This window comes from Hydra viridissima, unplaced genomic scaffold, assembly GCF_058129835.1.
Source record: "Hydra viridissima isolate aposymbiotic clone 2 unplaced genomic scaffold, HvirCarnegie_v1 scaffold_15, whole genome shotgun sequence".
Lineage (NCBI taxonomy): Eukaryota > Metazoa > Cnidaria > Hydrozoa > Anthoathecata > Hydridae > Hydra > Hydra viridissima.
In genome coordinates, this window is record NW_028324314.1 from 9072191 (window position 1) to 9135556 (window position 63366).

The 63366-nt window shown below is 27.4% G+C and overlaps 2 protein-coding genes across 6 annotated transcripts; one reads left to right on the top strand and one right to left on the bottom strand.

The window, feature by feature from the left end:
* The first annotated feature begins 780 nt into the window (after nt 1–780).
* On the top strand, nt 781–24179 carry LOC149878544 (uncharacterized). Its single transcript, XM_090072654.1, has 29 exons — nt 781–883; nt 2066–2276; nt 2995–3204; nt 3593–3892; nt 4060–4209; nt 4345–4504; nt 4845–5002; nt 5250–5582; nt 7673–7818; nt 8072–8310; nt 8861–9051; nt 9599–9865; nt 10496–10609; nt 10900–11064; nt 12734–12883; nt 13265–13516; nt 14028–14192; nt 15218–15465; nt 17077–17251; nt 17641–17739; nt 20092–20270; nt 21018–21144; nt 21255–21398; nt 21539–21681; nt 21937–22216; nt 22708–22881; nt 23137–23202; nt 23421–23650; nt 23751–24179. The coding sequence occupies exons 2-29, from the start codon at nt 2087–2089 to the stop codon at nt 23868–23870; spliced, it is 5175 nt and encodes a 1724-aa protein (XP_089928780.1). The 5' UTR covers nt 781–883; nt 2066–2086; the 3' UTR covers nt 23871–24179.
* A 785-nt stretch (nt 24180–24964) lies between these two features.
* LOC145200007 (uncharacterized) lies at nt 24965–57808 on the bottom strand. 5 transcript variants are annotated; one of them, XM_090072649.1, is made up of 45 exons: nt 55665–57808; nt 55411–55511; nt 52638–52714; nt 52408–52471; nt 52088–52176; nt 51796–51841; nt 51632–51716; nt 51402–51469; nt 51145–51246; nt 50500–50571; nt 49779–49963; nt 46865–46943; nt 45133–45214; nt 44838–44886; nt 44497–44581; nt 43663–43731; nt 43437–43547; nt 41451–41531; nt 41033–41086; nt 40732–40882; nt 38276–38574; nt 37423–37570; nt 37111–37280; nt 36466–36594; nt 36249–36324; nt 35846–35945; nt 35581–35691; nt 35349–35424; nt 35187–35276; nt 35048–35114; nt 34207–34389; nt 33690–34007; nt 33255–33467; nt 32698–32770; nt 32193–32496; nt 31897–32112; nt 31530–31630; nt 31231–31405; nt 30963–31129; nt 30565–30839; nt 30150–30317; nt 26078–26356; nt 25802–25927; nt 25284–25596; nt 24965–25197 (listed from the first exon to the last, which is right to left on the bottom strand). In XM_090072649.1, the coding sequence occupies exons 1-45, from the start codon at nt 55756–55758 to the stop codon at nt 25023–25025; spliced, it is 6096 nt and encodes a 2031-aa protein (XP_089928775.1). In that variant the 5' UTR covers nt 55759–57808; the 3' UTR covers nt 24965–25022. The 5 variants fall into 5 exon arrangements, with proteins under 5 accessions (XP_089928775.1, XP_089928774.1, XP_089928778.1 ...); XM_090072648.1 differs by having other exon boundaries at nt 35187–35424; XM_090072652.1 differs by having other exon boundaries at nt 35187–35424; nt 50500–50563; nt 55665–55748.
* Nucleotides 57809–63366: the final 5558 nt, after the last annotated feature.

Here is a 63366-nt window from a genome sequence, read left to right on the forward strand (position 1 = left end):
TATTGGGATGTAACAGGTTAATGAAGGTAAATGAGTTACAGACAGCAGGTCTTGCCAAACTTATCCATCGGCATTACTTCACTTCTTGCTCCATCAGTTTTGCTAAATTAAGAAATAATCGCATCAGAATTCTCCTTTTAATACACAGTTCTCAAAAACCTTTAGCGCTTAACGTAGCACACTTCACCTAACATTGATGAAGTTAATAGGGGTTAATAGGGGTATGCTACTCCATGCATTAAAAATGTAAAATAAATTAAAATAAATTAAGAATGCTTTTAAAGCATTTTTAACACAGCATAAAAACTACTTCATAATATAAAGCTTAATACAAAAAATGTTTAGTCCTAAGTAATATTTTGTTTTAGCCTTCATAAATCTTAATTTTTTCTATATTGTAGTTCAAACAATTATTTCATATAATTTAAGGTAAAAAGATTTTAAAGGGAATACGTGTCCCTGATAGATCGAACGGTGTTCATTGAGTTAATAAAATTAACAATAAAAAGGAGCTGAAAGAAAGTGCACTTAACAACATTTGTTTCTGAACATGCGCATTAGTGAGGTACTGCGCAAAGTGCTGTTTAATGTTTGAAACGACGAAATGAGCTGTTTATTTTAAAATCTGCTACTGCGTACTCAACCGATGCGGTTGCAATATATGAAAATCAGTTAAATGGACAAATTTATCTTGTTGATCAATTTATAACTTGTTTGTTTCGTTTAAATATAAGTGTGGCTGTGTTTTATCGCACAGAGTGTCTAACTTGGGTTTTTTTTGAATGATTTTGCTAACGTACCGTGACTGCGCAAATAATAATTTCAGAAAAAAATTCATACTAGCTTGAAATTGTAAACTAATTTTGAGGACTAAAATGATACGGTGAGAAAATATTAGCTTTTTCAAACTTAAATCCTATACCAACTTTAATATGGATTTCAGTAAATGATCTTGTGCAGCAAAATATATACTACTGTGTGACCAACTATCATTTTCATCAATGACCAAATGTTTTTTCTAAGGTTGATGGGAAATAGTTGCTATTTTCTTATATCAAAATTGGGTTTTTCCGTTAGTAACGAGTAATGACAAAAATAAATACAAGAGTTTATACCAGTATATAACATATACAATTTTCTTCTGTTTATTAAAATATAACATTGTCAAGCGTTTAAAAACATTTCTTATTGTAACAAAATTATCTACACGAATAGATTTTTTTACTTTTGAAAAATAAATTTAACGGATTTAATATCTTTAAAGTTTGAAAAAAATAAATAAAAAAATGAAAATATGCAAGAGATAACAAATTTTGAAGAGATGTTTTCACTTTACTTCTCACTTAATTTAGTTTTTAACGGAAAAGCTGCTCCCTATTTTCACTCTTTCTCTTTTTCACACGCTATGATTTGATTTGATATGATTTGAAGGATTTTTATTCGCTGGTCAAACTGAAGGAAAGTTGTACTTTTTCGATGCAAGATTCTTTTGTGCCGCTGTTAGCCCAATTCCATTAGGTAGTTGGACAACCTAATGGATTGATAAGAAATCTAACCTTTATTTTCATCAAATAATTTGAAACAATGGTGTTAAACCATTTTGAAACAAAAGTAGATTGCTTAAGCGCATTACTAAACTAATATCAATTTGTAAGCAAAATATTGTCGGTCATGTTACATTAATTTGTGCTTATATACCAACATTTTTTCTTTTTAAGCTTTTTTCAAGATTTTTCTTTTCATTGTAACTACTTTTTGGCAGCTTTGCTTATGAGATTTTAGGCTCAATTTTTCAGCTAGTTTTAAAGGATATGTGATTACATTTTTTTGTAACTGATTTATTTGCTCAACTTCCTCCTTGGGTTGAATAACAATGTGCAGTTAAAAATAAAGCAATAGTCTTATTTCACCAATATTATGAATATTAAATATGTTGGTGAATTCGGTTTTTTTCAGTATATTTACTCAACATATTACTTGGTATTTTTTTAGTATATGCCATATACTTATTATATAACTCATGTTACATAAAACAATCATTGTATTGCATATATTGGAACTTTAGCTAATCAAACAAAAGAAAGAAATGCTTGGTCACGCTTTTTTTTGGATCTTCTGCACCATGTGCGTTATGAATAACGAAGCGCATATGGATTTCTCAGAAGATCTAGACTATGCGAGCGTTAGTGGAATATTTATACCAATCAAATCGTCTTTTAAAATACAAACACCAGACGTTTTATCAGCACGAAGCATCAACAGTATTCCAATAAACGGTAATAACTTTTTGCAGTTTAAACGCAAACATGCAGTATTTAAGTTTTAAAAGTTTTATTTGCAGCCTTTTAATTAAGTAGCGAAATGTGTTAACAATAAATCCTGTGAAAACGCAACTTCTGTGAAAACGCAAGAACGTTTTTTCTAAAACCAAGTCTTTTTCTTCGTTAGACGAATCGCATTTGTAGTTTGAGATGCACAAAACTTTCATAATATTGTAGTTTTAGTTGGCTTTCGAGTTTTCGGCAATTCTTTTTTAAACTTTAACATTAAAATAAAATCCACTATGCTTTCAATTTAAAACTTCGTAGAAATTTCTCACACGTGTTAAACATTTGTTTACGGGTAAAAAAAACAAACCTATAATGTCCCTACCAATTTCGAACTGCAATATAAATTCCAGTATGAAATGAAAAACTTTAAAATTAGCACTATTTTAATTAGCAATTATAATAGAAATTTGTTAATGTTCATATTTGAATGTTTTTTTGAAATAAGTTTTATAATTGGCTGTGAATTAATCGAGCACAAGAGGGTTCTGGAGATTTTTTGTTAAACGAGATTTACCCTTTCGGTTGCTACAACATAAAATTCAAGTTTAGGAAAACAAAGTGACTGGTTAAAAAAAGTTTTACTATTTGACATAACTATTTAAACATTTATGCACACATAACTTAGTCTTGTCTTTCAAACTAACGATTTTTATTTTATTTTCAGCCGATTTTAACACTTTTAACAAGTTATATGATTACATTCAAGATCTTCGTAATAAAAAAGTTCCCTTATATAATGGCTGCAAACTTGATGTTGATAACCAGAAAACGTCTTTTAAGTTAACCGCTGGAAAAGAATGTCCTGGAGGTGTTAATATTGGAGTTGTTTTAAAGACTTATTTTGATATCTTTGATATTGACACCGTTTCTTCAGGTAATTTTTGAAATACTTCTCTGAGAAAGTGTTAATTAAAAGCAAACAAGAAAACAACTTTACTTTATGCTATACTAATCATTTCAAACATAACTTTAAAATTGCAGTTTTCTTAAGAATAACTTGTAAGTTATTCATTCTTAGTAATTAGAAGAAATTTATAATGCACTCAAAGTAAAAGAGCAAAGTATATTTTTAAAAATCTTTATGCATGACGTAAATCTGTTCATTTGTAAACTTAGTTAGGTTTAAATCTTCCATTGAAAATTATTAGCAAGGATCTCAAAATGTCTTGTGGGTTGAGGTTTTGTATGAGTTATGTATGAACTTATCATGTTCTAGAGTAATATTTCTCAACTGTTTTTCTTATAAATTGCATTTTTTTAAGGATTTGTTCAAAGCAACAAAATACTTTTCAAAGATTTGTTGATAACTCAAACGTATGTGACAATTCATGGAGAGTATAAAGGAGATTACTCTCATACTCAGTCTATGCTGAAGTTTGCAGAAATAGACTTAAAGTTGGATATTCCTAGAAACCAGGATGTGTCACCCCAAAAAACACCAGTAAGAAGTGGACTTCCTAAAACCAATTCACCTAAAAGTGACACTGTTAAAGAAAACTTTAATTTCTTGTTAACGGGCAAGTTTAACGATCTAAAGACTGAAATAACATTTAATTTGACAGGTATTTGTTAGTTTTTCTAATATAACATATAATGAGTTTTTAATTAGTCTTACTGTTAAAAAAAAACCTTTGCTAAAAATGTGGAATTCCATGTGACTTTTATATGAAGTCATTTATACTTTTCTTCTTTAATGCATTATGTTGTCTTAAACTTTTTTGTTGTTCAGAGAGTTCAATTGCAAAAGTTAGTATTGAGATAAAAGACACAACTGTTGAGAAATTAATGGAATCTTGGAAGTTGAACCCTTCTGATTTAACAGATATTGGATTTCCTTTCGAAAAATTTAAAGATGTAAAAATAGATGGGTTTATAAAAGGTGAATAGTTCAAGTTTTGAACATAAAGAATAATTAGTTTCTTCATAAATTGTTTAAAATAAGTTGTATCTTTAGCATAACAGCAACTCTATTGTATTTACACTAACTTAAAAATATTTTGTTTTTATTCTTTAGGCTTATTCAACACATCAAACAACCATTTCCAACTTTTTGCTATGTTTAAATACAATCATGATTATTTAAATCTAGATGTTTATTTAATTTTAAACAAAGCTAGTGAGAGACCTGTCAGTGCTGCTCTTGTAGTAAAGCTTAATGAAGTTGTGAATATTGTGTAAGTTTGATTGGTGTGTACATCAGTTACAGATTTTTATTGTTTATTCTTAAGTAAATGGTTTTCACAGAGATGGCTTCTTTAAAGTTTCTTCTTTTTGCTTGAAAATTAACTAAAAACTATTTTTTTTGTAATATATCTACATCAACAAAATATTAAAGAGTTTCATCATAGCCAGAGTATATATATATATATATATATATATATATATATATATATATATATATATATATATATATATATATATATATATATATATATATATATATATATATATATATAAATTCCTGTCATTTTGATTGTCAATGTAAAACTGATGTTTCCATTAATACTTCTTTAGTGATCATTTGAAAAAAATAGCAAATTATGAAGGTCCTGATTTTATCAAACATTTGGTGCAGAGTTGCACTCTTTCTGTATCAAGTACAACAATTGATCTGATTGAATATGAAGGGTTTTTAAAATTAGATGGGAAGGTTCAAAAGTCTGTTCAGTCTGGTAGGCTTTTCTTTGAATGATTTTTTTTTATTATTATGCTAGCAAAGTAGTTTAAAAGATATTGAATCATAATGAAAACTTGGGCTGCAATATTTTCCTCTTTTAATCTTTATTTTAGAACCTTTTTGTTTTTCTTCTTTTATTATTTATTTCTTATATATTTTATTTCTTTTTTTATTGTAACTTTCTTAATTATTTTTTATCACACCGTGATTAAAAATCATTCTCTGTCTTCTATCTTTTAAAGGTATCAATATCTTTATTGAAACAGATATGAAAAAAGCTTTGAACAATTGTGCTGATCAACTCTCAATACAAAGTCCTAAAAAAAGGGCGCCACCTGCTTCAAGCAAATCAAAGAAACAGAAAAAAAAAGTGGATAATTTAGTGAAAATCACTTTGTCAAAAACTGGTGTTGTAATAAAACTGCCTGAGGGTTTCTCTGATGATCTAGAAGTATTAATGAAGTGTTTTCTTCATGAGATGAAGGTTTATGCAACAAAACAGGCATTAAACATTCCAAGTTTGCTAGCAGACAGACAAAAAAAACCATTTTTTTATATTAGTGAACTATCCTTTGGTATATTTTTTACTTCATTTCTTTTTTTTAATGTCTTGTTAAATATGGAAATGCCTGCTGTTATATACGCATAGACATACTTCTGTTATTCTACAGCTATTGAAAACCCAGGTTTATTACTCAAGCAATCTGGTTTAAAAACTGACTAGTTTAGAAGCTGACTAAATTAGAAATATTTTATGTCATTAAGCAGGGAGTATTATTAAAGATTTTATAAAACATATTCTTAAAAGATTTTATAGAACATATTCTTAAAAGATTAAAAAATATTTTTGTTCCATTGGTATTTTTTTTTGTTCCTTTGGTATTTTTTTACTTTTTTTCTTTGTTTTAATTTCTTGTTAAATATGGATATATCTGCTGTTATACAAACATAGAATTACCTGGTGTTATACTACAGCTATAGAAACCCAGATCTATTTCTTATAATGAGTAGGCTCATTGTAAGAGTATAGAGTTATATAATATGAGTAATTATTTTATAAAATATTTTACAAGGGTTTGTATGTTTTTACTCTGGAAATATCATTTTTAAAAAACCCAAAAAATAGAACTTCTTTATTGATTTTAAATAATCCCATAAGGAATGTGAACAAGCTTGTAAAGTCAAATTCATTGAAAGAAGTAGTAAATAAAAAAAAAGTAAATTGATCAGTTTCTTTGTATAACCACTTCTATCTAGGTCATTAAGATAAACACTGGACTCTTTAAAATATGAATATGTATCAGTTTGTGAAAATAAGTTAATTTGACACTTTATATTCACTTTATTGTTATCACATAAAATTGCACCACGGTTTCCATTTGAATCCAAAATTGATTCAAGAATAGAATCAATTACTTTACACTGAAAGTTTGAATTAAGACAACTTACATGCAAACTCTAAAAGTGGGTTCACCAAAAGGACACATAATTATAACAATCAGTATCATCTTTGCTGGTTGAATAAGAGACTATCTAGAAAGTTCTTTACTGTGGTTAGTTAATGAAGCTTTAACATAAATTTCATCTACCATTTTGTAAAAGACACATATTAAATTCATTGTTGTTTAATTTAGAATCTTCTGATGTTTTTGTAGAGCAGAAAAACTAGCAAGCTGATAATCATCTCTAATTCATTTACTGAGCGCTTTGAAAGCAGAAAATTCAATTGCATAAAAATAATTTTTGAAGGATCAGTACATCACCTAGAATTTCGGCTTTCAAAGCTAAACTTTCAACAATATTTAAGTTCTTCTTAATCAATATTATTTAAATTTCTTGCTGTTTCAGTCAAATTTAACCACTTGTTTAAAACAGCTGTGTGGTTTTTTAACTTGTAATGTAGGATAAGCGTCCATAGTGATGCATCTCATACTTTAAAGTAGAAGAAAGATTTAGCATAAAACTATGAAAAAACACAAGCATAAAAAATTCTAAGATAAATAATTAAAATAAAAAAATCTTACGTTTATTGACTTTGGTAAAATATTGTTGACTGTAAGTAAATTTTTACACTATGTTCACAGACACCTGTTAACCTGAGTAAATCTTTTGGTATTTTTGTGTTATAGTTACTTACCACATAAATGTTATGTAAAGTTTCCATGGCTAATAAGTTTAAAGTTCATCAGCTTGTATATTTCTTGCTGTTGTAGTTCCTGAAACAGTAATCCTTAATTTTGATAGAGCAGTTACGCTAGACTATCAAAAAAACTTTTTAAAAGTAGGCTGAACTTAAGTAGGTGGAGGAGATTCTTCCATGAACATTTTTTTTTCCTGAAATATAAAAGGGTATTTGCCATCAGGGTAGTTTATTTCTTGGATTAGCAGATTTCTACCATTTTTGGACCATTTGTTTGTTTGTCTTAGAATACATACTTGTTTTTTAAATTTAAGCATGTGTTGTATATGTTGCATATGATATTAAGAACCTTTACTAACTTTTTAACTTGTCAGCCTCAAGTTTTTTATTTGTAATGGGCCTGGGTTTTAGATAGCTAAGGGTTATACATACATAAATGTTCCTACTGTTATGAATTTCCTGACATTGTGCTGTTAACTGGTTTATGAAAGCAATTTTAATGTTTCTCTTTTTTTTACTTTCAAGGAAAAGATGTGTTTAAAATTACTGCTAAATACACTGGCGATATTGAAGTTCCTGGTATTGGTGTAAAAATATCAAATTCAAAATTTTCAATTAGTAGAAAGAAACCAGAAGGAGATTGGATTTTTCACTGTAAAGCCAACATTATTGTAAGTTTTTATCTTTTATTTCAAGAAAAGAAAAAGTTTATATGTTGTTAATATATTCTGCAATGTTCTTGGGGTTAAACAATTGGGGTTTAAAATCTTAAAAGTAAACTTTGAAATTATCGCAGATTGAGAAAGCAATCATCATAATAAAATACTTGCTGTAATGCCTTTTTTTTATAACTGCAACTGAAAAAGGTATAGAACAAATAAATCTGATTTTTTTAATTTATCAACTTTGTATTTGTTTTTTCAGTCAAACATTTTGAAAGACCCAAAGATTAAAAAAGGAAAGATAGACTTCACTTTTGATACAAAAAAAAATTTTCAAGTTAGTATCAAGATTCCTGCTATGCAATTCAATTCTTTTGCAGAGTTTTTTGGAGTTCAGCCATTTGATGGAGTTAATCATTTAGAAAAATACTTTAACCTAGCAATAAAAGATTTTTATATTAATGGAAAGCTAAACTTGGCTGATAAAACTGGAGAACTGGCGTGAGTACAACACAATTGATCTTTTTGTTTCAACTTCTGAATGTAACTTAGAATTGCTTTTTTTTCCTACACACTAAAACTTACTATAAAATAGTTGTAAGTTAATCATACATTACAGTTTTATAGTTTCGTAAAAGCACTTGCTTTTAGTAGCTCATGTTCTTTTAGTAGCTCATTTAGTTTTATAGTTTTTTTTTTACCATTGTGTTTGAACACTTAAAAATTTTTTTAAATTAGAAATTCTTTGATACTTCACAATTTTTCAGTATTGGCAAAAAAGATTTTGAAATTTTAAAGTTATCATCCAAATGCATTTTATGAATAAGTTTCGGAATTTAAATGTTTTTTCTTTAAACTTATCATATATAATTGCATAGCCTAGTTAAGACAAAAGACCTATTAAATGATAAAAAAACAACTGAAGAATAGCCTTCATGATGCTTTAAACTAATATGCTCTCATATGTTCTTTTATATGATGGTTAATAATCAGAAATCAACTTCAAAAATTACATTATTTCATCAAAATCAATAAAAACTTTTTTTTGTAGAGTTACTGGTTCTCCTGTAATTAATGGTATGTCAGGTTTAACACTTGCTGTTTTCATTTGGAGACGTAAAAATAGTGATGCCCTAGGAATAACATTTGGTTTTGTAATGAAGAACATGCGTTTAGATGAGGCATTGAAGAGTTTTTCAGGTGTTGAGATGCCAGATACCTGGCTTAGTGATATGTCAATAGGTATATCTTTATTTCAAATGAATGTTTGATATAGTAATTAAGAACAGTATAAAATTTTATATATATATATATATATATATATATATATATATATATATATATTATATATATATATTTTACAAAATAGGATTATTTATCTTGAAGGTAAATCTCAAAAACTAGATCTGGGATTAGACCCATAAATAATACTTTTATCCTTGTCATTCTCTAGTTCTAGCTCTCTTGTTCTAGTTCTCTAGTCTTGCAGATTAACTTCAATCTGTTAAATTCAAATATTAAAATGTATGATTTAAAAAATACTATAAATATACTACGTATAAAAAATACTACGTATTTATAATACATTACAATGTATAATTTAAAAAAGAAAATTACAAAGACTAAAAAAAAAATTATTTTTCAAGGTTTAGGTATATTTCAACAAATTTTTAAAAATCTGTTTTGTCAGGTAAAGTTTAGAAAGTAAAAGCTACTTTTATGTAATTCTCACTTTCTCACTTTTAAAAATGCTTTTTTTAAAGTATTTTTTTCTTAAAATTTACTTTAGTAATGCTGGCCAGTAATGCAGACAAAGATTATTGTAAGTCAGATAAATCTAAAAGACCAGAATGTCAGAAGTCAACTAAGAGCAAAGCCAATGCTGATGCAAAAACTACAAGTAGTAAAAATCAAGTTGGCATATCAAAATCTTCCCATGGCTCTACACAGAAATCTGCAAGTACCAAAAAACCAAAGGAGTCAAAAGCTGTTAGTGAACTTGCTAGTAATCATTTTAAAACAATTGATGAACTGAGGGATATTGAAATTGTGAAAGGTGAAGATATTTTTAAGTACTTTTTATAATCATAAATAATCTGTTATATTTTATTATTTTAATGTTCATTATCACAAATAATATTTATTATCATGAAAAAATCATTTATGAATTTTTTCATGATTTATACTAAATCTTTTTTTTGGAATAATGTGAAAAAAAAGATTTAGTATGGAATATGAAAAAAAATTAGAAAAAGAAAAATTGCAGGTGGCATAACAATCTTTATATATTTGTAAATGTAGTGCATTTAATATCTTATCTGCAATTCAGTGTTTACAATATATTATGTTTCTATATAAGATCTATTAAATAAAAGGAACGGTACTTGTGTACCTTTTTTTGATTTAATAAACAAAATATACAAACTGTCTTGTTAAGTTCTATTGTTGATCCAATAGGTTTTATTACTAAAAGTTAAATATTAGTTGTTAAAATCTTTAGGTAAAATTAAAGCAGAGTTTTTCATTAATGTTTCAACTTGAATTGATCTAGAAACAAAATAAAAAAGTTAAAACAAAAATAATAAAGAAAGAAATACACAGTGTATTTAGCAATCTTTTTTTCTTTTTTCTTTTTTTTTTTTCTTAAAAAATTGTTTAATGATTTTAAACAAAACTACTCGTTTAGGACTTATACTGAAAGCTTCTATTGAGCCTAAAGCTGAGCATTGTCATGGTAATGGGATTTGTCAGTTCCTTGTTGATAAACAGGTCAAAGAACTTAGTCTTAAAGGACGTTTCAGTAAGTATTTTTATGTTTTAATTTTATATTGAAGATATTTTTGTTAAAATTGTTTAGTTTTCTTAATGCAGTAAAAAAATTTAATGCTCATGAAATATTTTATAAAGAAAAAAACCTTGTGACTTAACAAATATAATTTCGTTAGATTAACCTGTTTTAAATAAAACAAATATTAGTTCTGTTTTCTTATTATATTATATTCCTTTTTGTAAATATTGTATGCATCATTTAATATAAGTTTGCCTATTGAAAACTTTTTTTAATTTCTGTTTTATAAAATTGTTTATTAGCAACATCCAGTGTCACAATTGAAGCTGGAATTAGTGTTGATATAAAATTAGGTGGAGATGTTACTTTGAAAAGTGCATCTTTGGTGTTAGAGTTTGGATCTGAAAATAATAAAGTTTCTATAAAATGTGAATTTCATACCGTAAATCCACCACTCAAGATTGCAGGTTAAATTTTTTAATAAAACTCTTATTATTATTATTTATTGTCCTATTTATTGAATTATCATTATTACATATACTGGTTTTAAACAAATCAGTAAAAGCATTAAGTTTATAAATTTTTGCTGACATTCATTTTTCCAAGGAAGCACAAAATGCTGAAGTTATTCTAATATTTGTGTTCAGTTTTTAATAAAAAATTTTTCAAGCTCTGTTAAATAACTTTGGAAAACTTTTTATTTAGTTGTGGAACATCCATAAAATGAATGATTAAATTACGCAAACATATTGTTACTTATAATTTCTTATTTTCCATGTGGCAAAATAACGATTATGTTAGTTAGAACCAAAATAATTTGATTTTAAAAAACTCATATTAGAATCCATTTACACTCTATAAGTCAAAACATATGCCATAATTATGTCAAGTTATAAAATATGTTGACTCAGTATATAGCTCCAGGTCACTTCTTTTTACCAACTACAAGTTTTTTAACAAATTTTATCAAGGAAAACCAAACTAATTTGAAACATTGAAACTTAATTGATTAAAAACTCTTCCGAAATCAATATTTGCAGAAATGCTGATCCACTTAAAGCATTTTCATAGCAATATTGAAGTCAATGAAAAAACTTCATTCTCTACCTTTTTTTTACTTGTAGAAAATAACAGGGGAGTATTGGGAACACAAAGTGGCCTGGGACCAGTTTTCTGATATTTTTTTCTGAATTTTCATTTTAATAATATAGCGAATTAAAACTTTTGTAATCATGAAATTTAAAATACTGATGTTTTACTTATTTATTTTCAATCACAAAATTTTAATAAATTCTTTCAGAAAAGAGTATTCAACAACAGCTAAAAATAAAAACATATTTGCTCATCAAAACAATTTGTTTCACTCTTTTTACATTTTGTTTAAAAAGAGTGACCTTCTAAGAAACAATTTGTTTCTTAGAAGGTCACTCTTTTTACATAAAGATTCTATGAGATCACATATAGATCACTAAAATTGAATCAATATCTTGTAGTAAATTTTTTCCTGTGCACATGATAAGCAATGACTCCAAATTGTCTTGAGACAATGAGTTTCTTAAGCGGTTCTTGAGATATTTGAGAACTGAGAATGATCTTTCACACAACACACAGAGTTTGTTAGTTTCACATGATAGGTGCATCATCTTAAACTAAAATTATTTTTTCTATTTTTATTGATATATATATATATGGTTTACTGCTATTTTTATATTTTAGCTACAAGGATGTCAAAATTTGATATCTATAGTTTTAAAACATTTTTGAGTGTATTTGTGGCCTATTTTTATATGTATGAACATTTATTTTTTACTTCTTATGAGATATACAGCTGAATTATATATGTAATTAAATCACTTTGTCACTTATTTAATATTTTTTTGTAGATCGGTCTAAAAAATAATTTATATTATCAGCCCACTGGGACAAGTCCTGGTATCCCTAAAGAATAATCCGCCCCTGGAAATGAATATGTTCATTATAGTTTTGCTTAAGCAATTAAAAAAATATATATTCAAATAACTTTTATTAAAATATTGCTACAATTAGAAAAACTTTGTCTGTTGGATTGCAAAGTTTTTTATTTCTCAAAAATATTTATCTTGTTGATGGCAAAATGTATTTTTCTTTTTTATCCAGGTTTTATTGAAATTGATTTATGTGGAAAGTTAAGAATTGGCGGAACAATGGAAGGCATGATCAAGAAACCATTTAATATACAATGGCTTTCATTTGGAAATCTTAAACTAAGCTTTGGACTTGATCTAAAGACTGCTCTTCCATCAATTGGTATTTTTTTTTTTTTTTTGCAGGCTTCATTACTTTGATTGACTTTAAAAGTTGTAAATTGTAGAAATAGTTGTATAACTTTAAATAGCCTAAAAATTTAGGTAAAAAATTACATAAATTCATACAATTAATTACATTAATTCATTTCTTGAAAATGTAATCCTTATAAATTTTATAATTCTCACTAATCATATATTATACAAAATTTAACTGTTGATTTGTCTGTTACTTCGTTTTAACTTTGTAAATTTGTGATGAAGTTTAACCTTTTTACCATTTTCTTAGCATTTTATAAGAAGGTTTAAATAAACTTTTTTTTTACAAACTTAAATAATTTGGCTTTACTATATTAACTTCTTTTGCATCACAAAAAATTATTAGAAATGGGAGCAGATGTTTGGCTGGGAGATATTGATGACAAAGACCCCCAGCAGTTATTTAAATTTCAAGGTTACTTTGGTTTTGATGCAACTTCACCTAGTAACTGCTTTTTCTACGCTCGCAGCTTTGGTGCAGATTTAACTATAGGTAATATTTTCAGAGCACTTAAATATGAAGGAGTATTACCGCAAATGGTTGCTGAAAGTGGTTTCAAGGATGAAATAAAAATTTCTTTTAACCTTTTTCCAACAGGTAAGTCTTATAATGATAAATATTCTTTTATTGTGTCTACTTTAAACTCTTAACATAATTTTATTATGAGATGTGTTTTTTGTTTTTTATGTGTTTTGCAGCAAGGAAAGTTTCTCAACTGTCTGGTGATTGTAGTTGAAAAAGGCTAAGGGTCATTTTAAGAACTAATAAACAGCTTTCAGTTATAAACTTAAAGGTTTCAAAATTCAAAATTTAAAATTTGAAGAAGCAGAATCCTAAAGAAAAACCAAATATTTAAAGATAAAAATGAAGTTGCAGCATTTGTTTTAAATTTTAATTTGTAGAAATTATTTTCTTTAACAAGCTATTTATTATTTTTTTAGTAATTATATTTAGTAAAATAATAATTTTCATGATTTTTATTAAATGATTGTTGTGTTATAATAGAATTTCACATGTTTCTTCAAATTATTGTTAATTATTTGTTTATATTAATGTAAAAAAAATTCCAAATACCATATGTTAACATAATTTTGCATTTTTTTTTTAGAAAAAAAAATTGAAGAATTTGGATTTTCCATTCCTCCTGGCTTTGTGTTTAAAGGAAAAATTTCCATTTTGGGTTACAATATTGAATGTGATTTAAGAATTAACCACAAAGTTCTCTCATTTTTCTTGGATGCAAAGTTTGATCCAATTGATGATTGGGGATTTGGTATGACAGTTATATTTAAAATCTGTAATGTTTTAATATGCATGTATAATATTTTTGACAATGAGAATGTTATTTTTTTATTATCAAACTCATAGTTACCAAGTGTTATGAGACACTTTAGGCTGTGAAATCATTATATAATGAATAAAAAAATCATCAAATAAAAAAAAATCATTAAACTCTTATTTTTTTGGATGCAAAGTTTGATCCAATTGAAAATGGGGAATGACATTTCTATTTGTATTTTTACTGTTTCGCTTGCAAAAATACTTTTGTTACAGGTTTGGTTTTTATATATTTGATAACAATTTTTTAACAACAATTTTTGATGTTTAGGTTGTTTTGTTTTTTTTTGTTTTTTTTGTTTTTTTTTAAAAGTAGCAATTATAACTAAACTAAAAAAGAAAAAAAAGAAAAAGAAAAAAGAAGATTTATCAGCATTTCATTAGTATTTGAGTCTTCTTAGTTTTTGTAAATATTTATCTAATGCATGATTTTTTTAATACAAGTAATACTTCTTTAAGCAACTAAACTCAAATTAGAATTAAAAGAAGAAGCAATTACAAAAATCTGTTTTAAAGCTTCAAAAAAATTGAATATCTATGTATTGTTTTTTTGGGGGTCGACAAGCTTTGTGTTCATTTCTTGAAAGAAAGTTAGTAGGAGAAGAAAAATATATGTTTTAATTTTTTTAATGACTCAAGTAATTAAGATAAGAGATTAATTTTGCTATTTTAGTGATTTTAACTGTTATTTTAATGATTAATTTTGTGTAACTTTGATTGACTGGTTTTGGTGAGAGTTAAAAAATAACGCATGCATTTGATATTGTGTTGAAGAAAATTTTTTACTTTATACAAGTGTTTGATAAATATTTCAAAATAAATTTTTGATCTGCTTTTGTTACTCTATGGTGTTTTTTTTTGTTCAAAATTATTTCAGTAAAATTCTATGATGTTTACATTAAATCAGTTGTTATTATTTTTGTTTACATTCTTTCAACTTCTAAAAACATTTCTTTATAGGTTTGATAAAGCTTTATCGAACAGCTGAAGATCACTCTGCTGGACCTATTTTATATGTAAACACAGACCCTAAGCTTGAAGTCTGCATAAGAGGGTATATAAACATTCTTGGAGTAGGAACATCTGTTAATATTGAACTTAACAAGTCTGAGTTTTCTTTTAAAGTTTCTGGTGACTTTTGGGGTGTTTTAACTATGTCAATAGAAGTAAAAGCTGCTTATACTGAAAAAGTGTTAAAATCATTTTCTGTAAGTTTGTTCATTTATCCTTAAGATAATTTGCTGGTTTCTACATCCATTAACCATATTGTTAATTGGTTTTTTAAAAAAATTTCTCTTTTGTGAAAAGAAAATCAGCTCTTGTTAAAATAAATTTTATGCATGAAATATCCTATTTATAATCATAAAGATTGTTTTTCTAAGATACCAGTTTAAACCTCTAGTTCAGAAATTCATTGACAAAGTGAGAAAACTAAAATTATGATGATCAATTTATTTCTTTAATGCATGTACAGTAGCATACTAAAGTTTAGAAACACCAAATTTTTTTCGATTTTTAAAGTATAATTTTTTACAAAATCTCTCAATTCAGCTAAAATATTTACCAAATGTTCTTTATATTAATTTAGTTCATGATAAAAACACAAAAATTATAAATTGTAATGATTAATTAAACTTTTATTTTTATTTGAGAAAGCTTCTGTGCAAAACTTTAGATACAACTGAATTTTGATAAAAATTTATTTTAAAAATTATTAAATTGTCATTTTGTCAATAAGACATTTAGTGTTTGGTGGCGTATCTATTTGTATTGTATTTTGATTTTTTTGTAATTTCAAATAACACTTAACAGATCCAGCACAAGGTTTGGATCATTATCTTGTAAGATTTATTTGCAACTCATTTTATTCTTTGCATGTGGCGCCACAACATTCTTTATGATGTCTAAATAAACTCTCTGTTCCATAATACCTATTATGCAATCAATAGGATACACATGGTAAAACTAAAACCTCCCAAATCATAACATTTCTCCACCAATGCTTAACAGTAGGGAACTGATTATTTGGAGTCTGTCTCCTACTGGATATCTGGCATTCCTAATTCTGCCACTACTGAATAGAATAAACTTTGATTTTTCATAGAAACGGAATTTTGACTTGATTGAGCTATTGCAAATTTTATTTTGGCTTTCTTGCAGATATCAATGTTTTCTTAACTAGATGGTGGCCATACAAATTATTTTGACATAATTAACATTTAGTTGTATTCAATGCTACAGTTAGTGATATGAAACTGACGCAGAATTGCATTAAGCTCAATAACAGTATTGCAAGAATCTCTCTTCGAAAACCTTACCAATAATGTATTGACCTTTTCAGTTGTAACTTTAGGTCTTCCAGTACAAGGCTTGTCAAATATTTTTTCCAAAGCTTTTATAATTAATTTCTTTATTTCATTTGAAACTTCCTTAGCTTCTCCCTTGCTTTTGAAATATCACGTAGTATTAGGATTATTAAATTTCATAAATATTTCGGCCATTAATTTGCTTTTGCTTACGAAATTTTGATGTATGTATGTGTTTATGTATTTATGTTTGTATGTATGTATGTATGTATGTATGTATGTATGTATGTATGTATGTATGTATGTATGTATGTATGTATGTATGTATGTATGTATGTATGTATGGATGCATGCATGCATGCATGCATGCATGCATGCATGCATGCATGCATGCATGTATGTATGTATGTATGTATGTATGTATGTATGTATGTATGTATGTATGTATGTATGTATGTAAATGTATGCATGTATTTAATGCTTTACATATTTATAGTAAAAATGTCTCCTTAGTTTGAAGGATGTGTTGGTGCAGACATTACAGCTCTTGTATCAAAAGCTGCTATAGAGTCTATAAAAGAGGCAAAAAAGAAAGCTGCGGCTATATTCTTGAAAGCAAATACTACTTTAGACAATGCTAAGAAAGATGTTGAAGCAGTAAGAGCAAAAATACAGCAATGGAATAATGGTCAGTGATAGATTTACTTTGATTTTCTTCATACTTTTTAGAATAATTAAAAAACTATTCTCTTTAATAAATTTTACCATAAATGTATGAAAGTTAAACATTAAATTTGAACGACCTTCAAAGGTCATCTTTCATTGTTAAGTGTCTGTATTACAAGAAATGTATGTTCAAAAAGAACCTAACAAACGAAATGATTAGTTTAAAAATGTAATATGTTAGTACTTTATGTGTTTTAGAAACCTTAATGAAAACTCTCTGAAATATCTATCATGAGATGAAAACCTAAAATTTTCTTCTCACCTTATTTCAGAGTTTTTGTGTTTTTTTTGTGTTTTATTTTTTTTGTTTTTTTTTTGTTATTCAAATTAATAAAATTTAAATTTATTTAGGTATTGAGCAGTATAAAAATAAATTAATAGAAAGAGGAAAAGAACTAGAAAAGGAGAAAGAAGAAATGGAAAAAAAATGTGGGAAAGGATGTGGAAAAGGTATAAGTAATGCAAAGGTATTGAAGTTTTTATTAAATAAGTGATTTTCAAATCCCAGTTTCTCCTAAATCTAGTACTATATATATATATATATATATATATATATATATATATATATATATATATATATATATATATATATATATATATATATATATATATATATATATATATATATATATATATATATATATATATATATATATATATATATATATACAATTAGATAACATTTTGTATTTCATGAAATAGAGGGTATCAGGAGCTTCAAGGAAAATTGTACATCAATGACAATATACTATATTTCATTTTAGAAAACACCACAGTGATTAATAATATGACCTATTCTAATAATGTAGAACAAAATTCTGCTAGTGTAAATTACTTGACAGCTGTAAAGTTTGAAACCAAGTTGGTTGTCAGGTTTGCATTTTCTGGCAGGACTTATATTTTTTTGCCCCAAGTGGCCTTAACTTCAACTAATATGTTTATATAAAAATGTGCATGAAGAATAGGTACTTGTTATCAAAATGATGATTACAGCAGAGCATCCCTGATAATAAATATCTACTTTGGCCAACCAGGCAACAATACATTGACACAATTGGGTGATTTTGTATCTTCAAAAGAAATTGGGGTTAATATAAATAGAATTTTCTACAAAGAATTTTGATCAAACTTGAAATAAGTTTAAAAAATGACTTTCCAAGACCATTATTGGTAAATTTCAATGAAATGTTATTATCTGAAAAGGTGGAGGTTTTAATATAAGAAGCAGAAAAAAACTCAATCCAGAGCCTATTTTTATTTTATTTTTGTTAAAAAAAACCTAAGGATTAAAGCCCTGTTAAACTCTGTTCAAAATATTTATAATATTACAGGTGCGACAGCAATTCGCAAATTTTTTTGACTAGGTTTGGCTAGGTTTTGTGATGTAAATAAAATACTTCCACTATTTGTTTTTGTTGATTAATGTTTACGACTGTCTTAGATTTTAATAAATTTGTGAATGAAAAACATTTTAGTTAAAAGTTTTACAATGGAAGCTAAAAGATCTGAAGTTTTAAATTTGATTTCTGCGGGTTTGCCTGCACGTGAAGTGATTCGTGTTTCAGGAGTGTCTAAAACTACATTTTACAAAGTGAAAAAACGTGACAGTGCTGAGAGAGCCAAAATGCCATCTCCAGTGAACAAAAAAGTTGATAAAAAGTTCACAGAAAAGCTGAAAAAGCATGTTGAAAAGAATCCTACTGTATCCATCAGAAAGACAGCGAAATTGTTCAATATTGATGATAGGACAATTAGAAGAGCTCTAAAAACACTTGGAAAAGTCAGTGTGGCCCGACCTTCATGTCAACTTTTGACAGAAAGACTAAAAACTTTACGATTGGAGCAATCAAAGAAGCTTCTGAACCAGCTAAAAAGCCATGCTTCGTCAACAGTTAAAGTTTTCTTAGATGAAAAAATGTTTAGTGTTGACTATGTGATATATAGATGTAATGACAGATTCATTGTGCAGAAGGATGACAAAGCACCACCTGTGTGTCAAACCAAGCACCCTCAGTCCATCTTGATGCTAGGAATCATTGCTTCTAATGGAGAGAAATGTCCACCAATCTACATCAAAGAGAAAGAAAACGTTACCTCTGATGTGTATATTAGTTTACTAAAACGCTATATGGTACCATGGCTGAAGAAGACATTCCCAGAAAACAATTACATCTTTCAACAGGATAATGCACCTTGTCATGGCTCCAAAAAAACTTAACAATATCTTACGGACAATGTGGTTAATTTCTGGCCCAAACACTTTTGGCCACCATATAGCCCTGACCTGAATCCCCTTGACTATAGGATGTGGAGCGTAGTTAAGAGTAAGGCTTGCAAAAAGATCCACTCAAGTGTCAAGTCACTAAAGTCATAAATTACTCATGTTAGGAAATAAATTTCAAGGGACTGTATAATATGCACCTGCCAGTCCTTCCGTCCTAGGTTTGAGGCAGTGATCAAAAAAAAAGGAAGCCTAATTGAATGTTAAGGTGGGAAAAGTATTTATCTTCAACTTTTCTCTCAATAATATTCCATGAATATAATTTTTTAGTGCTTTAAAAATTCATTTTGAAAAAAATTCTAAAAAGTTTTCCAATTGCTGCCGCACCCTGTATATAAAATGTGTAAGAATAATGAAATAGTATAACAAAAATAACTATTTATTTTTATTCTTTCATCTCATTGAACTCGGAGATTTTTTTTTAAATCTCATAAAAAAATGTATATATTCTCAATTTATTGTATATCAGACACGAAAAAGATTTGCATATTTTTTTTCAGAATAATTTGTAATTGTTTTAGTTTGTGTTCCATTTTATGGATGGGTAGCTCATTGTACTACTATTTGGGGACGTCCTGTTGGCTGTTTGAAATGGGACAAATGTAAATGGAAAGCTCCAAATCTTATATGTATGGCTGATTGCCAAATTAAAAAAGGGTTGGCTAGTTTTGCTGCATGGGCTGAACAATTAGGAATAAAGGTGATCTTTGGTAATTTTTAGATAAAAATATTTGTCTTTTATTAAATATGATTTGCTGCATAACATATTTGTTCTATAACATTTTATTTTACATACATACATACATACATACATACATACATACATACATACATACATACATACATACATACATACATACATACATACATACATACATACATACATACATACATACATACATACATACATACATACATACATACATACATACATACATACATACATACATACATACATACATACAGACATACATACATACATACATACATACATACATACATACATACATACATACATACATACATACATACATACATACATACATACATACATACATACATACATACATACATACATACATACATACATACATACATACATACATACATACATACATACATACATACATACATACATACATACATACATACATACATAAATACATACATACATACATACATACATACATACATACATACATACATACATACATACATACATACATACATACATACATACATACATACATACATACATACATACATACATACATACATACATACATACATACATACATACATACATACATACATACATACATACATACATACATACATACATACATACATACATACATACATACATACATACATACATACATACATACATACATACATACATACATACATACATATACATTACTATATCAATGTTACATTTTTTTAGATTATGTTAGGCCTATCAAATGTAGGACAATTCTTTGGGAATGCTCTTTCTGAAATGACTAAAATTGCTGATGGCATTATTGCAATTGCAAATAGTGTGGTGGAGTTGGCCAAAGATGCAACAATGGGTGAATTTACAAAGACTCTTAAAATATTCTCTTTAAATAGTTATTGTCTTTTCTTAATTACTTATATATATCATAACTACATTTTACAATTGCTTTATAATTGTTTGCAGCAATCCTCACTCTTGCTGAACAATTAATGAGCATCAAAATTGAGTCTATTTGTCTGAATGCTCAATTTGATCCAAAAACCAAAACTTGTGTTGGATATAAACTTAATGGGAGTTATCTTGAAAGAATGTCATTTGACTTTCAGGGTAAGTAGTGAAATGTATATTATTTTGTAATTAACACCAATTATCAGTAATAAAAAAAACTTTCTCTTTTTTGAAGAAATTAAAAATATTTTGAATCTAAGAAAAATATAAGTTATAAGCGTAATCTTTTCTGCCTCTAGGATCAATATGCATTGATTTGTCCGTATTCAAAATGCTAGGCTCTACGGCGGCAGTGTCTGTAGAACCTAAAATAGAGAAATTGGATGAGAATGCTGCAAACATTGATGCTAAAGTTAATGAAGTGGATCGAGCATGTAAACAGGTAAAGTTCTTTCAAACCTAAAAAATTCTTTCAAAAACTATTAGATCCTGATAAAGAAATTTTTTTTTTGACATTTAAATATTTATAGATCCAGAAAAATTTCTACTTTTGTCAACCAAAAATATAAACTTTGTTCCTTTTGTTCTCTTGAAATTCTTTTTGACTTTTTATGAAGTTTTAAATCGTAGCAGTAGCAGCAAAATGTTTAAATTGTAAATGTATCTATAAAATTACCTTTAATTTTGGATTTATTAGATGGAAAGTAATGCATCACGTCTTGAAGATGAAGTCAAATCGACTACAACAGTTACATTAGAGAAGCGATCACACGTTTACACAGAAGAAGAACTGCGCATCCATCGACTGGCTTATGATCCTCTACCTCAGGTCAACTTAAGGAGCGAAGAAACGAACAGCGTTATGGCAGATGCTGTGCCTTGGGAATACATCAACGTCGAAGATATCGGCATGGGTACTAAGGATGGAGTAGTGCGTTCACTAAATTTTTCTGCTCGTCATCAAATTCCTATTGAAGGTGTGAAAATGTGGATATGCGATAGCTACCTTCCTTTATTTGTTACTTTTTTTCTATGAGTTATTTGCGTTATTTAAAAATAACCAATAGAAATCACAAAATAGTGTAAAGTGGATAACGTTAAATTTTACTTAAATTATTCATTTTTCGAATAGATGTTCACAAATAAAAATCCACTCCACTTTCTCTCATCCACATTGTTTCACATATTTTCTTTATTATGAATAAATAGAGTTGAACTTAACATCAGATATTGGACACTGATTTATCGAAAGACTATAATGTCCAATAAAAGTTCAGTTTGGCATAACTTATTTTCGGGCCTTCAATCTACTAACAAGATAGTGTATTTTGTATTTAAACTTCGGTGCTTTAATCAACGATTTTAAATAGAATTTTATTGATTGAACTAATGTTTATATAAGTTTTGTTTAAAAAAAACTTCCTTCGTAAATTCTGTTTTGATTTTAATATTGCTTTATTTTTCGTAGAATCTCATGATTTTTGTCATCAGCATCAAAGCGTTCTTTCGAGGTATACCACAATAGCAGATGGCTTTTCTTCAGCCATTAAACACTTAAATGACGCGAAAGAAGGTTTCTTGTACCAAAAGAGATCATACTTGAATCAAATATACTATTTGAATGATTTAATTCGTTCAGCGCGTAAGTAATATTTGCTAAAACTATTACTTTTATTGATTTTAAATTTGCTCTTATTTTGTTTTTAATTAAAACAACAACAAAAACTTCACCACCCCTCAAGTAATGCTTATTAAAAGTAGTATTATTTTCACGAGTTTGAAAAACAAAACGATGACAGTGAGGATAATCATAATTGTTGCGACCGCTTTTGTTGGTCCAAAAAGCTGGAATACAATTTCTCCACTAAATGTAATTTCTCCACTAAAAACTCTTTAGCTTTAAATAACATGACTTTGGATGAACAAGAAGATCTTTGGCATTGGAAAGATTACGCAGAAGATCGTAAGTAACGTTTACACGGTTTTTTATTTTCGTGCGGTGTAAAAAAAAGCAACTGCTTTAAAATAAAACTATTTTTTTCAAAAATGAACGATTTTGTTACAAAGTTAAAAAAGTTTGTTTTCAAAATTTGCTTTAAGTATTCCGAAATTGTACTTTCTGTTAATAGTTTTATAAATTTATCGGATAAATCTCATTCAAACTTTTTTATCTCGCTGTAGATATTAAAAGCTACTTAGATAAAGCGACAAGTGTGTTCCAGGGGAAAAAGCGTGACAGCATTAATCACGTGCGTCAGGCATTAAATGATGTTATCGAAAGTGATCGAGGCTTAAAGTTGCCTGAGTACATCAAATACTTGCATTCTCTAGCTGTCAAAGCTGATAAGAAATCTCAAGTCAACCAAAAGCCCACTAAGGATTCTACCAGTTCTTGGCATCACATTAAGAAAGTTAGTTGACTCGCATTTGTTGCAATATTTTTTTTTGTTCTTGGTTTTGTTTAAATTGCAACTTTACTGCATTTTAAAACGTGATTAAATACTGTTTCAGATTCTTCTGAACGTGGCTACAGATGATAACATACCGACTTTTGAGCTGGCTAAAGGAATTGGTGAAGTGCAAAAGATGCTGTCAGCCATGAAGAGATCCACCATTCCTTGCGCAGCATAGACTTTATAAGCTATTTTGAAAAAACCTTTCAATATAAAAATAATTTATATTATTTATGATTTATTTTAAGAACTTTTTAGAAAATGAATTGTACGTTTTTAACCACTTAATGTATCCCCGTCTCTGACACGGGCGTTCCTTTCCGGCGAATTTTGAATATGCCCGTGTCACACTCGAGCGAACGTATTTTGTTGTAAACAAATTTTTATATGCTCGTTCCCGACGCGGGTACTTATTTACGATATGTTTATCTACTGAATATGTCATAGCGTGCTTCGATTTACGTATCGTAGCTTAACGCCACTGAAATTCCTTTTTCCTTTCTTCCAATTATACATAAATACTAAATCAATGAAAAAAAAAACTGATCATTTTTTGATCGAAAATTCCAAATTAATGTGTGCATTAAGGGGTTAAGAACTGTATTAAATCCTGCTTTCAACTTGATATGAAAACCTAGTCACATGATATTTTTTCATAATATTTATTTCAAAGCAATCTGTTCTCATTGGTTGTCACTAATCTTCTGAATGATTGAAATTTAAAGGGAATATAAAAGTAAATCAATTTCACTAATGAAAATTTTTTCCATCATGATTAGTTGATAAATGATTTCGACAAAAAAAATCGACAGAGCTTACTGAGAATGGAAGAGATTATGAGGTTAGAAGACCCCGGCTGTCTTGCTCCTCTACGCATATTTGTAAATACTCGTTGACATCCCATTCTGCATTTTTAATTAAACACCCAAAAAAACGTAATTGCAAAAATGGATATCCCAAAGTGAAAAATTGGAAAAGTCTGAACCTTCATATACTAGCTTTATTTTAGAACAAGTAGAGCCCTAAAAACAGATCAAGCGATACAAACAAGGCTAGGTATTAAAATGATGAAATTTCTAACTTGATCATCAATTAATCAAAATTTATTTTCTAAAATATTTGCGCTATGCAGAGATATGACAATATCTCTGCATAGCGCAAATCAATAAACTATTTCAATAAACTATTTTGAAGCGAAAATAGTTTATTGATTTCAAATTTCCGAAGAAAAGAATAAAAACCAAAAAACACTTTCCTAAATAAAAAAAACCATTTTCTGATTATTCCACTTTTGTTGCTAACAAGGTTTTCAAGCAATCAAATTTAAAATTCACTTGTATTTTGAGTATAAATAATCATAAGATACAGGAGCTAAAACATCTCCATTAGGAAGTTTTACACCAACAGCAGCATGACCGATACCACCGATGTTTACTAAGTTGACTTCCAAGTAATATTTTGTATCCACTGTTAAACTAACAATCGACGATTCTTGTTCGAAGTACCTGAATAATGATAAAATAAGGCAACTGAAAGAAATAACCCTTAAGGAAATTAAAAATGAAAAGTTTAACCTAAAATCTCTAATTACTTGTTCCATTGAAATCTTTCCGTGTAACTGGAAGTCCCAGCAATCTTTACGGCTGAACTGTGGTTTGTCACATTTTTTGTAAAGAGCAGCTCGCAAACATCATCGCAAGAAACAACAAAAGTGTGAGAACCCGATTGAGTAGCTTTAAAATAAGTATGCATGCGAATACCGCTCTTAGAGAGACCAAATGTTGGAAAGTCAAAATTGTCAATAAAACCTTTTGTTGTCGGATTGTGAGGATAACGTGGATCGGATTTAAGAGCTTCGAGGCTAACAATATTGTTGAATAATGAAACATATACTGCACCATCAGCTAAATAATTAAAAGCTAAGTAAACACCGTCAACTAAAAACAATGCAATAATTTCAATATAACAGACAAAACATTCCACGTGTAAAGAATTCATATCTAGATTTTATGAGACCATACAAATAACACTTAGAACTTTATAAAAAAAAAAACTTCATTACAAAAAAAAAAGCTGCAATAAAATTAACATGCAAGCTCTTATTCTCACCTACGCCAGGCATTAAAAATTTGCGTTTTGCCTCATGGCAGTTTCCCCAAAGCCCTAAATTAACATTGTTTCCCAGAGTTCTGCCTAATGGGTCAAAACAAACATCAAAAACTTGAATAGTTTGCCCTAAAAAAAAAGTGAATGGGAAATGGACCTGTAAAAATGGACCTGTAAAAATCAATTTATTTTGAAATATTATACCTAGTTTACAAAACAATTTTTTTGAAAAAAGGTTTTTGAAAAAGTTTTTTACAAAACACAAAAGTTCGCTCTTACACAAAGTTCGTCGAATCTGACTTCTCAGGTCAGTTTTGGGACATGAGCTATCAAGCACCATCTTGTGACCCCATTTATAACCATCTTTCGAGCAAACGGATTTCCCGCTACAGTTATGAAGTAAAGTACCTGCTGCTGGGTTGAAAATAAATTTGGAAAAGTCGTTGCTGCAATAAGCAGACGTTGGACGAAGTACAAGAACTGTATTGTCAGCTGGTTGACACCCTCCAGATTCAGGTTCGATGCAATATAAATTTCCTGGCGGCCGTATCTGTGTAACTTTAAAGTATATATTTATGCTTATATCCATATTCATACTAAAGTTTGTAACAGTTGCACTAAGTAATTTTGAAGATATATATAACTTTTGATGGATGTGCATAATTTTATTGAAGACGTAATTTTTAACGGATCTGCATAAATTTATCTAAGATTTTATATATATATATATATATATATATACTTCATTGAAATGAGACATGGATGAAAAAAGGATGCGGTCTATTTGATGTAACATTTGGTGCATTTGATGGGACTGAAGTATGCAAATTAGAGGGTATATTCCTGTTAAATAAACTATCATTCTTTTATAATAAAAAATTTATAGGTATTTACAGATAAAGATGTGCATCTAATGGTGTTCAACGCAGCACATGTGTTAGAATATCGCCCACAGAATGAAGAAGACCTAAATACTAATAAGTACTACAAAGAACTTTTTAAAAACACTAATTTCAGCTAAATCAAGAAATTATTTGCCAACTTTTTTGATCACATTTTTGCTAAATGATGGGTGGAACCATATAATATTATGCTTGCGATTACATTCCTTGCCATTTTTATTAGGATATTATTATGTTTTAACTTATAACTGTAACCTGTTTTGTTTAATGCTTCTTCATAACACGTATATTATGAAGAGCAATTTTTGTAAGAGAATATTTTTAATGGTTTTTTTCTTTTTCTTTAATGTTTACGTTAATCATGTAACGTTTTTTTCATTTTTTCAGCTGATCATTGCCGCGATACGCCAGTATGAAACTTTAAGTACCAACAAAGTTGTCATCCCTCTCTGTGTTTTCAATATATGACGGAGTTAAGAGGAACACCCTGTTCGACTGTTAAAGAATTGAGGAACTAAAAAAAATATTTGGACCAAATCAGCATGAACAAAATGGTGGCAAACTGCCTTCCAATAAATTACTAAGTGTTTCCTTCAACCATCACTAATATGAAAAAGACAATACGTGACAGCCACTACAACCAACAATCGAGCAACGAGGGAGGCTGTATTTCACCGCGTAAGTAAAACTGTTTTTCCCTAAAAGCTTAGGTAGATGACGCCAGGGAGTGGGGACTATTGAAACCTGAAAACTCTCAATTTTTCAATTTCAAAACATTCAATTTCAAAACTTTCAATTTCAAAACTTTCAATTTCCTTTTTTTAAAATTAAAAAAAAAAAAAAAAAAAATGACAAAAAAAACCAATAAAAAAACCTAAAACAAATGACAACTTGACAGTCTGCTGTATGCATAAAGGATGGAAACAATTCTTAAATTTAAAAACTTATTTTTAATAAATGAGATTTTATACCCTATTACATAACATTTTTTATTTGTGCTCTTAACACTGTATTCTAAAATTTAAATTTGTTGAGTGAACTTTTATTTTAGACACAAAGTGACAAAGCTCAAGCGATGCTTGTTATGTATTAGTACACAAATCATACACCCATCCTGTAGAGAAAACAGTTTTCATGAAACCCCCTTAAAATCTTAAAAACCTTTTCTGATCCTATCCCCAGGACCCTTTGAGAGTTTGAAACTGTAAATAGTTAAATTAAGGAATTAGCTACGAACATATCTGCCTACCAACATCTATTTGCAATCGTTATATGTTGCTTTTAATAACCTAAGTGTTCCAACTACAGTGCCCCTGAAAGTATGTCTTATTATTTTGCACACAATAATTCTTTTTTGAGATGATCTCAATTCACAACCGGGGTTGAAATGTGGATTGAAGCAAATTTCAAGGAACTTCTTTATAAAATGTTTTACTTATTTACTACAATATTTTTTAAATACAAAAACAATGAGCTGAAAGTAGAACGCTAAAGAAAATTACCAGTTTGTGAGGCGTTCAATAAGTATGAAAGTAAATGCTTTAAAACCCATGAATCAGGTCAAAACTTACAGCCCCAAAAAAATAGTCATTAACTTATTTCTGCGCATTAAATGCTTATTAAAAATATGATTAAACTAAAAATATCGTTATCCCGTAAATGAGAAATCCTTAAGAAAAAAAGAATAAAAAAAAAAAAAGTAAGAATATTAAAAATAATCTTTAAAAAATAAACAAAAGGTTTTGGTCATTTTATCTTTCTCTAGGCTCTTGTATTTCTTAAATCTAGATTTGGTACAAAATCTCTTGAAAGTAGAGTTGATTTTGTAATTAAATTTTGTGAAATGCTGTCGGAATTGTTTTTTGTATGAACTAACATTGTCATTTGTTCATGATACAGTAAAAACTGTTGTTTTTTGATAATCTTGATTATAAAAAATGTCCCAGATGAATTTGATTTTTATTGACCACTAGAATTCAAAAAAAAAAAAAAAAAAATTCGAAAAATCTTACGAGAATTTATCTTACGAGAATTTATCTTACGATAATTTATCTTACGAGAAGCTTTGCTAGAAAAACGTTTTTAGTGAAACAACATTAACTTGAAACTTTTACATTGTCATTTCCCAAACGACTTCCTGAATGCTAAGTTTAGAACATTTTCACCGATATTGTATATATTTTTTTCTGGTGACCTTTGCAAGTTTGCTTACATTGTTCTGCGTTGTGCTCAGCTCAAAATATAACTTTTTTAAATTTGAGTTTAATTTGTTTATATTATTGTGTTTGGAGTGTGCACACAGTTCGTTACATCTGACGTTTATTTAGAACAAGTTCACCTTTGAAGAAAGTTTCTGAGGCGAATTGATTTTGTATCCTTGCTCGTTATAGTCCAAAATCCAGGTCCCCTCGCATGGAAATGTTTCTGACAATAGTTCCAAAAATGGTTTTGCATTTTTTAAACTTTACTTAGAAAATGAACTTTAGGGAAAACTGCTTCACTATGGTTTAAGCTTTTTTTAAGAATTTACTCTTTGTAAGAAAATCTAAAGACTGCTGCAAACTTGCTTCAAAGCTGCAAACTTGCTTCAATGCAGAAAATAACAGCTGAACAGAAAATAAATGCTGATAATAAACTGTTAAGTTTCGCTTGCATTTCATGAAGATAAGTCTTCAAAATCTGAAAAATGGTCACACGGTCATTGTTCTTTCCTGGGTTAATTATCATAATCTATATTGACAAAAGAAATGTGGTGAGCACATCTTCTAACTTATATGTACTTCTAGGAGTATGAAGGCCCTTTTCTTTTATATTTCATGATTTATAATTAAGTAAGCAAACTCAACCAATAGTATTTTATTTTGATATTGATGTTTGGGAGAGAAATTGTGTGGAGAATATAAAATAATCATTTTTAATTTGGAATAAATTTTCACTTTTGTCAATTTTTTGCTAGTTTTTCTCTTAAAATCAATGAATAATATGAAATATAGAGTTTTTATTTTCACATCTTTATATAACTTTAAATTATTATCATTATTATATACTATTTGAATATATTATCTAAATGCAATTGAAAATGTTAATTTTAACAAAGGCAAAAAAGTCTTACTGATAATTAATTATCATAGCTTGATAATTAAGGAAATAGCATATTACATAAATTCATCATTTTGATTTGCCAACAGAAAATTGCATGGTAGATGATACAGAAAACAGCAATTCAGTAAATTTATGTTAAGGACCAGATTAGCCATGCAGAGTTTTGAAATTTGTCACATTTTCAAGAATTAAATTTCAAAATGAACCTTACCTACAATGAGTATACCTACAGCGTAATTTAAGAATATTATATTCTAAAATTAGTCATCCCATTACATGGTATGATTTAAAACATCAAAAACTTTTTTTATTTTCAATTTAAAAACGAATGATAGAGGAATACTTACTAAAACATTGCCCTGTACATGCTTGCTCTTCAAAGTCAAGCGTGTTAAAGGAGCAGGGAACACCACCACATCTATGTGGAATGCAGTATCTTCGTCTTTCTTGTTTACCACTACCACAAAATGATGAGCAAACAGACCAAGAACTCCAAGGAGAAAGTTCACCATCAACTGAGAATTGAGAAATGTTTATATAAATACAGTACGCAAAACTGTTAAAATGCAAGATAAAATTGTATGCAGTATTACATGCATCTTTCTAAAATATAGCGCTTTTTTAAAAAAAGTTTGATCATAAAAATACAAATATTTTAAAGCTACATCTTTACCAAAATGTAGCTTTAAAGTATTTGCATTTTTATGATCAAATTTTGAAATTGTAAACAAGCATACAATCGAACAAATAAAACAAGCTTACCTGGTTTATAATTACTGTTACAATCATTTTCATTTAGCCAGTACCAGATTATTCCAGGATTTGTTTTCTCATTGTGGATCCACTCAGATGGGCGATAAAGTGAGTCATTAGAAATAATTGAACCACCTACATCTTCCCGGCTTGTAATTAATAAACCTTCTTTACCTTTAGATATCCATGGAAGATTTGGTTGTGGTCCTTTCCACCATGTGTAGTTATCCCAAATATCAAACTGCTTAAGAAATCTTGTTTTGCGCGATATTGAGGAAGTCAATCTTCAAAAATTTAAAGAAAATAAAAAATGGTACAATAAAACAAAATGATTTGATAAAATCTGAAACAAAGTATCATAATGTTTTTAAAAAGTTTTAAAATAAGTATTTACACCAAAGACTTACGAATATTCCTTTGGCGATTGCCAGATACCTCCCCATCTTCCCCTCTCCTGGGCATCTAGCATATATTTGAAGGTTTTACCATTGGATAAGCCTTTAATGGCATTTGCTTTGCTCAGAATAGAAAAGTTGTCAAATAATGAAGGTGTATTTGAATTTCGCAAATAAATCTACAGTTAAGCATATATACAATTGTAACCTTAATTCCAATCTCTATTGAGGTTGAACAAAGTTTAAATATAAAAATAATGCTAGCGAAAAAATCAAATACTTGCTCTTCTGTCCAACCACTGGACGCTGATGTGACTATTAAAGTCCAGCCTTCATTTGGAGTAGTGGTCATGTCACAATAAACAGGTTGATTGTCTGTTAACATGTAGAATCCATCAGTATACATTTGTCCTTTATGAAGACCATGCACTCTTAAATCATTGCAAGAATACCGGCTGAATTTTAAAGAATATCAAAAATAACTATATTTTCAAAAGTGAGTAGAACAGAAAAAAAATTTTAAAACTTAAAAAACTGATTTAAGATTTAAAAATGTTGATCTATTTAGGAAACTTTTACCTTCCTCCTTCTCGAATCCATACTCTAATAAAAGAAGGACTTTCAAGAACCATCATGTACTTTCCTTTACCTACTAATACTCCATATTCATCTCCATCTTTCTAAAGAATAATTTAACATCCAAAAAGCAATTTTCCTGTTTAACTAGATATTAAAAACTTTTGAGCTTAATCAAAAGCTACTAAAACTACACAAATATTTTACAGAAAATTACAAAATTTAAAGTTTAATAAAATAAATGCAAACACTAACTTTAAAAAAAAACATAGAAAAATAAGGCCAAAAGCACAAAAATGATTATTTTTTACTTTTAGCGTTATTTTTCTACTTGTTTAAAAGATAGGTTAAAAATTTAAAAGACGAATACCATAGAATTAGCAGACATTAAAATTCCATTGTGATAAGTGGTGCATAAAGGAAATTTTGCAATATTCTCCTGATTAACATTCCATACACCAAACTTTTTCAAGATCAATGGTAAAGTTTTAGAAGGACATAAAGCACTGTCATATTCAACTGGCAAAGCAAAAATGCCACCATTCTCATTAGGACTGTCTGCTTCCAACATGATTTGGTAAAATTTCTTAATAAAATATAAAGTTTTAATATGTTAGCTTCAAATTAAAAAGATTTGATTTTTAATTTTAATTTAATATTGGTCACCTCCCCAAGATCTTTAATTTTCATTTTTTCTAAGTACTTTGTAATTGAAAAATCTTCTGTCAATAATCTTTCAGATTGACACAGCTTCATTTTTTCCAAAGTCCAATTCTTTGAAACAATATTTGTCAATAAAGTCCACCCACCACCATGACGATCTTGGTCACAGTACGTTTTTACAACTGATCCTGGTGTAGGCTCTATTTCATATATACCACTTGGATATTTTTTCAAAGCATATAAGCCACGAAAAAATAAATCAAGACAAGATGCAGGGAAACTAAAATCACCTTCCCTCACCCAATACCTACAGCAAAAAAAAAAATTAAGTGACCTAATGATTAAAATAATAAATAAAGATTGTAATTAATAAATAGCAGTTTCAGGAATCTTTAAATACAATATCTTTTTACAGATTACTAATATAAAATCTTAAGGTGTACTTATTAAAAATCAATTAAAATTAAGATATGCAAAAACTTATAAAAAAAATGTTAATTACACTAACCAAACATGTGCTGGATAGCTCATTTTCATTGAACCTTGAATCCACTTGGATACATGCAGATTAGATTGATTATCTAAAAAGAGAGAAGAAAAAAAATTAATTCATTAAAAATACTGTAAATAAAGAAAATGATAAATAGATATATGCATTTTCAATATGATTTTTCTCATAAATATGAATAAAATTGTTAAATAAACTCACTGCTTAATGAAAACTGATCAAAATTCTTAGGTATTAAAATGAAAAAATGTAATCTGATAAAAAAAAAGTTTTTCAGAGAAGAAAATAATAAACAAGTTTTTCCAAACAAAAAACAAACTTTTAGCATAAAAATGATTTCTGAAATTCAGGATTTTTTTTTTACTTTTTTTACTTTATATTTATCCTGCATAAATGTTATACAACTATTGCTTATTCAATATAAGAGGTCTTTTTTTTTCAAGAATTCCGAGAAATTATAACAAGTGCATTATTTCTAAATCACATTTTGTAAATCATTTTGTAAATCACATTTTACATATTGATATAAATATTTTTAAAATTTAGTTTTAACAAACCAGTTATTGAACCCCATGAGTCTCCATGACCATTTGAGACAATCTCAGATGTTGTTAATGTGTTCCCAGAAACATATGGTAGTCTTTGCTGGATGCTGTAAGAAGAAAAGTTCCAATCATCGAATTTTTTGAGGAGAGTCACACTTGTTTGACCAACATTAGTTGAGGATATATTATACTTTGATGGTGCAGAAAAAACTCCACCCCAACGACCTGGTCATTGTTAAAATTTAATATTGAATTCTTATATGTCAAGATTGAAATATTATAACGAAATATTAAAATTGAAAATATATTGAAATATTGTTTTCTCTTATTACTACCTAATTTAACTTTTAAGTTTTTAAAAAGTTTTATAAGAATTTTTTTTCAACAACTGTAATTTAAAAAATATGAGAGGTTAAGTTTACATCAAAATATATTTCAAACAGATACCTCTTTCATTCGCCTCTAATCTGTAATTAAAAACAGAATCTTTAATCTTATAACTTGATTTTAGTTCATTAGCAAGCTTAAGTATAGAGTAATCTTTATACAGATCGGGTTGATCCATATTTCTCAACCAAATATTTGCGCTGCTCCATGTGTTAGAATGAGAACTAACAATAAGAGTCCATCCTCCTCCATCTCTTGTCATATCACAATAAACTTTTAAATAGAGATTTTCAGCAGTTTTAATGGTGTATGAGCCATCAAATAATGGTTGGTTATTTTTTTCAAGAAGCAATTTTATGGCTTTACAAGATTCAGCAACTAAATTATAAAATAAAATCTTATTAAAACTTAACACAATTATTTGAGAAAAATTAGTAAAATGTAGAACAACAAAATCATACATAAAATCTGACACCAAGTTAAAGGTTAATGACTTCTTAAAATAATGGCATCACAATTTCTTAACATCATATCATAAGTTAAAATGAAAAGAACAAAAAGTATCAAACTTATTTACTTGGACAAGGACTTGTATGACATACTGATTCCTCTTTTGATACACCAACACAATCACTTCCTCCATGTTTAACTGTTGGACTATTACAAAATCGATACCTTTGTCGATAACCCCCTCCACAACCTTTAGTACATTTAGAATATTCAGACCAATTGCTCCATCCACCATTAATTGGGTATAGCTCTGTAAAATATAAAGTGCAATAACAATAAAATACTGAAAATCATCTTTTACTGAATGTACTTTAATTTTTTTTTTTAATCTTATTTTGAGGTTTAACTACTAAATTCATTTTGATGATAAATGAATTTATAAAATTTTGCATTTTTAATTATTATAATTTTCTTTGCAGTTGAACCTAATCATACTAAGTTAGTAAAACAAAATTTCTTATTTTATAAATATAAAAATGTTTTTTTACGGAAATACAAGTATAAAAATACTTTATTTACTAGTTAATGCTATTTTATATAATATTTTTAAGTAATGCTATTTTTAATAAGTTGAGTTATTTTCATAGGTTGCAGATATTAGTTATGATAGATCTTGCATCTCATTTTAAAATATAATTGGTTGTATAAATTGCTTATGGTTTAATAAAACATTATTTAAAGTGGAGAAACACAGGGGGTGTGGCATTTTGATATCACACACACCCAAGCTTTTTTTGATAGATTTAACAAAATCTATTACCATGAGAAAGTAAATTTAAAAAACCAAGATTTTTTTTTTTAAGTTCTTGCCTTTTTTGTGTTTTTTCCATGGTTACATGATTTTTACATGGTGGAGTTAAAAATTGTATAAAATAACCAAAATAACAGAACAAAAAATGAAATTATACTTGTTTGACAATTGTCTGCAGGGTTGTATCCACCATGGCAAATGCAGTCTCCATCAGATGAGCAGTACTATAAAACTATACTTTGTTAAGAAAAGGAAATACTTGATCAAAACAAACAAGCAAAAAAAATCCACCTTACCCCATTTTTTGAACATTCTTTACCATCAATATTTGGGCAAGTTTTGAATCCATGATCATTTAATGATTTACATTCTTGCTTATAGCAAAACTGGAAAATATAATTAACTTTTATCAACAAACCAGGTAAACAAATGATTTCAAATCTTAAAGTCTTACTCACCTTATTTTCATCACAAATTGAACCATCTGATACCATACCTAGGCCATTTTGCTCACTTTCTGTGATAGAGGCTCCACTAATAAAATAAAAAATTAAGATGAAAACCTAAAACCTCATTATTTAATTTAATAGGAGTATTTAAAAGAAAAAAATTAAACCTGCAAGATTGTCCTTCGTAAAAGAAACAAATTAAACCTGCACGATTGTCCTTTGTAAAAGAAAAAAATTAAACCTGCAAGATTGTCCTTCATAAAAAAACTTCTTGTAACTTTTACCATAACCTGGAACACGAACAGGAATTGTTTGCCTTGCATTGCACTGAAGCTGTCCACACTTAATGTCTCTAACAAAAAAAATTTAATAAATTAAAATTTCTTAAAAATAAATTTCTAATAAATCACAATTAGGAATTCTTAAAAAGAAAAGTTTAAAAAAAAATAAGTAAATAAAAAAATCAAAATGGATATACTTTTTAAACAAATCAAAAAAAAAAAGACCTTTTGGAGCAAGAAGTATTAGCTATAGAAGAACATGTTCCAAATCCTTCTAGATTTGTATTTAGGTTATTCCAACAGCTATCAGATGCAACCATTGCATCTTTGATTCATATTAAGAGAATTATTACAACATTTAAGTTTGAAAACAAAACATGTAAAAAAGATTTTGAATAATGGTCTGATTTAGCATATATATACATATAGAACAGTTAATAAAATTTATTTATTAACCACAAATACACCTCAAACTAATTTCTTTTTATTATTTAGGTTTTCAATGCATTAAGGTGTGTTAACTGTAAATCAAACTATTAAAATTTACAATTTTTTTTTTTTAAAAAGTCTCAAATATAATTAAAAATGAAAATCCTAAAAAAACTTTTGCTGTTGCCTAAGTATTTACCTAATTGCCACAAACTGCGACATTGATCAATGAGTGATGGAACACAAATTCCAGCAAAACAAAAGGCCCCTGTATGCTACATAAAACGCATACAGTTTATTTTGTAACTAACAAATTCAAATACCCATAAGTAATAAATGAAGATAATATAATTATCTAAAACCAAATTTTTACTAAAAATAGTCTTACTATAAATATTTTGAAAATAAATAGTTACCTTCTTCATAGTTGGGTCACTTTCCAAGTAGTCCAACCACAAGATATTGTCTAGCGAATACTTTAGAACATAACCTGTTACTTTAACCCAAGGCACTTTAATCATTTGAATAGTTCCAATGCGAACAATCTGAGAAAAGAAGGTAACATTTTGAGTAGAAATCTCAAAATATTTAATTACATTTAAATTAATTTTGAAAGAAAAGAGGTTAAAGTGCATTTATTTTTATTCAAGGGTTAAATTTATCAACAACAAAAAAACTTTTTTTGTTTTTTTAAATGTATTTTTGCTCCTCTCCATATTGCTGCATATTTAAAAATCTGTAAATACTAACATACTTTTAATAAGTAATTTAATGTCTTTATCTGATGATAACTAATTAATCTTAGTTAAAAAAGTTTTAATAAAAAAACAAACATAATTAGACTAAGTAAACATAATTAGACTAAATAAACATAATTAGACTAAATAAATTTAATTAACAGAAACTAAAACTTCAGGTAAACTTTTGTTCTGTATTTTGTTTAATATTACACAAACAAAAACAAAAGAACAAAACTTTAAAGCAAAGTTTAAGTTTCTTTTCCCATTTGCCCTATTCTAATAACCTTTTTTTTTAAAAATCAGACAAAACAAAAATCAGACCTTGCCAAAGTCAATTTGAAGCCAGCTTCCATCACCTTTCTCTTTTGAACGCCACCCATTACTTTCAGGAACCACATTTGATGGTTTATAATCATTGCTGTAAAAACCTCCAGCTGAGTATGATGATTCTGGTAGTGCTTTGATGCTCAAACCCAAAGGTACATCACATTCTACAAGAAAAAAAAATCAATAGGGTAATTTTTTTCCTTGAATTTTAAAAAAAGAGATTTTTGTTTTTGTTTTTTTTTTTTAATTTTATTACAAGAAAAAAAAAAAAAAAAGCAAGTAGAATACTAATACAAAAAAATTGACCTAAAATATTCATGACTATCACTCTTCGTAAATAAGTCATAACACAGGTTGCTTCTAACCCTGCACTGCATCCATGAGTTGGCCAGCTACCACCAACTGCAACACATCGAACACATTTCTGACTTTGTATGTGCTGAAGAGAACCCTCCTAAGAATAAAGAAAAATTAAGAAAAAATTTTTCTAGACCTAAAAAATTCTGATTACAGAATCAATTGATGACAATTTGTACATATAAAGTCAGCTTAGATATAAGCTCAGGTCAGTTTAGAACTTTGTATAGTTATAACATAACATAATTTACATATTTACAACAACAAAACTTATAAAATAACTTTATATAAATTTATAACTATAAAATAATGATTTCTAATAAGATAATTTATAGCATATTGTAATTTATGTAACTGTAACATATATATAATTTACATAGTTATAGCATAAGTTATAAGAACTTTGTAACAACTGTTTTTATAATAAAAAAATATTTATATTTATATACTTATTATCATTTATAAAAAAGTCTATTTAAATAAAATTGAGAATGGTCCACTGTTGCATACTTTTTTTATTGAAAATTTATTTTCTTTATGTGTATACTCCTTAAAGAAATTTTAAAACTTCAATAGTTTAAAATAGAAAGTTGCTTAAATTTACTATATTTATCATATATCATACTTCAATCATCACTGAAAATATTTTAAGGCATTTAGTTTTGTATATAAGAGATAAGAGTAAGAAGTAAGAAGAGATACCGGAATTTTTTATTGATTGGAAAGATATTTTTCTAATGTAAAACTTCACAAAAATTGTATCATAAGTAAAATTACTAGAAAACAATTTGTTTTCTCTTACTTTAGTATGCTTGAATCTTGGGATTTCAACTTCACATGTTGTATTTAAAACTAAAATGTTGTCTGAACTAATGCATACTTTTTTACCACTACAATGGTGGGTTAAAGAACCATCAGCAGCAAATATGAACTTCATATAATTGTGTTCACAATGACCAGAGTGACCATCTCTGTCAATATACTTGAGAACAGTTCCATCAGGTACTGCTTTACTGCAATAATTTATTTGTGGTGAGATACAAAAAGGAGTATGGTAGAATAAAGCAGCAGTTGTAATTGAAGTTGGATAAAACATATAATCTAAAAACAAAACAGACACTTAACAAATGAAACAAAATGATTGCAAAAATGTTTTAGAAATTGTTACATAGAACAACTAGTGCTTAAAGTGTTACAATTGTTACATTTCAGAGTGTTTTATATTTTTCAGAGTAATTTATATCATTAATAGTTTGTTTAATTCAACCACTAGAATTTTCAGCGTTACCCCAACTTAAAAGGAGTGAACATCATTAACGACATTTTGAGATATAGAGTTGATTGGCGAAGTGAAGGTTGGAGTTTTTTTGTCAACTGAATTTAATCAAACTGAGTTTTTTTATTTCTTTTATTTTCAGAATATTTTTTAACAAAAGAGTTTGTTTAATTAAGGTTTCAGTAAATTTTCAATTTTTTTTAAAGAAAAAAAACAAACACTTTACAAATTTTTTAAATTGAAAAATTTGTAAAGTGTTTTTTTTGTAAAATCCCGAGGCCACAAGCATCTCACTTAGTTCCAGATAATGACTTGGTACAACAGCATAATGTTTATTTTAAGATAAAATCTTACCACAAACAAAAAGTTTAGAAATAATATTAATACTATCATTAACATATAAACACCAGCATTTTAATATAAAATCTATAAAAAGCTAGTTTAATAAAAATTTCATGCAGCAGCAGCAAGAATAATATTGAAGTGTAATATTATAAGGTAATACATTTTGGTTGTGGTATGTAGTTATACAACAATGATTAAAAGAAATAAGCTTAAAGAAGTATGCAACTTTATAAGCTTAAAATCGATCAGTTTTCTTTTCAAAAAGAACTTGTAAATGGTTGTAAATTTTAAACCATTTTTCAGTAAGAGAAAAAAAAAAATCCTTTGGATAAAACTTTTGAATAAAAAATGTTGAAGATCTCTTAAAATGTTACTTTTGCAATTTCTGAACAAGATAAGAGTTAAAATCTGATACAAGCTCAGAATTCTCTTTGAAATTCTAAACGTTTTTGCATCCATACAATTGCCACTATGAATCCAATATATTTCACTGTGTAAGACTAAGTAACAAATATTGCATTACAATGTGACAATTTATTTAATCTTATAATATGGTAACATAAGGATTAGCTGATTTACTGAAACAGTTTGATACAATAACGTTTTTAAACATTGAAAGTTTGACAAGGAGTTATAACAAAAGTTTTAAAATGTTTAACAACTTCTAGTATGTTTTTATCCAGAAGAAAATTTTGTTTATGTTTGATTAAAAAAAAAAAAATCCTCAAAGTACTACATCAAATGATCTGAAGCATTTAATTGTCCCAAAAAAAAAGAATATCATGTTTTATTTTTAAAGCTTTCATGCAAAAGTAGTTAGCAAAAAAAATGTTTTCAAAAAAAAAAAGGAAAAATCTTCTTATCAAACATACATTTTGGATTTGGATTTGGAACTGGGAAAATCAGCCAGGAAAATCCATCTTTATAATATCCATATGGCACTCCTTTGTACATGACTATTTGATGATGGATTAATTAGTTTAAACACAGCATTGAAGACCTCAAAAACCAAAACTATTCTGAGGTACCAGTTACAACCACATTTGTCTGCAAAATCAATGCAGACAAATGGTGGTCCCATTGAGAAGCAACAACTGACATCAGACATCAAAAAACAAGAAAATCATTCATGACAATTCAAAGCCCCATGTCAAAAAAGTCAAAAATTATCTGAACAATTTGGGCATTTCAATAATTTATCATCCACTGTACTAACCAGACCTCATAACTTGTAATTTATAGCTTTTTAGCAAAATCAAGCAACACCTGACTGACAATAAAGCTTTACAACGTCTAAAAAAGCAGATTACAGAGATTGTTGCCAAAATATCCATAGAAGAATAGCTAAAGACATTCAAGGAGTATCTGGAGAGAATACAACTTTAAAATACATTTAATTAAATAAAAGTTATTAATATCTTTTTCTTTTATTATTTTTTTAAATTTATTACATCATTACTTTTGGATACCTTTAAGTAATGCAAGAAGTTTGTTTTGTGAAAAAAAATAATAAAAAAATGTTGAATAGTAGACAGAGAGATGTCAGCTTTTAATCAAATTTTGCAGTTTCACATAACTTAAAGTAAGCAAAATAATAATAAGACTTAAGAATGAAGGGTTTTTAAGCATTTAGATACCTTCAGAATCTGGGCACCCACGAACATCAAGTTTAAAGCCAGGATACTCTCCCTCAATCCAATGTTTTGGAATTATTTTCAAGTACCTTGCAGATATTTGTGGAGAAAGTTTTGAAACAGAGTTACTATTGCTAATAGGCCCAAGGAACATCTAGAAAAATTCTCCTGCTAAAATATTATTTAAATTAGCTAATATTTTATAATTAAATAAATAACAAATATTTACAAAGTGCACTTAAAAAAAAAAGTAAAATGAGAAATTTAGTATTTTGAAGCCATTTTTTAAAAATAAATAGTTTACCTTCACATTATTGCTACATGGAAATCCATTTTGCAATGTTTTATCAGCAGGACACTTTAAAATACCAAAAAGTATTTAATTTAAAGACCATTTATACACTTGCAATTTAACATTAAGCATGTTACATATCTTTAATCAGCAAATGAATTCTAGTGGACTAAAGATGAGCTTAGTTTAAAAACTTAAATTATCTTTCAAATATAAAAGTTTTTTTAAATTTAAAACTTTGTTGCTTACTCTACATAAAAAATTTTTTTTTAAATTAAAATGTTCTGTTAAAATTTTTTAATTTTCAAGAAATAATCCATAAAATGAAATAAATAATTTAGAAATCTGATATTTTTAAACTTTTTATTTGATTCAAACTAGAACTTTTTGTATTTTACATAAAGTTATTAACACTAACTTATGTACATACTAATGGGCTATCTCCTTTGCAGTATTCTGGCAAATCACAAACTCCAGCTGATTCCCTGCATAGAGTCCCTTGTTTTCTGTACTGAAAATCAAACAATTTTTATGTAAAGTGTATAAAGTTTTATACTTATAGTAAATTATATACAATTACAATGTATATGCTATACATAAAAAACTTACAAACATTTATCTTGTAAAAACAAATTTACAATTTTAAATATCTCAAGTTAAAAAAATAAATATACAAAAATAAAAATCCTAAGTTAATTAATCTAATAGCATTTTTTATCTAAAAAAGTTCTGTTGGTATCCTTACAAATTAATTCCATGAAAAACCCATGAAAATTACCTATGGTATTTCAATTGGTATTGGGAACATTATGGGCCATGGCTATTCTATTGCTTTCCCATGGGCTTTACTATGTTTTCCAAATACTAATTGAAATCTCATGGTTTTTTTTTGCATGATTTTCTCATAGAATGCTATCATGGAATGAGGTAAATGAAATCCAATTTAGATGTTGTCAAATCCTATAATTGTTTGAAAAAACAGTAGCTATAATGCGCATGAAACACTACAATTTAACTTCAGTAAAATATTTAATCCTTGTATATGTATATGCATACTGCAAATACATGCAACATTACAAGTCATTAAAAAAAAGCTATCAGTAATTTTCATGTTCATAAACATGTTCAATAAAAATTAAAAAACAATAATTGGAAACTAAAAAATTGGAATTGACATATACAACTTTATATACAATATCCAAAACTATAACAATTCATGTTTTTAAAAATTAAAAGCTTAAACATATCAAAAAGAATCATTGATACAAAAAAAGTATATATATCAACTGGACACTTGGTATACAGTTAGGAGCCAATTAAAAGTAAAGTAATACACAAAACATTTTTGAACATAAATAATAAAGTCTATACACAGTCACTGGTATAAAAACACTATAAAAATCAACATTACGTTTGCGTATATTTAAACTGAATTAACCCTTAACGGCTAAGTAAATAAGAATATACTTCCATGGTTTTAACAAATGAACCCTATGGTGTACTCATTAGGACCCATTGTGCAACAATTGGGGCTTATAAGAAAACAATTGGAAGCCAAGGACTAAAAACTGGGACCCATGGCATAACCATGAAACCCTAAGCGTGCAACATAACCCATGTATTAAAAGCCATGGTTTAATCATGGGGCTCAATAGAATTCCATGGGGTTTCAATGAAGTTCTATGGGTTACCCGTTGAATTCTTAAGAAATATTTACATTAAGGTAAACAAAAGATTTTACAAAACCAATAAAAATGGATAATCTAATTAAAAAAATCAATTTATGTGAGATGGAGGTTTGAAATGTGTTTAAAAAAATGGATCCAATTAAAATTTAAGATTCATTAAAACTAGTTTGAGTTTTTTTTATGAAATAAAAGTAAAACTAATTTCAAAATGAACATGATTAATCGTACAATTATGATAATTTATTCTTAATATATAATTATAATAGTTTATTAACAGCTATGATAGCGTAAATGTGTCAATTATTAATAATAAATATTAAAAAAAAGAGAAAAAAAAGAGCAGGAAAAAAAAGACTGGGAAAAATATCCAAACGTATCATTTAAATATCCAATTATAGCTTTTAAATATCTAAATATAGCATTTAACTCACAAACTATGCATCAACTTGTAAATTTAAATATGTAAAGTATGCTTAAAAATATACTGTAACATGATAAGTAAAAAGGTTGCTCAATAAATTATGAAGGGATGTTACATTTAATAGCAAGCTCTTTTCAACATTAAAGGTAGTTGTAGTAAATTACTTAGTTTAAAAAATTGTTTGTGGATAAGAAAGATGATTTTAGTAAATTGGTAAACTTTATTGCTACAAATTGAATTGCCATAACTACTTTAACATATTTTATCAATACTACATAAAAATGTTTAAAAAAAAATTAACACTAACAAGACATTCACTTGAACAGCATTCTGGATTGTAAATATAACTGCATTGAGCATGCGCTTTCAAAACACAACTGTGTGGTTCACAACAGTTGTCACCATTTCTAGCACACATCTGAGATAGAAGTAAAATTATGCAAAAAAAAATAGATAGGAATTAATAATTATTCTTACTATAAATAATTTAAAATAAAATATTCAACTGCTAAAATTTAGCATTCTATTCAAACCTCAGGTGTTCCACAATCACACTCTTCATCACCTTCCCTTATGCCATTGCCACAAACTTTTGTTATTGACTATAAACATTAATTGTAATGAAAAAGTTATATTCAAAAATTTTACTTAAAAAAAGTTGCAAAACAAAATGTAGATATTAAACATTAAACTTATACATATAAAAACTAAATGTAGGTAACATATGCTATCATATGCTATTATATATATATATATATATATATATATATATATATATATATATATATATATATATATATATATATATATATATATATATATATATATATATATATATATATATATGCTATATATTGTTCTATAGATGTTATATATTACTTACATACACATTCATGAAATATTTTAAAAGTATTTTTTAAAATTTATTTAAAGTTTTTTTTTTAATGGAAATTGAACTTTGTAGCTAATTGACTCATTTCTATTTTATTGATATCAGTTATGTGCTTTAACCTTCTTACGAAAATCAAACTTTGAGCTTGTTTAATTTGTTTAAAGCTTGTTGCATCTTTGCTCAAAGTTTGAGTTTTATAAGAAGGTTAAATCACACAACTGATATCAATAGAATAGAAATGAGTCAAATAGTAATTTGCTGGAATTAGGACTATTTTGAACTTGGAATTCATGCTAATAAATAATTGATTAAAAATTCAGGCTATAAACTCCATATAAATAAACTCCAAAAGCATTTGAGATGCAAAAGTAAGAAAATATAAAAATGATATCGCCCTCTAAAAAACACAATTCATGTACATTTTTTTAAAAAGTGGTATATACAAGCTACTTTTTTAAATAACTAAAATACTTACATCAGAAGGATAATCTGACAGACAGGGGTATGTGTTCATTTTGTAAATGTTCATGTTGCAATCAGAAAAACCTGGTATGCTTGATCTTGAAAATAGCATGTAATAAAAATAATTTTATGGATAGAGTTTTATTTACAAATAAGCTTTTTAAATGATAAACTGCTTTTGACTAATAACTTAATTCAGGAGATTTTTAAATATTTATCAATTTAGTTTTTTACTTAAAAGATTACATAGTTATTATGTGCCTAATTTTTTTGTTTCAAACAATGATTTGATCACTCAAAAGAAACCTTGTAACTTGTTATAGACTCATCATTTTGCTTATAAATTGAACTTACTTTGAACTCCCCATGAAACATCCTCTGGTTGTTAAACAAGTGCAAGTTTCTAAAACAAACTATCATGATTATCACCATCTGAATATGAATCTTATTCATTTAAATTACACAGTTTGTGATGCAACTATGTAGTTCACAATACAGGAAAGGTTATTTTTGATAGTAATTAGACATGATCATTTATTTAAATCAGTTGTTTAAATCATCATGATCACTTGTTCAAATTAGATTAAACTATATAGATAAAATTAAGAATTAAAAATTTATCATAACTATTTTTAGTTAATTTACAAACCATCATCATGATAAAATCCCATATTATGTCCCAGTTCATGACCAAGTATGTAAGTTGGACCACTTATGCTGTTATAGTCCCACTATAAAAACAACAGTTTCATGTAAGATAAATTTGTATGATAAAGTTGAAAGAAGGTAAGAGTTTACTTAAGTTTTATATGAAAGTGAAAAAAAGTAATAACATTAAAAATGTCACCTAAACATTGGCTTTAACATCCAGAAAAAAATGTAAGAAGAAAATTTTATATTTAGTTAAGAGAAATTAAATGTAGCATTTTTTTCCTACATTTCTTGCTACAATAGTTGCCATTTGTCCTAATTATAACAGTTAAATATTCTCTTCCTTAAAATTGTATTTTTATAGATATATCAAATACATCAATACATAAAATGGCTGGTAGACCAATAGCAAATAATTGCTAATGGCAATTCTTTTTGGGTATACCACAATGTGTTTCTTATTTGCAAAATTCAATGATATCACTGTTTTCCATTAATTCGTGCCTTGCTGCAAGTTTTGCAAGACCTAGCAAGTAATTGATTAATATATATAAAGACACCAACTAACATGGAAAAAGGCACCAATTGATATGTAACATGAAGCTAATCAGTAGTAAAAAGTGTAAAATCTGCAGTATGCTATTGAATAGATATAGTTAAAACCATGGTTTAAAAAATATTGTGTTGCAAAAAAATTTAATTGATGTGCCATTTAATTTTTTGAAAGAAGTCATTTTTTATCTCAAAAAACACTCATTTTATTGTTATATAGTACTTTGATCTTATACACAGGTCAAAATTACTTGGGAGTTCCGTGACTCTTCAGAAAAACCATTGGCAAAAAAGAAATTGGATTGTCAACAAGAGGACCAGCTTTTTCACTAATATGTTGATGAACTTCTATAGGTGGCAGTTAATTGTCTGAAACAAGTTTAGCAAAATAATAATGTGAAATATTAATAGTTAATAAACTATATTTCTGATACTTATATTTTGCAACCTTTTTTCATAGTTGTTATGCTAAAGTTGTTTTTTTTCCAAAGTTAAATATTTTTTCCTTCCATCAATTATTTTTTCTTTTTTTTCTTTTGGATTATAATGTTAATATAAGGATGGCATTTATGATGTTATAGTCATCTTTTTTTCTTCTTTAATGATTTACTATGCTGAGGGAAACCCATACTAAAAATTTTCTAAAAATAATAACATAGAATAGTAAAAAGTAATTTTTGAAATTATAAAGAAGGTTAAATCAGCCATTATTTACATAAACTTATTTCTCACTATTTACAAGTAGATTTATGTAAATTCTTTTTGGAAAAAATCATAAGAATGGTCATATTGGGAGGTCAATCAAATGCTATAATTTTATATTACAACTGAAAATGTAATAAACCTTATTACAAGAAATTAGTAAAGATAATACTACAAAACCTTCATTGATTGGTTCAATAAATTCGATAACCTTGATGGGGTTAATTGTAATAAATTCAATAATAAAGATAAATTATTTAGTTTTTATTAAAATATGACTTTAAAAAAAAGATGCAACTATTAGACTTTAGTTCTAATTGCTTTTTTTTTCATTAATTTTAATATTGTTTAAATTGATGATAGCAAAATCACACCCTCCTCAGCACTCAAATTACACATGAAAGCCATAAAAAAAGTTACCATTTTATAGCAGACATTAAAAATAAACAAAAGGAGATGACATAGAAGCAGCTTACAGTGTTAACACTCACAGCATCATCTTCACACATAGAATTAACATATGCCATCCCCAAGCTATCAGACCAACTTTCATGACTATAAAAAAAAAAAAAAAAGAAAGAAAGAAAAAACAGATAATATTAAATATTTTTTATTATTTGTTAATTTTAAATTTTCTAGCAACTTTTTTTTTCTCTGGCTGAAATCTATTTTTCAAAGCTTTTTTAAAAATGCATGTTTAATTCCAAAAATTAAAAAAAGCTTGTTTTTCTAAAAAAATCAGGAAAAATGCAAAATATATAAAAGTACTCTTTGTAATAAGATTATCATTACTCGTTTATGCCAAATGATTTTTTTACAGGTATTAAGTTAATGCAGTTTTGGTGTAAATATTAATTTGGGTTATTCAAATTCAATTAGGCTATATAGAGAAACTTAATCACAGAAAAAAGATAGTTAACAGCTTTATCTTGTTTAACTAGTTAACAAATTGTTAACTAATATTTTTCTATGATTTGGTTTCTACACGTAGTATAACCTTAAAAAAATCCAGTTTAGGATAAAATTTTACATTATCATTATTATTGCAAAAATATTTTAAAAATGCCAAGGCTTAAAATGACTTTTCCTTAAATGACATCTCCAATATTTTCAGAGCAGTTCAAATCTGCTCTGCCAATATATGAAGACCTTATGACATTTTATCAAGTTTGAATAAAAAAGAGTACAAACAGCTTGAATCATTTTAACAGCATAGATGTTTAAAAAATTAGCTTCCTTTCAATTTTTATTTACAAATTAATGTGGTACTGAACTTGCAAATTTAGTCATTAAGTTCAGACATTTATAAATTTTAACAATTTGTGACTTGTAATTTAATTAAAGCTAATAACTTTAATTAAATTAGATGATAAGTCCAAAGATTAATTCAAGAGATAATTATAATAATCTCTTGTTTGGAATACTTTTTAAAGACATCATAAAACATCTTGTCTAAAATACTATTCATACACAGAGGTTGGTGCATTGAACTGAATTTTTCCAAGTGTAATAATAATGTTTGAATGGTTCATTTCTTCAACAGCTAATAAGAATCTGTAAGTTGTACTTATGCTACAGTAATCAGTGTGATTTAAAATGAGGATCTTGGAATGTTTTTATGAGAAATGAATGCTGTAGAAAGATTAAAATAATTCAACTCACTTTTATCCATGGAACTAAAAGTTATAATGCATGGAAATTGTAACTTTGTTCTGCATTTAGAGCAGAAGTAGCTTAAGATATGGCAAAACTGAGATTTAGTTAGGTCACACAGAGACCTAACTAGATCTCACTTTTGCTTTATCTGAAGCAACTACTACTACTCACAGATTTTCTGTGCTGTTGGTGATTTCAGAAAGTGTTATGGCACCTTGTTTTTTTTTTTTAAACCATTTCAGTAAGTTGACAGTGCTATCAAAAATCCTATTTACATCCATCAGAAGCTTTTATTGTGACTTATATGATCTAATACTAGGTATGATGTACTATGATGAGTTAAAAATCAATTTATGTGATTTGTTGACTTATGTAAAAAGATTGGCTGATTTTTAATAAAGTACTATACAAAAATCAGTTTCTATAGAATCCACACATTGCACTTAACATAACAGCTAGCCTACTTGACACAGTGATTGTAGAGACTTACTGCCTATACAATTATTATCTATATCAACAAGAACAGCTACCTAAAATAGATTTAATCAGCTAAATTTCCTGACATAATAACACAGCAAGTTACTTTAAGGAGAATACAAAAAGCAAAATAAATAAACAAAAAAAAACAAATAAAGGATGAAACAATTTGAGGAGAATTACTTTCTGTAGAACAAAAATTGTTTACAATATTGTAAAACAAAAAACTGATTTCCCAATATAAAAATTGTCATTATTTATATTTCTTTTGTGGTAATATAAAATGATGTTATACCTTTATATGATGTTATAAAAACACGGTCTGTGAGTTTGCTCCCTTAATGCAAAACTAGTCTAACTGCTAAACATAAAATTGTTCAGGAGAGCATTTTTAAGTTAAAATTTTTTAAATTAATATTCAATGTTTTAAGTTAGGCTTTAACAGTCAATAACACACTGTCTTCGTAGTTGATTTAAAATAAAAAGCTTCTTTCCTAACTATCATTTTTTATCTAAATGGTTTGACTACACCATAGAGGCAAAGATGGATGTTTATTTCCATTGTGACACAACACTGGTTTAAGACTTTGTGTTGAGCTTTCTATGCCCAGTCATTATTGTGCAAGATTGTGGTTGAGTCCAAGAGTAGTAAACAAATGAATCTCATCTTTACAATAACACAAATCATTACTAATATCAAAGCAAACTTTAAATTCTTAACATTAATTGTAGAAGATTCTACTCTCACAGTCTTGATTAGAAGTTTAGCTCTTAACTTTGTAAGACCTAAATTCCAGATCAAATCATTTGACTCACTCACTGTTTTGGAAAGTGAGGCTGCAAATTTTTTAAAAAATAAATTTGGCATTTACAACAATATTCTCTTAGCACAAAACTATTAACTATTTCATATTAAAACTTATAAAAAGTTTGTAAAAAAAAAAAACTATTAACTATTTCATATTAAAACTTATAAAAAGTTTGTAAAAAAAAAAACTATTAACTATTTCATATTAAAACTTATAAAAAGTTTGTAAAAAAAAAAACTATTAACTATTTCATATTAAAACTTATAAAAAGTTTGTAAAAAAAAAACTATTAACTATTTCATATTAAAACTTATAAAAAGTTTGTAAAAAAAAAAACTATACTAATATGACAAATCAACACAAAGAGATATAAGTTATAATATCCAAATGCAGAATCAATAAATATGTCATATCAAAACTTATTAAAAGCTTTTCAAAAAAAACAAACCTCAAAAACATAGCATCATCAAAATGAACATCTTTAAAAACAGAACTTTTCTTTATAAAGTCATTAACATAACTTTTAAAGGATGACAGTTCAGAACCACCCTTATCAAATCGTGCAAACGAAGGCTGGTCTTTTTGTATATCAATTGCTACTATAATCAAGCGTATATTAATTGCTTGATAAGCCTAAAAAAATTTTAATTGTAAAATAAAATTTCCCATGATGTTTAAATAACATTACCTAAAATTTAGACTAATCATTTTTTAAACAAACAAAAAAAATTGACAGTATTTTATTACATTTTCATACACATCTGTTATTAAAACTGATATACTAGATGTAATTGACAAAAATGTAAGAACATTTGCAGTTTTTACATCAATTTTGTGGAAACCAGTGAGGAAAGAAAAAAAAAAACATTTTCTAATTGTTTTTATGAACATTGTAAAGTAGCATAGATAGCTGAAAATATTTTCTTCGAAACTCTAATTTAGTTGGGCAGAATTTAAATTGTGTCAGTATTTTTAGGGTAAAGATTTAAATTAGTCAAAGAAAAATGACATGCAAATTATTTAGTTATTTTAAAAGTCTTATTTTTAAATTCTTATTTTTTAGCATATACACATTTTTTTTTTTTTTTTTTCACAAATTGTTACTTTTTACCTCAGCAAGAAAGGGTTTGTTAAGCAAACTAAGGAAAAATGTATGAGTATATTCAAACCTTATCAACTTGAGCAAATGAGTTTAAAACTCTTTCAATCAGCAAGTTGCTATCATTGTTGTACCTAAACAACTTCAAAAAAATATAAATAACAGACTATAATTAATAAAAAACTGTAGTTAATCTTGTTACATGCCATCAGCTTGTATAAAGATTATAGTTTTTAAACAAATATAGTTTTATATAAATATAGTTTTTAATATATATAAATAGTGCTGTGAATTAAATGGTGATACAACTTACTTAATTTAGTTTTTACAAATATTAAAAGTATCTAATCAATGTGTTCTTGAAATTAAATTAAAAGGAGAATGTGTTTTACATTGGAATATAAAAATGACATTTAAAAACACACACAAAAAAAAAAATCCACAAAAATAATTATTCTGATTTTTTCAAAGAATAACTTTTGAGTTTTTTTCAAACTTTTATATTTAGAGTATAATTTACCTGTGAATTTAAAATACAATTTTTATTTTTTTGATTGTTACGTATATACTTATGAACAATTTTTAATATAAATATTCCATAAATTATCATTTTTTAAGATATTTAATTTACTTTTTTTAAATTTGTTTCAATCTTTGGTAAACTCAACAAAATGCAAAATGAAGCAGAAAGTTAAAAACAAAATACAGACAGTACCATTCTGTGATCACAGCTAACAAACATTTCAATATATCGAGTTTCCTTTCTTGTCATATAAGAAAGGTACTGCTGTTCAACGTTAATTAGTTCAATCGGAAGCTAAAAAATAAGTATTCACCAAAACTTTTACAAAATAGAATTTATTCAAAAAGTTTAAACAAAAATTTATTACAGCTTCTAATTTTATTTTGTGGAAAGATACTTCTGCTTTGAAACACACAAGATCAGATCCAAAGTATTAATTGTAGAATTACATTAAGTAAAGAGAAACTCCTTGGGAATCTTGCACTATGTATCTTTTTTTTTTGAGCTATGTCATGGTCTATAAAAAAGTTTTTAAAAAATGTTTATATTTTAAGAAGAACATAGAATCTTAAAAGTAAAAATGATCATTAGGTTTTAACATCTGGTATTTATATATTTAGGCTTTTCTATAATGAAGTTGACACCTAACATTAAGGTATAATACATTATCTTTTCTCACCAATATAAGATAAATTTTGCAGATTATCTGAGAAACTTTGAACTATACCATCAACATTGATTAAATAATGTTCATTGCCATTCATCTATGTAAATGGATAGTATAATAAACACCTTCAAAATAGCTGCAGATATAAATATTTTTTTCAATACAAGTAATCTTACACTGGGGATAATGTCTTGCCTCCTTTTTCCTTTTTCAATTGTTCCACTGTATAAGAAATAAAAATTAATTGGCATAAGTTAATATTGTCTAAAAGTATTGATTATTTAAGTGCATAAATCTCAAATTATATTGAGAAACATAGAAACCATTTTTACATCTCATGGGACCAAGTGGATTATCTCCACTAAAAAAAAGTTGATTTACTGATAAATTTAGACATGAATTTGAAATAAGAACAAAAAAATATACAAGGTTTTAGAGTTTTAAAAATATGTTTCTAATGGTACTCACGTCAACCCTCCACTGCAAGTACTGATGTAAACATTAGAAGCTTCAACACCACGCACTTTACCATGATAATAGCAATGTTCAGGTACATGCTTTTAATTAAAAGATAATCAACTAAAGATCAGTTTTGAACATGTTGAAGAAATTTTAAGACAATCCTAGTTCTGTGATGTATTTTAGAAGTATTTTACAATTTTATATAGTAAGTTCGTTTTTATTATCACAAAATGCTATTTTAAGCATACACTTTGATAATAATTTGCAGAAAACATAATCAAAAATTAATACACCTGGAAATCCAAAAAATTCCATACATTTATTACCTTAGCAATAAAAGGCTTGTCATTTTCATAATTCTTAATCCATATAAATCCTTGGTGGATTTTTCTAAACAATATTTTATAAAGTTAAAATTAAAATGTTTGATTCAGTTTGTAAAGATCAAGACTCGTTGGAGTGAATTTTATAACAGAAAACATCAGTTTTTTTTAAAAAAAATTAACATAAAATTTGCCATTAAGAAAGTTGCAAATGAAGATTATTCTAAAATTACCCATCCTTGGTTAAATCAATCATATAACTGCCAAACTTTGAATTAAGTTCATACGTGACACTCTCTTCATGATTATCCTAAATTATATTATGGTTCTTTTCAGTTAAAAAGTGTATTTATAAGATAATATAACTGCTAAGTTCTGAAGCAAATTCTCTTTTTAGATCTATCAATGTAAGAGCTAATTATTAAAGTATGGAAATAAAAAAATTTCTTTTAAAATTTTGAAAAATTTCAATTTCGCTATAAATTCTTTTTAAGACCCGATAAACAAAGCCTTTTTTTTAAATTTTTTATTTTAAAATTCAGTCGAAAAAATGTAGTAGTAGCAGTAACGGTAGCAGTAACGGTAGCAGTAGTTAGTAGTAGCAGTAATTTTAAAATTTGCGTGTGGTTTAATAGCAGAAAATTCTTTGAAAAATCTTTCGATATTCTCTTTTAAAACACGTGCGAAATTTTTTTGCGAACTGATTCGTGAGCTGCAATAAACAAATGGGAACGAACGGGAGTGTGTGTGATGAATTAAAAAAAATTATGCAGACAAACTCTTGAAAAGTTGTTTTAAAAGTTAACAAAATATTTTTCGTGAAATTCTTTTTAAAACGGCCTACTTTTCGGAGGACTGTATTCTATCACGTATGGTTTGAACTGATACGGCATGGGAAATAAATTGTTACCCTAGTGTTCCATAATCGAATTTTTGTAATTTAAAATTAGCTAAATTCCTATTTTCAAATAACGTGTTAAACTTCATAATTGCGATCGTCCATGAATTGTTTCGTCAAAATCAATTGGTTTAGTTTATGCCGTGTTGCTTCATAATAAGAAAATTATTTTAAAAAAAGCTAGAATTAATTTCTTATCAACAAAAATCAACAAAAACTAAAAACAAGCTCGAGAGTTTTTTCATTATTTGGTTTTAAAAGGACGAGAAAAGAGGCAGAACTGTTACAAAAATTGTTTACAATTCATTTTTATTGATCTAATGATATTGACCGAATCTAAAGTAATTAGAGAAAAAGCAAAGATGTTATCAAATAAACTTTCTTTTTTTGCTAGTGTGCGCTGCTTTGATTTATACTTGTTCATGCTTTAAGCTAAAGCCAATAGATCCCCAGCGAAGTGTCATGATAGAAAAGACAGAGGCACATCTACGTAATATTTCTTTCTTTTGTGTGTGTGAGTGTATGTGTGTGTGTCAAAAACATACTGGCAAAGCAGTTAAACATTGATGATTTATTTTTATCTTTTAATTGAAGATGTGATTAAATTTAAAATTTAAGATTAAATTTTTCTTATTCATTATTTGTTTTGTTTGCAATCAAAAATATTAAACTAAAAATATTAACCGAGACGAATTTGCTTATATTTTTTTAAACCTATGGCTTAAATAATGCATATTATACTTGTGGCTGAAAACTTTATATGTATAAACAAAATAATGAAAGCCTTTTTGTGAGAGGTTCCTAGCTATACACTGGCCTAAAGCTACTAGGTTGCTCGCTACGCCACAAGAATGCTTATCTAAAAACCATAAAGTTATTTTACTTAACGAATAACTGAATAATTGTCAAGAGAAAATAAAAAATGAAGTATCTACAGTAAACTAAAGTTCTAACTGTAGTTTGTCAAACTAACAGTAAATGGAATATGAACCAGTATATCCGAGCCTCTGATCTGCTGATAGAATCTTAAGTTTTTATCTTATATATGTATTGTATTTTAGTTCTTTAAAATCATACCAAAATTTATAAAATGCACACTAGTTGCAGAAAAGACATAGTAGACAAATAGATGCAGAGCGTTAGACCAATGGAAGCAGAGCGTATGATTTCAGGGATAATGAAGACATAGAAAAAATTGCTGCTTTAAAATGGTCTTTAAATTATAGTTTGTAACGGTTTTTTTGATTTAAAATGTTTTTCAACACGTTAGGATTTTTATTTATAAAAAAAAAAGCTATAAGATACAAAAAGATACAAAGTTATTAAATATACGATAATAACTTTCTTGACAACTTAAGTATTAAGTATATTATAATAATTAAATACAAGTTAAGTATATTATAATAATTCAGTGGGAAAGTATATGTAATTGCATAATAAATATTTTTTTTTTTTTGAATGCTGCTATGGAAGTCTTATTAAATTTGAGTTTTGGTAAAATATTTGATTTCCGTTAACCCCCGGCTATAAAGTATAATTAGGTACTTAGTTGTATTAACCCCCGGTTTTCATGTATAATGAAGCACTTGATTGTGTTAGCTTAATTTTTGAAGAAAGTTTACGGGATGGAATTTTACACTTTTTAGACAATTTTTTCATTGTTAGTCTGTGTAAATATTTATTTGAAAAATTGCATCTCAAATCACTTCTGATTTTCCTTTATCACTAAAAATAAGCGCTCCATTCCTAAAAAATATTATTTAAAAAAAACTTGAACACCAACATTCTTTATAAAAACAAATCCTATAAATACGATGCTCTATTTTAGAGTAATAATCTATTTTAGAAATTTACAAAAATACGCTTTTAAAAGCAAAACTTAGGTGCCTTAAATATTATTCCACTATTGTGTTGATCACTTCTCGTCAATACTAGTAAAACATTCTAAAACGGCAATAAAAATGTTCTAAATATTGCTAAACGTAGCGGATGAAAAAAGCGTAATCAAATTTTGTATATTTACGATTTTTACATATTTCATAGACCTGTGCAATATTACGTATATGTAATTTAACCTCAGCAAAATATCTATTTTATACATTTCTTACCGCGTTTAATGTGCTCAAATCATCTTTTACTCGGGTTTTATGATGACGTATTGGAAAGATCACTTCTATGTCACTGAAAGGCGTGCCCGCTGATACAGAAACTATAAAAGTAAGTTCATGCAAATTCTCTTTAACAACACACACACAGATACACAGATACACATACAAGCGTGCGCACACGCACACAGATATTTATTACATATACATGTACTTTTCTAATAAATGAATAGTTGTCACAAAATTTTAACCCTTACCGATTGCGAATAATTGAAGCAGCCAAAGTACATGAAAATATGCTGACATGAACATTTTATAGTTAGGTTGATTTGTACCTAAATGATGTTTCATTTTATGTAAAGTTTACACGAAAAACGCAATTAATAGAGCTCGTTTAAATTTTAGCTGCAAGAAAATTACTGTGAGAAAATTATTCAATACTTTAAGTTCAGTGAAAACTGTCTAAAAGTTAATTTATTTGGGAGTCTCCTTTGAGTATCATCACGCTAAAGCGGCTCTATTCAAAAGTAATCAATTTCGTCCAACGGTGCTAAGAGCAGGTTGATTGCTATTTGAATTGAAGAAACTTTTCAAAATTACATGACAACATAAACAATTGACACTAAATTTCGCCCGATGGAGCTAAGAGCAGGTTAGTTGCTACTTGAATTGAAGGAACTTTTCATTATTACATGACAACATAAACAATTGATACTAAGTTTTAAAAAATATTACAAATAAACATATTGATAAAACTTATCTGGCGATTATCTTTATAATTTTTTGAAATGTAAAGAAATGCTGTAGAAACATTTGTAATCACAAATAAAGAAAGCCGAGTAATCTCATCAAATACCAGGTGTTAAGAAGAATAACGAGTCAACTACCCGACGTTAAAGTTAAAGATCAACTCGACTTTATGCTCGAAATTTCTCTTTTATGATAGATGCGTTCTCTTTTGAAATCACTTTTACTTTTCCATCAAAAAAAAAAAAGATATCTTAATCTTAAAACTTGCAATTTATGTTTTGGCATCGTCATTGACATCTGTTTTGCAAACCTTTTATTAGTTCAGGTTTCTTTCCGTGCAATAAAGCAGCTGAATAAAGGAGTTTATAGCAGCTGAATAAAGGAGTTTATTGTAATTGAAGAGGAAAAAGTGTTTTAGCGTAAATTATAGGTGTTTTATTTAAAATTCTTGCAAGTTCTTAAATTTGAAGTTATTTTATGTAGCTCTATGTTATTATTAATAGAAGGAACCGAAATCTAGACTACAAATTCGGAAAACTTTACGTATAGATTCGGTCATTCAAATCTCTAAGAAATGTTATTAAAACTTCCCTTTCTTACTATTGGTTCTTTTTACTTTTTTTTCTAAATATTCAAATGTATATTTATAACTTTTGAATAGTTAATTTGATGCAGCTTTAAAAGAATGCAGTACAGAATTTCATAATTTATTTAAATGAGTTTGGTATATAGTGGCATATATGAGTGTGAATTTATGATTGTCTATGTTTTGGATTGATAAATTTTATGTTTCTATATGGATTTTTAAACAAAGCCTGTGCCCGAACAAATTTGCACAAAACTGATAAATAACAATGGTAAATTCGGATGTCAAAATAATCGATAAAGCTTTCTAATTACTTTTGATACAACTTCATAAAAAAGAGTTTTTTCTTATAAAATTTGTGTTAGTTGTTAAAGAATAAGAACGAGGAAATGAAACATAATTGACATTGACTTTTAGAAGTCGAAATGCACATAAGCCCCCACTTCCCCCCTCCCCAGGCTCTATATAAAGTTTAACATCTGATATCAGGCATACACAGCGTCATATATTATTAGAAAACCTCAGTATAGACCACTTTGACATTTAGAGAGGCTATTTTTATATGATATCATAAAAAATACCACTTAAAATATCAAGCTGGTACGGTTTATAATAGAAAAAAACTTTTCTCAGTGCAAACTTTTAAAGATAAAAGTAAATGTGAACGTACCTCAAGTTCAAAAATATGTATTCATGATATTATTTTGCACTTACCTATATATATAATGTGCAAATGTCATTTGTAATTTGTAAACAAAAAAAATTATGGATTTATAATTCTGAGGGCAACACTTCAAACGTGTATTAGATTGGTAAATACTGCGAAATTTTTAAAGCAAAGTGTTATCTTACAAAAATCTACAAATTTATAGTTATTTGTTTGGGGTTTCAAATTAAAATCTTTTTTCTAAGAAAGATAAACATAAAAAATTGAGTTCAAACTTTACATAAAAATCTTCTTGATTAAACTTTGCATCCATCTCAAAGTGGCTTCTTTTTCACAGCGACATAAATCGTGTCGGATCACAGAACGGTAGGAAGCCCTTTTTCTTGATTTGAATTGCTAAAGTGTTTAAAGAAAAATTATATAAAATAAGGCGATGCTCGACTTTTGTAACCGATTGCCTAAAAAAAGTTAAAATATAAAAGAGGCCTTTAAAAAGAAACAAGAAAAATTTTTGCGTAATTTTATTGCTTATTTAGTATAAAGTAAATATTAAAAAAAAACAGAAATATTATAAATAACATATTATAAGTATGATATCATAAATAATAAGTTTTTCTTCATCATAAAGTTTGGTTTTGATCTTTTTAAAGTTTTTGGAATACGAAAATGAAAAATTTAACGCCAGCCAGTACATTAAAAATCTGTAGAACAGCGTTAATTTTAGAGGAATGAAGAATGAATAGCTTCAGTATATTATTCCGATACCAGGCTATAATTATCTGGTTTTGAAAAATTGTAAATATTAGAAGTTCAAATAGTTATTTTATAAAAAGAAAGAAAATATTTTAACAATTAAGGATAATTAAGAAGTGAAACACGTGACTTAGAGGAGTTCACTTCAATAAAAAGAAGGAAGGATTTTTTAAAAAATTTTTTTCTTTGGAATTTATAATCATTTTATAACCAAAAATTTTTATTTGGCATAACCTTGAATAACATTGTATAACCAAAATTAAAAAAAAAAATTTTAAAATGCAGTTTTTGTACCGAAATCAGTCAAAAAAGAGAATCAGGTCAAAAAAACTATAATGAACAAAAATGTGTCAAAAATGTAAGGTCAGGCTTTAATTCAGTATTTTGCATGACAACCACGTGCTTTTACGCAGGCTCGAATATGTTTTGGCATAGCTTCAGAATTATGTATCAAATGCATACATAATTCCTTTGGAATTTTGCTCCTATTTTTTTCTAGTGCAAGTTTCAATTGCGCAACGCTTTTCCACATTCTCTCTTGATAATTTCTTGTCCATATATTTTGGATTGGATTCAGATCTGGAGATTGTGCTGACCATGGTAGAAGAAAAATATGTTGTCTTTGAAACCACTCTTTAACCGAGTTGGCTGGATGTGCCGTTGCGCCGTCCTGTTGGAAAATTCAATTTTTACGTCTTCCGAAAAATGATTTAGCAGGAGGTAAAAGCTTATTTTCCATGGTCTCTTAATAATTTTACTAGTAAATTTTTCCTATATAGATTTTTGGAATCCTCTCCCCTGATGAGAAATGCATCCCCATATACCTATCGAGCTGTTACCGCATTGTACTCTTGGCACACAAAATCTTTCCTTATATTTCTCTGAAGCTAATCTTTTAACGGTAAATCTTGATTTACAATTAACCACCTCAAAATTCATCATTAAAAATGACCTTAAAATCAATCTTCTATTGATCAGTGAAGTTTTTTCTCAACACCACTTATAACTTTTAATTCTAAAAACGTAATCAGCCTTATTACTAAACTCACCTGACAGTTTTTGGTAGCTAAAGTTTGGATCTTCCCTTAGCCTTCGATGCAATAAACTTTGATCCCTAGAATTAAGCTTTGACGGTCTGCCAACTCTTGGTGAATCTTTTACGTCATTTGAAAGTTTGTAGTTTTTCAGCGTTGTTTGAACACAGAAAAGTAACACACCATATATTTTTATATTTCTCGTTGACTTTTTGTATCATTTTTGGATGGACATTTTTGGACATTTTTTTTTACTATTTCCCATTTTCTGCTCATTTTTCTGCTTCTGGTGTGCCAAGAATTTCATTACTGAAACATCTCTTGAAATAATTGTTAAATTTTTTTTTTTAATGTATTTTTAATTTATATTGGTCAAAGCTAGTGCAAATTTTCAGGATTCTCGTGTAATTAATTTAGGAGTTGTTAAGTTTAAATTAACTGAAGTTTCATTTTGACACACATTTTTAATTATAGTTTTTTTTGACCTAATTCTCTTTTTTGATTGATTTTGCTTCCAAAATAACATTTTAAAAAAACTTTTTTTTTATTTCGGTTATACAATATATTCGAAATAAATATTTTTTTAAAAATCTCCCTTCTTTTTTTTTATTTGTTAAAAAAGCACGGAAATAATTTAAGTAATCGCTGAAAAATCTTAGTGACTTTATATTTTTGAAAGCCACTGCAGGTAGTTAGGTTAAGGGTCGTTAAGACATTATTAACTTTTCAACTGTAACAAAAATATGGCTATCATTAAAATCCTTTAGATTTGTTACGGGGATATCAAACCGTGGACCAAATTGAGGCCCACCTTTCATCCACGCTTGTTTTTCAATATGAAAAACCAGCCAAAGACAGACTAAAGCTCATTGAACTTCAAAATAAAGAATCTTTGAGAACTGTTCATGAAAAGCAGGCCCTTCATAAATTTTACAAAAAACTGATGAATATACTTAAATTTACAACCTGTTGAATATACTTAAATTTATAGTTTGACGCATTAGTAATAAAGGTTAGATATCCATGATTTAGTAAATCTCAACAAAGTGGTTTTGGGTACAAATGTTACAAATAAAAAGTAGTGCCTTGAGTTCCTCCAACGTTACTTCTCCTGAAATCGAAAATTTAGCGAACTTAATTACTAGTTTACTTACATAACATTTAGCCACGTGGTAAAATTTTTTTTTTTTTTTTGACAATTTAAGTTTGCTTTTGGTGGAGTTGGTGTTTTTTGGTGCGCATGATTTTTTTAAAATGAAAATGTAAATAATCCTTTTAAAAACGTGAACGTGGCATTAAAACGATTGATTACAATCTGGCTTGATATTCAGGTAAGTTATTTTAAAAGTGATATTTTTTAGAAGTGTTTTTGCGATTTTTTTAACAGTTAAGATTTGGTAGATATTTTTTTGAAATATCATAATGGTAGGATGGTTTATCAAAGTGTCATTTGTTACATATAACTGACACCCTGTTTTATATGACTTTTAATCTGCATTTTATTTTAATTTTTTTTTTTTAATCTAAAGCTAAGATTCAGAGGCCGGTAAAACTACAAAGGATACCATACAAAAAGAAAAATACATAGAAGCTTGTCCTGGATAACTTAAGGTGAGAAAATAAGAGGCTTAGCCAAAAATTTGGATATGTGCAATATGAATCTTGTTCATTACCAAAATAGATCGAGTTAGCCCCCCTTCCATATAAGTCCTCATTTCTAAAGTTAAAATTGATAACAAGCCCCCTTTTTAAAAAAGCCCTAAGGGAGTTTATTCAAGGTGTGGATTTAGTGTTAAGAAAGATTAACTCTGCAAAACTAATCTAAATGTTGCTTGAAAGAACCCAAGTTTACAAATAAGCTTCCCATTCTTTTAAGCACCCTCCAAAAACTTAAGTTGTTAAATTAGCCCCCAGGAGTAACTTGGTCATTTGCCGTAAGTAAAAAAGTATAACGAATTGAGAATCTTCACTACGGATTATCAACCACATAACAAGGTTTTTACAGCCGGAAATAAAAATCAGTTTCCACCACACCGTTGTAAGTAAATTCAAATGCCAATTTATGCAAATCTTTCGCATCAAACTTTAGTTTGACTACAAAAGATTTACATAAATTGGCATATGAATTTCCCCAAGAACAAAAATCTAAATATCCTAAGCGATGAGATGAATTGCAAATGGCATATGAGGATTAGAAGAACATAGAGGTAAGAAGAATTCCTCTAAATTTAAAAACTACATCTAAATTTTTCTGTAAGACAAGCTGATGTTATAAGACTTGTTTGAGCTTTGAATTTTAACAAAATTCTGAAAAAGACATTCGTTAGGCAAAGTTATAGCCTTAAAAATGCATAAAACAGATTGGGTCTATAACTTCACTAGAGTGAAGAACTTTCTTTTATAGATGATTCTTAGATGATTCTTCTATTTAACTTGCGTGCTGTAAATTTTATCACAAAAGTAATGAAGATTGGTTGCAATGTACTTATCATCACAAATGGGCGCAAAATACCTTCACAAATAGCGATCCCTATTTCATTTGTCTTGATTGCTTTATGAACTAAAAATATTTTGAATATAAAAATACTATAATAAGAGAACTAAGTTATTGAATATCTTTTACACGATTTGTAGTACAAAGTAATTCTCTATCATTTGTTTCAGCCTTATTTCTTTTCGAAATTCAGGAAATTATTTCAAGTGATAAAAGGAGAATTATGCTTTCTTGCTTGCAATTCATTTTATGGTTTCAACTTGTTGCTGAAGAAAGGATAAAACGAACAATCAAAGTAACAAACATTTCAGAAAAAATTGAAAACGGTTTTTAAAAAAGATATCTCTACAAATACAAAATATCTTCTCTTTACAAATACCAAATTAAAAAAAATACAAAATTAATTTCTTGTACTGTAAATTGTGGACAATAATTTAATACCTGAATTAAGTGTTTTTCTTCTTTTAATGTCAAGTAAAAAATTTTATCATCCAAAAAGTGCACCTGATCCTCAAAAGTGCAACTTTAAGTTGATTTTTTATCAAGAGTTTCCTTTTTGACCTAGATAAGGAAAAATATTCTATTTCGTCCTTCCATTTTGCTCAAGAAAACAGTAAAGGTTGTTTTTCGAAACTGGATGTATTTTGTACGGGCCGAGCCATTTGAAAGTTTTTTTTTCCCTTCCCCTTTCTTCTGGTTTTTTGAAAGTATTTTTTGACCAACTTGAACAGAAATAGGTAGAGGTTACTTTGATAGTTTATGAAACTGATAGTGATTATGCTGCTGTTTTTCTTGTTTGATTTGATTTTGTTTGATTTGATTATTTTTATATGTTGTTAAATAGTCTACTTCTTTTCCTGGTTTGGACACAACTTATTTACTTGAGCGTGTAGCTTTTAAACCATAAATTAAACACTTAAGGGAATACTTATTTCTAGGAGTCTACACCGTCATACCCGGAGTCATACCCGAATAATTCAATTAAATTGCTTAAAAATATTACTTAAAAGATTCAAGTCATTTATATTTTATTTATGATTAGGATTTTACATGACAAATAAGCCACTTACAACATTATTGTAAATATTTAGGATAATACGCAAGCTTGGAAAACATTTATTACATCTGTCCTCTTTCAAGTTTAACTTTAAACATTTAGTGATATAAATTTGTTATCATAACCTCTTACTCTTGCTCATTTCAACCAAAGAAGCAGTATTTCAAACTTGAAGTTTTATTTTATTTACTTTCTTGAAGTTACATTTTCTTTATTTACTTTCCTAAAGTTATTTCTTTTTTAATTTATTTATTTAAAAATTTATAGATACTTACGGCTGCTATTTTTAGTTTAAATTTTAGACTCAAAATCTCCACTTATTTATTAATTTTTAGATTGTGAAAAATTTCAAAATACCGCATATCAAAAGAAAAAAAAAAAACTGATTATCAGTTCATGGTCTCGTGTAAAAACCCTCTAATGTAAAGCTGCTGCAGGCATGTTTTTGATCTTCGTATCCCATTGAGGAGATCTTAAACTTCAATTGAATTAACATTTAGGCGAAATTGATAAGAAAAGCAAATATATGATATTGATTACATATAATTTCTCATGAACTTTCAATTCAGTGTGTACATTCCAGATGTTGTTTCTATAGTAACCTAATTGTTTAAAGTA

Bases quoted from the DNA above. Each gene is read 5' to 3' on its own strand.
- LOC149878544 (XM_090072654.1), top strand. From the start codon at position 2,087: ATGCTTGGTCACGCTTTTTTTTGGATCTTCTGCACCATGTGCGTTATG. The intron at 22,217-22,707 runs GTGTGAAAATGT...TATTTTTCGTAG, and splicing joins TCATCAAATTCCTATTGAAG to AATCTCATGATTTTTGTCAT. The intron at 23,651-23,750 runs GTTAGTTGACTC...ATACTGTTTCAG, and splicing joins CTTGGCATCACATTAAGAAA to ATTCTTCTGAACGTGGCTAC.
- LOC145200007 (XM_090072648.1), bottom strand. From the start codon at position 55,758: ATGAAACATCATTTAGGTACAAATCAACCTAACTATAAAATGTTCATG. The intron at 45,215-46,864 runs GTAAGCTGCTTC...TTGTTTTTATAG, and splicing joins ATGCTGTGAGTGTTAACACT to TGGGACTATAACAGCATAAG. The intron at 35,692-35,845 runs GTCTTTTTTTTT...TTTTTTTGTTAG, and splicing joins AATACTTCTTGCTCCAAAAG to AGACATTAAGTGTGGACAGC.